General features: G+C 40.0%; 2 protein-coding genes across 4 annotated transcripts; both read left to right on the forward strand.

The window, feature by feature from the left end:
* Positions 1-3,345: 3,345 nt before the first annotated feature.
* Positions 3,346-40,512, forward strand: ldb1b (LIM-domain binding 1b). 3 transcript variants are annotated; one of them, XM_061722656.1, is made up of 11 exons: positions 3,346-3,756; positions 30,415-30,517; positions 31,498-31,542; positions 31,750-31,825; positions 31,913-32,015; positions 32,826-32,998; positions 33,695-33,817; positions 33,911-33,994; positions 37,094-37,217; positions 37,339-37,487; positions 38,374-40,512. In XM_061722656.1, the coding sequence occupies exons 1-11, from the start codon at positions 3,729-3,731 to the stop codon at positions 38,602-38,604; spliced, it is 1,239 nt and encodes a 412-aa protein (XP_061578640.1). In that variant the 5' UTR covers positions 3,346-3,728; the 3' UTR covers positions 38,605-40,512. The 3 variants fall into 3 exon arrangements, with proteins under 3 accessions (XP_061578640.1, XP_061578631.1, XP_061578648.1); XM_061722647.1 differs by lacking the exon at positions 3,346-3,756 and adding an exon at positions 16,771-16,905; XM_061722664.1 differs by lacking the exon at positions 3,346-3,756 and adding an exon at positions 26,631-27,000.
* Positions 40,513-45,199: 4,687 nt separating this feature from the next.
* On the forward strand, positions 45,200-71,761 carry armh3 (armadillo like helical domain containing 3). The gene is made up of 26 exons (XM_061722676.1): positions 45,200-45,311; positions 48,031-48,134; positions 48,224-48,280; positions 48,667-48,813; positions 49,284-49,391; positions 49,509-49,601; positions 49,696-49,770; positions 49,847-49,933; positions 51,372-51,428; positions 51,560-51,603; positions 52,130-52,190; positions 52,270-52,316; positions 52,788-52,863; positions 56,359-56,452; positions 59,077-59,178; positions 59,266-59,324; positions 59,411-59,476; positions 59,864-59,933; positions 60,424-60,484; positions 60,580-60,668; positions 61,936-62,018; positions 62,529-62,655; positions 62,869-62,944; positions 65,445-65,523; positions 69,161-69,277; positions 70,626-71,761. The coding sequence occupies exons 2-26, from the start codon at positions 48,033-48,035 to the stop codon at positions 70,716-70,718; spliced, it is 2,070 nt and encodes a 689-aa protein (XP_061578660.1). The 5' UTR covers positions 45,200-45,311; positions 48,031-48,032; the 3' UTR covers positions 70,719-71,761.
* The last annotated feature ends 328 nt before the right edge of the window (positions 71,762-72,089 follow it).

The raw sequence follows: 72,089 nt of genomic DNA on the forward strand, positions 1-72,089 counted from the left end.
CACCTTCTTTGACTCTGCCATTGTTGGGTTATGTAAGCTTTGACTATTCTCTAACTGACTGTTAACATGTGTGTGTTTGTATATAAATAATTATGTCGAGGTGTTAGTTAGACGGCTCGCCGTGCGCACACGTTCATCTGAAAGCACGAGGGCAATGCTTTGGAATTGTTAATGTGACCAAATGCATGTGTGACTCACAGTTTTCTTGTATAAAAAATGAGTGTATATGTAGAAGCTCATCATGCTTGTGCTATCCTTTTTCTGCCACATTGCCATGGCGACAGTGCCCTCCCGGGGTAATGGGGGACGAGTGCGCCAGAGCTATTTATTCACCCTTTCTCCCTCCCTCTGTTGCTCCCTCCCTTCTTCCATCCATCACCCTCTCTTTTCCTCCTCCTCTGTTTTCTTCCACCTCTTTCACTTACTCCATCTCTGCCCTCTTCCTCCCGCAACCTTCCCTCTTCCCTCCGCTCTTTTTTTCCCTCCTCACTGATTGGCTTAACTCTCTCCTCCTTAAAATGAGATACCACCTAATGAGACAGAGGGTGAGGAAGAAAAGGAGGGGGGACAAAGAGAAAGTGTCTTTAAAAAAAGGGGGGGAAGGAGAAATATGTGGGGGAGGTGATCTATGCAGACTTCCGTTCCTCTTTTCATGTAAAAAAGAGAACCTGGTGATGTAATTTTGGAGGGAAACATCACATGCTTTCATATGTCAGGTTATATTTGGACGTGTTCTTTTCTTTCTCAGACATTATGTTGAATGTCATGTGTAGGTAAGGTATCTTGGTGGGAAGTGTGGGATTAGTTGGGGTCATGACTTTTGAAATTGTTCTGAATCTCTGAGAGGGCAGATGTTTAATATGATCCTGGACGTCATCCAACACAGTAACCCAACGAAACTGAACAGACTTGTGTTGATGGGTAAACTACACTGCTGATGTCTGACAGTGAAGATGTGACCCTCCCTGAACTGTACGCCCTGCCTGCGATAACTCAAGTTCTCCCGCCAAACAGTGGTCAGAGACAGCGGCATGTCTCACCAGATAAAGACTTATTTGTTTGGTTTTGTGCATATAAACAGCCTGGGTTGAAGTCTGTTGGTAACACCTCATTGGTTGATCGCCATGGACTCCATCTCTAAGCGAAAGGTGGTTAGTTTTTCACCTAGCAACAACTACTTTGTTGGCAACACATCAGTTATGAAATAATATAACATAACAGACAACTTTGTTGTTATATTTATTAGGGGTGGGCAAAAATATTGATATGGCAATATATCGTGATACTTTTCCAGCTGATTCAATATCGATAGTCAAAATTTGAATATAGATTTTTTTTTTAAATATTTTTTATCCCCGATCTTTTCCCCATTCTATCACCCAGTGCTCCTAAGTGACAGTCCTGGGCATTGCCACTCTCTACCAACCCTGGGAGGGCCCTGCACTGAGCTCAGGTTTTATTTCACGTTTTATTTCATTTAGTAATTTATTTTTTATATAACACAATTGCCTATCCTTAAAAAATTAAAAATAATGGACAGAGGTTTATTTATTTATGGATTTATATCTATACTGACTGATCACTGTGCCTGTCCTTGGTTTTAGTACCCATCTTTCTTGTGTTTATTATCATTTGCCACATAATTAAAGCAACCTCATACTAAATTTAATGTTAATTTCATATGATGTAAATAATATGAAAAACATATACAAATATGTTGTAACTTTAGCTTGTATAGTTATAATAAAACATTGTTTTGACTCAGTTTGTCCCATGAATTGTCACTATAATCTGATGAACGTGCAACTCGGATTTTAAGATCCATCACTACCATCTGATGTACATATATACAACTTGGATTTTAAGATGTGTAATGCATTTTTAAATTTTTCGGTGAACTATGTAGAATATAATAATCGGGATATCACATAATCGGGATATCGCAATGTGTATCGTATCGTGGCTCAAGTATCGTGATGCGTATCGTATCGTGAGGTCCTTCCCAATACCCACCCCTAATATTTATATGTTTCTGTTATATTATACATATTGATGGGGTGCGTGGTTTCAGGGGGAGCACGAAGCAGCCGAAAACGACTTCCTGCTCCAGTTCTCTGTGCACCAAAGTCAGGTTGTTGCAACATCTTTTATTTTTTTGTGAATGAGTTACTGTTAGTAAAAGGTTTGTTGAACGGGGCAAGGCAGCTTTGAAATAACAGAATGACTGCACACAACACTTGTTGGGGACTATGTTCAGCTGTGGACTGGTACACAGGTGGTCTTGCATCAGCAGGCCAAGCATCGCTGTGGAGCAAGATTTTTAAACTGTGTGAACTTGCCCCGCAGATTAAGTGTGGACAAAGACGTCCCACTTCCTCCTCTCCACCATTTTAACAACGGTTGATGTGTTTCAGTAGTGTCAGGACAACAATGAAGCTCTTTGGCACAGAGGAAGACTTGGAGCACCCCAGAATTACAATAACTTACTACAATACGAGATGCATAATTTAAGAAGTCAGTTGTCATTTCGTATACAGCCACGGTCTAACAACTCTCTTTGTCACACGCACGGGCAAACTTGAGCATCTAACAGACAAATGACATAACGATGGAAGAAAGATTAGAGGGAGCTGGAGACAGGAGGGAAAAGTGAAACCGAAGAAAGCGTAATAAAATGAGGATGACTGTGAGGGAGGAGGGAAGGAGGGGGGGAGGGCGGGAGAGGGGAGGACACGGGAGGGCAGTAGAGATAAATGGCTGAGGAGACAGCAAGATGAGTGAAGCAAAAGACCGACACTGTGTGACATACTGCAGATGGGAAGACTAGCGGAGAGAGTAGATGGGTGAGGAAGAGAGACAGAGGAGGCACGGCAGATGCCCCCTCCTCTCTCCTTTTTTCCTCACCTCCTTCCCTCCCCCCTGCCCTCCCTGCCCTGTAGCAGACCTTCCCTGGATGGTAACAAGCCACTTAGATGACTGCAACACACACACACATGCAAAAACAGATTTGCTGAAGATGATTTCATGTGTGCACTTGGGTGTACGTGCACGTTTGTGTCTTTGTAGCAGTGCTAAAAAACAAGGGGGGGGGGGGGAGACCCACATCACATGGTTGTTATTCTCTCAAATCTGCCTCTCAGGTCACTTTGACAGTCTACTCTCCCTTCCTCGCTCGCTATGGCATGCTCTACACACACACACTCACTCACTCACAGACTCGAGCACTCAGCCTCTCGTTCCCTCCCGTTCTCTTCCTCTTCCTCCCTCTCTCCTCCCACCTGAGCTGTAATTTGCAGGGCTGATGAGGGTGAGGGCAGAGCAGAGGCTGGAGCAGAATTCTCCTCACTACAACACACAGACACTCGCACACAAACACGCTGACACACACTCGCTTACAGTGTACGGCTACAACTAAGAGAATCTGATCCTTTGTGTGTGTGTGTGTGTGTGAGTGAGTGAGTGAGTGTGTGAGTGTGCTCTTTTTTTAACCTTTTCTTCCCCTCTTTCGCTCCTTTCCTCTCGTCGTCACTGCCTCCCTCTCCCTGCCTCCTCTCTATTTGCTCCTTTTCGGTGCGTGTCTGTGTGTGTGAACAGTGGGGATAACAGACGCTCATGTGAGCAGCCTCAGTGGCGGCAGCTCTGACCGGTCAGAGAGGAGAGAGGCAGAGAGCAGGGATAACAGAGCCACCACCATCATTCTGATCGGATTCATACAGACATGTGAGAAGATGTCCGTGGGCGGCTGCGCGTGTCCCGGTAAGTAGCTGCTGTGGTGATGGTTGCTATTAACAACAACCGTACTGCCGCCACTGCTGCTGCTGCTGCTGCTGCTGCTGCTGCTGCTGCTTCTGCCAGTTGCTGACTTTTTCTGGTTGCTGTATTTTGGTTAGTGAGTGCCGCCGCTGACTGTGGCGTGACTGGGGCAGAAACGGGTAAAAAAAGGTGCCCGGGGGGCCCCGGAGATATGTTTGCAAAGACTCATGGGAGGTCACCACTAGAATAGATGGATCAACATGTTGTTTGCTTTCAGCCTCTTCAGAGCGATACAAGAAAAAGTGGCATTCTTTGTTTTTTTTCTAACCATTTATAATATTGAATCTGAAGAATGAATGCAGAATAAAATGTTTTGCCAGAATTGCACACTGCTATGCATAAAGTTGTTGCTATGACACCCCAAAATCAACTTAACTGCTCTTCCACCAAGAGTGCTTGTTCTTCTTGCTTCTGCTGCTCATGATTTCTGACCGATTTCTGACTGTTAACTGGGTTAACAACAGAGCTCCTCCAGAGTCAGCACATATGTTAGGCTCATTTATGTACACTAGAAGTGCCAAAAAAACTGACTGCCCTCTTGTGTGAAGGTGGAAGAAAAAGAGAGAAAGGGATCATGGTGTGACTTTTCCAAGGCAAAGCTCACAGGCGTGGATCATAGGCTCGCATGAATGATGATGTACCTATTCCCACATAAGAGCTATTAATGAATGCTTGATGTTCCACGGCTTGCTCGGGATTATGTCGCTTAGATATGAAGAGCGTGATGAGGGGAAAGCCATCAGACACTTCTCGTAAAGGTGCAGAAGCTGATTTAATTTCTGATAACAACATGGAAATGCAGCATCGCTTCATTTTGTCTCACTGTAATGAGCCTTAGCATCCCTCCTGATGCCGCTGTCATTATCCTTCAGGCGTAGGGAGTCCCAGTCCTTTCCTCTCAAGTTAATGCAAGGAGGTCAGTGGGTGGACACATGAGAGGCAGGAGGGCTCATACCTTACCCTCACAAGCAGTGGTGGACAGTAACGGAGTAAATTTACTTGAGTACTGTACTTAATTACATATCCAGAGGATTTGTACTTTACTTGAGTATTAGATTTCTTTGGTACTTATTACTCTTACTTGAATACATTTCCAAGACAAATATTTTTACTTTTACTCGAGTAAATTTCTAGGAAGGCTGAAAAGTACTCGTTACTTTCAGGTCTGCTCTTTTTTCTTCTTCCCTAAAATCCTATTGGACACAAGCTGTTTTTGTCAAAGGAGGAGACCTATCACAGTGCACGCTCTCCACTGGGATGTACGTAAAGCGGAAATACGTCAAGCCTCCTCAAAACGATACCCCCAAAGTAGCCTGCGTTTGTCAAGACAGAGCTGCAACAAGTCAAGACAGAGCCGCAACAATGGCTACGCCTGCGTCAGGAGAAGAAAGACAATCCGCTGAGTCGTCTGAGTCTGATAATGAGCCGGACTCGGAGCAGGGACTTTCACAAAATCCTTGGCCGTATCTTAACTCAATGTTTGAGTTCGACCGAGTAAAAAACGAGAGCAAAGACAAACCACAGACATTTACAACTTAAACTTTACAACTTAAATTAATTTAGAAAAAATATAGTAATTTACTGATGTGGAAAATAAGAAATTTACTCTTACTCTTACTTTTACTTAAAGTAAATTTAAAAGCATTTACTTTTGGATACTTAAGTACCTTTAAAAGCAAGTACTTTTCTACTCTTACTCGAGTAATATTTTGACTGAGCTACTTTTACTTGTAACGGAGTAAATTTTGACCAGTAGTATTTGTACTCTTACTCAAGTACTGGGGTCGAGTACTCTGTCCACCTCTGCTCACAAGTTACAGTCACTTGCACCACTCTTTATGGCTGTTTTCTAACCCCCCCCCCACTTCCCCTCTTGTCGTTGCCTGTGGACAGAGGTAAAGTCTCGGGGGTAAACCACTATCTACTCTGATCGATGCTGCCACAGGACTTCTGGGAGCAGAGACACGGAGGGGGAGCCAGAGGGAGTAATATGTATTGTTAGGCCATCGTATTGAGAGGGCTTAAACTTCTGGGGAACAGAAGTGGAGTTTGGATGCTGACCGCCTGACAACAAACACAAAAGACCTTTAATTTGAATGGTCCTAACCAGACAGAGGAGGAAAGAAGAGGAGGAAGAGTCTTGAAATAAACCATGTCCTGCTGAGCCTCGGGCAGTATATTATGAAGTGTTACAGCAATTTATGCAGGACATGAAATATAATCCTGTTGGTGAAAATGTATTCATAATCGTGATAGATGTACTCAGAAGGTACAGTTGTGCAATATTAAGCAGCAGGAGAGGAGGAGGAGGAAGTGAGTGTGATACTTTTGTGTGAGTCGCTCAGACTAGTGTAGGGTGCTGTATCACCCTGAGGTGGCCTCCTCACTAGGGCTGCACGATTCTGGACAAAATGAGAATCACGATTTTTTTGCTTAGAATTGAGATCACGATTCTCTCACGATTTTTTTCCAATATAAAATTTACCCTTTCAGAAAGGGGACTTGTAACAGATCCTGTAGTTCTGAGGCAACAAATTATTCCTCTGGCTGGGATGAACCCCCCATTGCCTTTTGCTGCTATTAAGAAGCTGCCGATACAAAAGGTAAACGTTACAAAAAATATGATGGTGCCTGATAAAAGACTGGCATCAACTTTGTAACAGCTGACATTGAACATAAAAACAATAAACATTAAAAAAAAATTTTTTTTTTTTTTTAAATCGTCGTCATTTGGAAATGAGATTGCGTTCAAGCATGAATCGAGATCGCGATTTTTTTAACGATTAATCGTGCAGCCCTACTCCTCACGCTCCTCACCCTCCTCTCCCTCCTCTCCTCTGGTTCCCGGGCCACTGTGGCCACCGTGGCCACAGTGGCCACAGTGGTCAAGCCTCAAACAGCCGCGATGCGGAGGAAGAACTGTAGCCAACCACACATGCAGGATCACGTTTCCCTGCAGCCTCAACTTTAGAGAGACGGACCACTATATGTTCCCATGTTCTCTGTGGTTTACAAACTGTTTAGCTGACAGATCGCTTTAAAGGGGGGAAAGTTGAACGGAGAACTAACGCCGGCTTATCCTGCACGTATAGCTGGAAGCGGTAGACTGATGCAGAAGGTGGATAGTGTAAAGTGTTGAGACTGCGATCAGACCAGACGAGGACAAAGTCTCTCGACGAAAGCAGATAACAATGTTTTTGAAACACACGACGGCACGGCCGTACACTATTGTATCTCCTTGCACACAATACTTTTCATGTGTGTTTTCAATCCCTGTGCAGTGCACCGTGCTATAAGGCAAACGCTGCCACCTCAGCCGTTAAACAAGCCTGCACAGCAGAGGCAGGAGCATTTGTTTAGAACCGGGCTTTAGCTATCTTGCGGTCAGATTGCATACTTAATCAACGTGGTCATGGAAATTTCCAAAAAAGAAGTATGACTGCACTCTGGTGCACTCTTGAATTGTTCTCTCTGGTGTTCCCCTTTTCTTTGTTGCTCAAGTTGTGCTGTCCTCTTCATGCTTGTCCTGGATTCATGTTCAGTTTACAGCAAATTACACGCACCTGCTTTTAATTTTCCAATAAAGTGCACAATCTGTAGATTTGGTGCCATTATATTTTTCACAAACGCAGTTTCAGAAACACAAAAACTTTAAAAGAGAGGAACCACATGGAAGATTTAAATAAAAAAAATAGAGGTTTCTTGCACAGATCTTGCTAACTTAAAGATGTGTGTAAACTTCCACACATTGAGGTGGCTAAAATCAACGTAAACACGGGCTCCAGGGGGGAACAGTCATCTCCATTCATTCACGTCAACTCCAGATGAACAAGCTGAAGCCTAAAGGGATGCTGGTTGATTTGTGCCCTTACTGCCCCGGTTAATGCCCCTCTCCAGCCTTTTTTACATTTGTAACAGACCAAAGAGGTATGAGAGAGGCTGTGCTGGACGATTATTTGAGAGAGCCTAGCATCTGAGGTTATAAAAACTGTCTTTAGGTGCTCTTGTTCACCCTTGTTTACATTCCAGAGCTGTGTTCGACACAGAGGGATCCTCCCCCCCTTCTTGTGTGGGCTCACAGTTTGTGTGTGTGTGTGTGTGTGTGTGTGTGTGTGTGTGTGTGTGTGTGTCTGTGTGTGCGCACACACGCAGCATGTGCCCCAACATGTGGGTGACATAAACAGAGGGGTATAACTTTACAAAACGAAGTACGTGTACAGTCACCTCTGCGAAGCTGCAGATGTTTTGTGCTCTCGGGTCAGTTAGGATCCCTGGTGACCTACCCAGACGTGACGATACAGACCTCCTCACTCATTTAGCTATACCATAACTGTATCACAGATCGTTCAGCTATAAAACAGACCCCCCCCCCCCGCCCAAAAAAAAAAAAAAAAAACAACCAAAGAGACAAAAAACACACACACATCTGTACCACGACCACCGGATAAACACACACCACGGCCTCTGATTCTAGCTCCGCACACCATTTGACTCTACAGTGTATACCTTCTTTCCCTCATCAGTCCCCCTCCCCTCACTCCCTTTTTTCTCTTTGACTCTTTGATTGCTAGCGTATGTTGGCTGGCTGGCTGGATGAGGGCAGGAAGGGGGGAGGAAAGGAGAGAGGAGAGAGGGAGAAGGGGAAAGGGAGAGAAGAGGGAGGAGAGAAGGGGGAAGGGACTGTGCCCTCTCATGCAGAGAGTCACATGGTGTCCCTGATTGGAGGAAAATGAGTAAAGACTGCAGCCCTGGCTGAAATGGCAACAGACAGAAACGCACAAAGGCTGAGCTGTTTAAAAACAAGTTGCACAACAAGGGAGCTCAAAGAGGAGGAGGGTTGCGGAGGGGGAGGAGGTGTGTGTGTGTGCATGTGTGTGTGTGTGTGTGGTAGACACTGAGGAAAGGTGGATTAAGAGAGGAAGAGGAGGAGAAAGAGAGACAGGAAAAAAGGGAGAGAGGAGAGGTGACGGAGTGGGGGGAAAGGCAGTGTGCAGAAGAGCCAAGAAAAGAGAGGCGAGAGGGAGATGAGCACCGTAGGAGTGCAGGAGTGGGAGGGAGTCAGAGTGGGTGAGACAGAGTGTGAGGAAGAGATCAGACTGTGTTTCTATGTTTTCTGCAAGAGTGAGCGCTGACGTGATTGGCTGGGGGGTGGGGGTGGGGGTGGGGGGAAGAGTCTGAGATCAGAGACAGACAAAATGGCTCCCAGAGAACAGAGAACGCAGCATCAGGGCACTGTCATCTCCGCTCACACATCTGTCAGCTGACGGCGGCGGCTGTCATGCACAAACACACGGGCAAACGCACAAATCTGAGCCGCAACTGCAAAAAGTGGATGTGTGTGTGTGTGTGTGTGTGTGTGTGTGTGTGTGTGCAGAAGGCGGGGGGGGGGGGATAGTGGGTACTGAAGTTGAAACGGCTGAGATGATGGACATTAATCCTGATCATTCAGTGGCTTCGACAGATCCATGAAATGTGTGTGCACTTTTCTAAATAAAGCAGAGATAATGCATATTAATGCAGAACTGTTTTGCATCTGAGCCGTTTTGGGGTTTAATGTCTGCACTCATTGGCTTGTTATAACATGTGACGCACTTGACAGTGAACTTCTCTTGTTGCAGTGTGTCTGCCAGAGAATATCCTGAGTCGGGAATTCACCCAGTGAGTGAAAAATACACTGTAGGACAGGATGAAAACAAGCGCGCACTGTCCACTAGAGGGCGGTGTTATCTAAGGACAACCTCGGGTTGTAGGTCAGTTCCAGACTTTGTAGTAACATCCAGATCTAAGGCACACTGAACTGTGCAAAGATGTTACAGAATCATTTACATGCTGTTTAATTTGTATTGTACATTTGCATAACAGCTTCGGATTATTACTCATTAAAATAACCTAGCTGGGCTTTTATTTGTTTTGCAAATGAGCTCCATTTCTCACAAGCTTCATTAACTTTTTAATGAGTTAAAAAAAACTATTGCTTTCCTGAATCTGAGATGAAAAAAACAACAAAAAACAATGTTAAATATTATGTACAATGTTTAGATCACGCATTGTAATAGTATTTATTGTCTGTTAAGCCACAATAGTGATGTCAGCAATATGGTAGAAGCAAGCCCAGTACTCGAGTTGTAAAAAAAAATCAGGGGGGATGGTGGATTTTATCATATGGGGACGGATAATTTGTGCTCATTACAAATAATATAATATATTACAAATAATAGCACTGACCAAAACACCTGCAGGAATGACAGAGCAGCAGTTAAATGCAGCCTTCTGTAAGCTTGAAATATCCACTGGGCTTACATCAAATACATCAAAACACAACAATAAAAAACAGTTTTCTGAACTTATCAATATGACTCTGTCCTTCACAGGATAAGTAACATGGATCACTGCAAAAACTCAAAATAAGGATATTTGTCCTATTTCTAGCTAAAATTTCTCATTTTAGTAAAAAATCTCATTACACTTAAAACAAGACTCATCACTGGAAAAAACAACAATTTTCACCTGTTTCAAGTAGATTTTCACTTGAAATAAGTAGAAAAATCTGCCAGTGGAACAAGATGTTTTTTGCTTGTAATGAGAAGATAAATCTTGTCCCACTGGCAGATTTTTCTACTTATTTCAAGTGAAAATTTACTTGAAACAGGTGAAAATGGTCAAATAAGTTATTTTTCTGGTGATGACTCTAAATGTTGAAATAGCAGTAAAACCACATTCATTGATGAAACGACATAAGGGATGGAAAGGGGGATGGCAGTTTTACAGGGGGGATGATTTTTACTGTTTTTATTTCAGGGGGGATGCCGTCCCCCCTCATCCCCCTTCAACTCGAGTACTGTAGAAGCCTACTGTGAATATGCTGTAAATACACGTCTGGTTGTCAGTTTATGTTGATATCAGCACATTTACTAATTCCTAATCCAGGGATGTATCTTGACTCCAAGTTTTGAGGGAAACTCTGTGTTGCAGTGGATCTGAAGGTGCCTCTGACTGAAGACACTCAGTTATTGTGTCACTGTGTTATGAAGAGGAGGCTCAGTGTTATCCATCATGTTTTTCATTTTCTCAAGCATCCCTCCTAGCACAATGGGCTCGAAAGGCGCCAGAACAGTCCCCAGAACAGTTGTGACGGTGAAGCCTCGACATGCGGTTTAAGTAGCTCTCAGTAAAAGTGTAAGAGGCTTTTGAAACAACACAGGTCCATCAGAGAGATGCCAGAGCACCGCAAGTGCTCAAATCCACATATCTCAAAACATCTATCAGAGTAAATGACACCGGAGGAGGGCATACCAGCATCCAATTATCCATTAAAAGGAAACCTCATGAATGTACAACAGAGAGTTCACTACAAGGTGCAAATCATTTAGTCAGACTCGAGGTGTGGAGTGGGCTGTGATCATCTTAAGCGCAACCTCATCTGATCATCAGCCTTCATCATCATTTCTGGAGTTATTAGGGATGACGTTGTCTGATCAGATTCAGGCAAATGGACAGAATTTCATCAGACTGAGCTTTACAATGCAGATGGAGACTCATTTAAAACAAACTGTGAAAGAAACCCAAGAGTTTGGGGATATAAAGAGGCAGAATATTCAGCAATGACTCTGTTACATGATCTCAAAGCGAAGCATGTTAGAACTGCAGGACAAACGGGCCCACGGTAAACAGATGGAGGCAGCTGCAATGAAGACCTGGCAAAATATCCCTGCTTTGGTGATGTTTATACGTCCAGAGTTCATGCAGTCGTTGCCTGCAGCAGGATTCTTGACAAACTATTGATTTTAAACCCCTATAAAAAGATTACTCTATTCACTTTATTCAATTGTCAAATCCTTCCTCCAGTTGAATGTGAATGAGTTCGCCTTTTTCCACTGTCTGACATTAAATCAGACTAAACTTTTGCTGCGTTAGATCCGTCAACCCCCGTTTCCACTGAGCGGTTCGGTCCGGGCCTGTACGATTCGGATGGTGCAAGTCGGACGGCCACTGGGCATGCAGGGTTTGCCTGGCATGGCATCATACTTGTGCGACGGCAACAAACGTGATGCTACACACATCAACAATGGAATCCAGCATCCAGGAGGTCCTTTTTGCTCTGCTTGGCTTTTGGTTCTTTCCATCTACAACTAACTACTGGGGCGGCAGTAGCTCAGGTGGTAGAGCTGGGTGTCCAATGATCAGAAGGTCGGCGGTTCGAATCCCGCTCCGTCCCAGTTTGCTGTAGTGTCCTTGGGCAAGACACTTTACCCACCTTGCCCCGTCTGAATGTGTTTGAGTGTGTATGAATGTTGGTGGTGGTCTGAGGGGCCGTTTGGCGCGATATGGCAGCCACGCTTCCGTCAGTCTGCCCCATGGATGTATTATAGAACTGAATGGGACATCAAAAATGGCCGCCCATTCATTTCAATGCATTCTGCTCAGCCAGCGCATACGCCGAAAAAATCTGTGACTTCCTGGTTTACTTCCGCGTACACGGGCCCATAGAGCATGCGCAGTTGAGTCACCTCCCATGATGCTCTGGGGCCTCCCATCATGCCCCGGGGCAATGACGCGAATATTAATATAATATGTATTAATATAATATATTAATTCATGTATATTATTACATGTATAGTATTACATATATTATTAATGTATTAATATAATATAATTACATAATATATATTAATATAAACATCCGTGGAATGCACGGACACGGCTGTGACGTCAGCCGTGACGTCACGCCCAGAAAGAGACTTTTCTTTGACTTTTCTGGCCGTTATAAAACATTTTTGACGGATATAAAGTCCATGACTTAAAAATATAGAATACAAAGATTAGTAATTGCCGGTGATTACAGCTGGAGGTGTCCTGTGAACAGTTTTAGAGGCTTCTCTTTTACTATTGCGGTCTATGGGAAAAAAGCTTTCTGGGCCCCATGGGATTTTTTGTTGCAGTACCGCGGCTGGACACTGGAAAAAATCGGCGCGCCTTCTGACTGCCAGACCCGGGGGCTGGTCTGCCCCAGGGCAGCTGTGGCTACAAAACGTAGCTACCATCACCAGTGAGAATGTGTATGAATGAATAATGATGTCTGTAAAGCGCTCTGGATGCCTTGAAGGGCGCTATATAAAACCAAGTAATTATTATTATTATTATTACAATACATGCAGTAGAGAGAAGGCTGCGAGTGGCGAAGAGATATGTAAACACCTGGCTTGGTCTCGAGTTGGGAGGAGTGGTTCGCCCTTGCTTTTGTTGTGGGCAGTGACGTTTTTTTGTGCACCAATCAACAGATTGTATCATGTGATGCCAGTTGCGCCGCCCTAACCGTAATGCGCTATTGTCCTATGGACCTACAGCTGAAGGGGCCCCAGAAATTATGCAGTTTGGTTCCGTTGTACAGGACCCTTTTATAATGGAAACACACAAAATAGAGTACCGGACCGGACCGGACCGGACCAAACTGCTCAGTGGAAACAGGGCTTTAAAGGGGACCTATTATGGCATCTAATACCTATTTTAAACCGGCCTTGAATGTCTTAAAAACAAGCTTTTGATTGTTTTTGCTAAATAAATTAGAAATTCAGCCTCTGAGCCATGTCTTTATCTTCCCATTTTCTAACCTCATTCTCGATGAGGGATTCTGAGTGGGCGGGGCTATGATAATGAGGCACTGTGCTGATTGGCTGCCTGAATGACGTGATACACCGCTACAAAAACATGGCGGAAGCTCCGGCCGGCAGAGTTAGTTGTGGGCGTGGTTTCACGCATCAGAGGCCAACCAATGTAAATTGCATTTTGGTTACGTAATGAAAGGGAGCAGAATCTGAACGGATCGTAGATCCACATCACACTGGACGGCTCACCCGGGCGGCTGTACAGACACTGCAGAATCTGGTTGCTTTCCTCCTTCTCTGAGTTGGCAGGCTGAGGGGAGACCACTTTATATATGTTAAAGCAAGAAAAAAACATGTTTTTCATAATAGGTCCCCTTTAAGTATTTCAATTTGCTAAATGCCAGAATAATAAGAGAGAGACTTTCTTTCTTTTATTTACTTATATTTTTAAATTCTTCAACATCAGCTGTTTACATGCATTCCCTTGGTACTTGGAAGCATATCCTAGAGACTGTACGACTTGGGTCAAACAGTCTTGCACATCCTTCCACAAGCTACCTACACTAGTCTGCTGGAACCTCGGCCCATTCCTCCTGACAGACGTGGTGTAACCGAGTCAGGTTTCTAAGCTGCATTGCTCACGCACACTTTTCAGCTCTGCCCACATATATTCTAGAGGACTGAGGGCGTTCTGATGGCTACTCCAAAACACTGACTTTGTTGAACTTAAGCCACTTTGTATCGATTTTATTGGTATCAGTCATTCTTCATTTGGAGGGCTCATTTGTGCCCAAGCTTCAACTTCCTGGTTGATGTCTTGAGATGATGTTCTTTCATCCTAATGCCATCTATTTTGTGACATTCCCCAGTCCCTCCCGTAGCCAAACCCCCTCCCCACAACATGATGCTGCCACCCCCGGAACGTCACAACTGGGATGCTGAAGCTTCTCCTTTTTCCTCCAAATGTAACAATGGTCATTACAGCTAGACGGTCCAATTTTAGTTTCATCAAACCACAGGACATCTCTGAAATTTAAGCTCTTTGTCTGTGTAAATTTGCAAATTATAATCTGTCTTTCTTTTATGTTGCTTTTGGCTTTCCCCCCGCTGAGTGGCCCTTCAATCCATCTCAGTACAGGACTCGTTTCACTGTGGATAATGACACTCTCTTCCCAGCTGCAGCCAGCATCTTCACAAGCTCTTTTGCTTTTTTCTGGGGCTGATGAACACATTTTGTACCAAAGCACATTCATGTCTGAGACACAGAACTGGTCTCCTTCCAAAGTGGCATGATGGTGAACATCCCCATTGTTTCTTTTATATTTGTGTACAACTATTACAGCAGATGAACGTGGCTCCTTTAAGCATCTAGAAATTGTACCTAAAGATGAACCAGGCTTGTGGAAGTCCACAATTCTCTTGCTGATCTCTTGGCCGATTTCTTTTGATTTCCTCTGGATGTCACATGAGGAAGCAGTGTGTTTGAGGCATCTCCAGTTAATCAAAATGCTGTCAGTTAACCCAGAAGAAGCTTCCTAAGGCATAACATCATTATCAGCAGGACTAGAATTATATACATGTACATTAGGGCTGGGCGATATATCGAGATTTTAATATATATCGATATATTTTCAAACGTGATATGGCACAAGACAATATCGTTTATATCGATTTTTAATTTTTTTTTTTTTAATGATTTTGATATAGCTTATTTTGTGACTTGAATGTTTTATTTGAGATTTGCACAAATGTTTTGTTATTTGCACAACTGTCAACCTCAGTGGAAAAGTCTGCCTGTTACTGTCTACATTGTATTAATTGCACAGTGTATTTTAATTTAATTGTTATGCAGGAAATGGATATTTGTTTTATTTTATTCAAGAAGCATTTTTATTCTATATATGCAGGCAGTTTATTTTTATTTCATTTGTTGTATACGTTTTGATATTGTGCAGACCTCTGTTAATAAATGAACCTGTGTGACATTTGGCACGAGGCTTTGTATTAAAACTGTTTTTTTAAGGGTTTGCCTCAGAAAAAAATGAAGCTAACAGAGATGCTAACAGAGATGCTAACAGAGATGCTATGCTATAATGATTTGGGGGAAACCCCAATTATGGCACAGAAAAAATATCGATATATATGGAGTATCGCCATTCAGCTAGAAAATATCAAGATATGACTTTTGGTCCATATCGCCCAGCCCTAATGTACATACATATACAATTATAAACATCTATATAATTAATATACTAATTAATATGAAACCCAACATTATACGCTGTTATGAAATCTTGATCAATAAAGTTAACAGTGGCTGATAGTTGTTCAGGGAAAGTTATAAAAATTACAAAAGTGCTAATTTTAAGTTAATACTGTACATTTACTGAAATTGTATATTATTTATCCAACTATATTTTTGTCTTTATTATGCTGTTTTTGAATAGTTTGAAAAAATCTTATTCATTTAAAAAAAGCCCTATTTCTATTTCCCATAAGGCATAGCACGCTTATGTTGTTGTTACGTTTACTGACTTTATATCCCGGTGGAGTATTCATCGTATTACAGTAATAGTAAAATGTGTGTGTTCTGTGGAGGAAGGCTGCATGCCTTGATTCTTATTCTTATTCTTATTCACAGCCCTCATCAGAGATCTGTCACTTAGAAGGCATTCCTCTAAAAAAGTGAAAGCTTGTCTTCTGGATGTTTTATGAGAGACTGCTCTCTGAGACGATCTCTGTCCTGCCATCTGATCCAGTGACAGAGTAAAGAGGCCTGAACTGCCAAATGTACAAAATATGGCAGAGGGTGACTGACAATCCCTTGTCACATGAAGAGAGCTCACAAGTGGAGAAGTGGGAATAGTCTGTGCAACAAATGTGTTTAAAGTATTTCTTTGGTTTAAAAAAAAGAAAAAGAAAGGGGTAAAAGAAATAGAAGGCTTTTTGCTGCACTTGGAGAAAGACATGATGTGAATGCAATTCTCTAGGGTAGGGATGGTTCTGTTTTCATTCCTGTTTGGGGGAAAAGCTGCACTTAACTGGTGGCAACTTGGATCAGTTTAGTGGCGTCTTTTTCTGCCTTCATACCAACATGAGACTGTCCTCAGATCAGTGTTTGACACAGCGTTGAGGGGCGGGTGACGGGGATGGCTGTTATCAGAACGCTGGCAGATGCATGTACTGTTCAGCTTCCTGTTGACGAGTAAGTGGAAGTGGCATGCAGCACACATTTGTACACGCGCACGAGAGCAAGTACACGTACACATAAACACCCAGTGGCACTCGCACAGATACGCACGCACACATACTGTAGGCATCCTTCTTCCCCCTCCTCGTGCCCCTGAGCCTTACAGTCTGGACATGGGAGATATCACAGGGAGGGAGAGGCATGAAAAACAGAGTATTTGAGTAAGATCAGCGTATAGCTGTGAAAGTGCATTTGTAGGTGACAAAATGTCGATGTCAGACCCGCTTGAATCTGAGGGAGGTAAGTTTTTCCTTTTTTAGTCTTTTTCGTGTGCTGGTTTAGCAACAAAATCTCTTAGTTCAAACTAAAACAGCAGAAAAACTGTCAATTTTCTTCTATTTTATGTACCTCTAATCTGCATTACTGTCCACAGAAATGTGGGACAAGTTCACCGTCACACTCGTTTGCTGATTTTGACAAAAGGGCAAACTTGAACAGGTTGCACTTATTGCGAGTGTAAGCTTAACATTACAGTGAGCAATTCAGCAGGTTAGTTACTGGCAACACGTGCCAGCTTTAATCACTTTGCATACATGGATTTATGGCTTTAGGTGTGAATGAGCAACTAGAAGCTGGGAAATGAGGCTATCTGGTGAAATTAAGGTTAGGCAGCAGTGTGTGCCCGCATGTGTGTGCGTTGCCTTGCTGCTTGCATGGGAGGCTGGTGGAAGATAAGACCTGCCCTACGCCTGAGAGCAAAAGACACGGGGTGTGCGAACCCTTCAAGCCTTATCCCAACACACCTCCCATCCCCACCTCCTCTCCTTCACCTCACTACACACACACACACACACAGGCGGGGGATTAACCCCATCATGTACCATTTCAATGGGCAGGCTTTATACACACACACACACACACACACACACACACACACACACACACACACACACACACACACACACACACACACACACTAGGATTAACTCTTGTGTGTCCATTTCCATGGTTGTTTCTTAGTCTCGGTGGTTGTGTCAGCATTGACTGCTCAGGTTGCCATGGTGACAGAGGCTAGTGAATGTAAGATAGGCAAATCCACATAAGTCACCCACAACAGACACTCTAAGCTACTATTGACTACACCTCCCCCTGGTGCTAGACACACAAAGATGCTGCCAAAAGACTGACAGGAGACTTGTGAGCTGTGAAGTGCTAATGAAACAGGCTTACTATGGTCAGAGCAATATACATAAACTCAGCCCGCGCATCTTTGCTGTTGGTCGGGTGAGAGACAAGCCTTAGAACAGATTATCCTCCACACATGACTGGCACTGACATGGCACTTCACTAAACTTCAAACTTCTTCAAGTCTGCTAACAAGTCCACATTTGAGCGTTGATTTGCATATGAGTAAAGGTAGAGACAGGAGAAGATATTGAAATCTCTCTTTTTGCGTATCAACTGTCTCTAGAAAAGTTTGGGGATTTTTCTACTTATCTTAAGTGAAAATCTACTTGAAACAGGTGAAAATTGCTGTTTTTTTCCAGTGATGAGTCTTATTTAAAGTGTAATTAGATTTTTTTGACTAAAAATGAGACATTTTAACTAGAAATAAGCCAAATATTCTTGTTAAGATTGAGATTTTGCAGTGTTGAAAACACAATATTGAAATTCAAGCACTTTCAAGGAACCCTGACTGAATGTGACCAGGGTCTTGGACCGTCTCCTTTTTTCCCCTCATTTGTTTGTTTGTTTGCAGCAAGTATATTTCCTCTACACTGCAAAAACTCAAAATCTTACCAGGAATATTTGTCTTATTTCTAGTTAAAATGTCTCATTTTTAGTCAAAAAATCTCATTACACTTAAAACAAGAGTCATTGCCAGAAAAATAACTTATTTGACAATTTCCACCTGTTTCAAATACATTTTCACTTGAAATAAGTATAAAAATCTGCCAAGCAAAAAAATCTTGTTCCACTGGCAGATTTTTCTTAAAATACTTCACTTAAAATAAGTGAAAATCTACTTGAAACAGGTGAAAATTGTTGTTTTTTCCAGTGATGAGTCTTATTTAAAGTGTAATTAGATTTTTTTTGCGTATCAACTGTCTCTAGAAAAGTTTGGTATTCAAAGCAGTGAAGGATAACTATTCAATCAAATATTTTTACATTTGTTTTCATTTCTCAGAAATGGGAGATCACAGCAAATGTTACTTTGATCACAGAAAATATATTCAACAATATATTTGAACCAATAGTAAGTTATAAATATAAATGGATGCTGTAATAAAACTCATGAGTGCGTACGCCGAGTGACTTCAACCAGTACTGTACTGAATTTGGGAGATGACTCCAGTATCACTCAGTGGTACAGCCCCCCGTGTCAAAGCCTGAGTTCGGGTCTTCTCCCAGCGTCAAATTAATTGTGACTAAATCATTCATGGTTTCACTTCCAGTATACATATGTAATGCATAAATCAGGGCCCTGCTCGGCCTGGCGGCTCTGGCAGCCTTGAATATTTAGCTGGAGGGGAAAGTCCTGAAAAGACTTTTAGGAGGGGCTAAAGGGAAAACATTTTAACAACCTCGTGATGAGTTCCTCACTGTCATTTTTCTTTCCTTCAGCAACAGATACTGCATCAAATGTATCCTTTAGTCTGTTCATGGAAAGAGATGACTTAATCAAACATACCTAAAAAAAACTAACTGTTTCCAGTTTCCACTTGCTCTTTTCATATCCCAACTTTGGCCATATGGGTAAGATCTCACTGGCTGTGATCTGAATATCTGATTATAATTTGAGGCGATTTAAGCAGATTTAGAGCCCTGTGGGATTCTCCTTTTGGCTTAGCATTGTCGTGTGCTTGTGTGTCTGTGTAGTTTATGTATATGTGCAGAACGAGAGAAAAAGGTTAAGAGATTCCCAGTGTTAATGGATTTGTTGGTCCACCTTAGAGACCGTTCAGTGTCCAACCTCCAAGACACAATTAATTCCTAACAGCTCCAGTCTGTCATCTCTCTCTGTGAAAGTTAATAAGACCTTAATCTGCTTTTGACTGATCAGTCTGCTGCATCCGCTGTGCCCGCATCACATAGCAGGATCCCACAGTTTACTGAACAGGGTTCCTACACATTTTTCCAGGTCAAATTCAAGCACTTTTCAAGCACTTTCAAGGGTCATTTTCAAAATCCTCAAGCACCTTATCGCTGGGGTAAAATATCTATATTCACAATTATTTTTTCCGCTTTTTATCACAATTATTTACATTGTATCGTGCTGTAAACATCTAGTTATGTTTCATCTTGATGATTTTATTTCTCCTTGTAATAACTAAACTATACAGTCTGATCCCAATTTTGTGAAAGACACAGAGTTATAATTTCAAGCATTTTCAAGCACGTAAACTAAAATTCAATACATTTTAACTAGAAATAAGACAAATATTCTTGTTAAGATTTTGAGTTTTTGCAGTGTTGAAAACACAACATTGAAATTCAAGCACTTTCAAGGATTTCCTGACTGACTGAATGTGACCAGGGTCTTGACCGTCTCCGTTTTTCTCATTTGTTTGTTTGCAGCAAGTAGATGTCCTCTACACTGCAAAAACTCAAAATCTTACCAGGAGTATTTGTCTTATGTCTAGTTAAAATGTCTAATTTTTAGTTTAAAAATCTCATTACACTTAAAAGAAGAGTTATTACCAGAAAAATAACTTATTTGACAATTTTCACCTGTTTCAAGTACATTTTCACTTGAAATAAGTAGAAAAATCTGCCAAGCAAAAAAATCTTGTTCCACTGGCAGATTTTTCTACTTATCTTAAGTGAAAATCTACTTGAAACAAGTGAAAATTGTTGTTTTTTTCCAGTGATGAGTCTTATTTAAAGTGTAATTAGATTTTTTGGACTAAAAATTAGACATTTTAACTAGAAATAAGACAAATATTCTTGTTAAGATTGAGTTTTTGCAGTGTTGAAAACACAACATTGAAATCCAAGCACTTTCAAGGAACCCTGACTGAATGTGACCAGGGTCTTGGACCGTCTCCGTTTTATCGTTTGTTTGTTTGCAGCAAGTAGATGTCCTCTACACTGCAAAAACTCAAAATCTTACTAGGAATATTTGTCTTGTTTCTAGTTAAAATGTCTCATTTTTAGTCAAAAAATCTCATTACACTTAAAACAAGAGTCATTACCAGAAAAATAACTTATTTGACATTTTTCACCTGTTTCAAGTAAATTTTCACTTGAAATAAGTAGAAAAATCTGCCAAGCAAAAATATCTTGTTCCACTGTCAGATTTTTCTACTTATTTTAATTGAAAATCTACTTGAAACAGGTGAAAATTGTTGTTTTTTCCAGTGATGAGTCTTGTTTTAAGTGTAATTAGATTTTTTTGACATTTTAACTAGAAATAAATAAGACAAATATTCTAGTTAAGATTGAGTTTTTGCAGTGTTGAAAACAACATTGAAATTCAAGCACTTTCAAGGATGTCAAGCACCCGTAGGAACCCTGACTGAATGTGACCAGGGTCTTGGACCGTCTCCGTTTTCTCGTTTGTTTGTTTGCAGCAAGTAGATGTCCTCTACACTGCAAAAACTCAAAATCTTACCAGGAATATTTGTCTTATTTCTAGTTAAAATGTCTAATTTTAGTGAAAAATCTCATTACACTTAAAACAAGACTCATCACTGGAAAAAACAACAATTTTCACCTGTTTCAAGTAGATTTTCACTTAAAATAAGTAGAAAAGTCTGCCAGTGGAACAAGATTTTTTTGCTTGTAATGAGAAGATAAATCTTGGCAGATTTTTCTACTTATTTCAAGTGAAAATTTACTTGAAACAGGTGAAAATTGTCAAATAAGTTATTTTTCTGATAATGACTCTTGTTTTAAGTGTAATGAGATTTTTTTGACTAAAAATTAGACATTTGAACTAAAAATAAGCCAAATATTCTTTTTGAGATTGAGTTTTTGCAGTGTTGAAAACACAACATTGAAATTCAAGCACTTTCAAGGAACCCTGACTGAATGTGACCAGGGTCTTGGACCGTCTCCTTTTTTCTCATTTTTTTGCAGCAAGTTGATCCCCTCTACACTGCAAAAACTCAAAATTTTACCAGGAATATTTGTCTTATTTCTAGTTAAAATGTCTCATTTTTAGTCAAAACACTTAAAACAAGAGTCATTACCTACGGAGCCCTGGAGGTGACATGGAAATTATTATTTTTATCTCGTGCGCACGACTTTTTATCTCGTGCGCACGACTTTTTATGTCGTGCGCACCACTTTTTATGTCGTGCGCACCACTTTTTATCTCGTGCGCACCACTTTTTATCTCGTGTGCACCACTTTTTATGTCGTGCGCACGACTTACTGAAAAGTCGTGCGCACGACATAAAAAGTGGTGCGCACGACTTTTTATCTCGTGCGCACCACTTTTTAGTCAGTGAGAACAGAACACTGGATTGAATAGGAAGGAAGGCCAAAAGGAAACCCCCAAAAGTGACATATCCGCTCACTTCAACATATACAGCTATTGATGCCAAGCATTTATCTAGTCGTCGAAGTCCGATCTCGGGAAACTGGCTTCACAAACGACGTTTTAAAAGTGGAACTATTTCCAGAGGCGGAGTTGTCACAAAGTGCTTCGACATTGTCACGTGAGCGTGCTGGACCAATCAGAGTGGCCGCTGGTCCAAGATCGCTGCCTACAGTGCTGATTTTATTTGTAGAAATAAGCTTTAAATTGCACTAAAATGACTACAAACAATGTTATATGTAAACGAAAATTAATCTGAATTATAAACCTAAGAGACCTGCTGAAACAGTGATAATTCTGTCATTAGACAGAACATTAGACAGTGATGATTCTGTCATTAGAAATAGGGGGTTCTCCCAAATGATGGGAATATAATACCCATGCTCAAAACCTATGTTAAACCTGCAATAATAACATGTTTTCTATTTTCTATTAAAATAGAAAATAGAAAACATGTTAATAATAACATGTTTTCTATTTTCTATTAAAATAGAAAATAGAAAACATGTTATTATTTTTTATTATTTTCTATTTTATTATTATTTTATTATATTATGATTATATATCTATTATATTATTTTATTATTTTCTATTTTAATAAAAAATAATAACATGTTTTCTATTTTCTATTTTAATAGAAAATAGAAAACATGTTATTAATAACATTTTTTCTATTTTCTATTTTATTATTATTTTATTATATTATTATTATATATCTATTATATTATTTTATTATTTTCTATTTTAATAAAAAATAATAACATGTTTTCTATTTTCTATTAAAAATAATAGATAGTAATAATAGACAGAAAATAATAAAATAATATAATAGATATATAATAATAATATAATAAAATAATAATAAAATAATAGTAAAATAGAAAATAGAAAACATGTTATTAATAACATGTTTTCTATTTTCTATTAAAATAGAAAATAGAAAACATGTTATTATTGGGTCCGTGTATCTTTTGGTCATTGGATTTTTCCATCATGAGTGGAAATCAAAAAACAAAAAACGATTGGTTTATTTGATTTTCCTTTTAAAACAAAAAACACATATTGAATTACACTGCATTTTTTCTTTTTCTGTGTTAATATGATTTAACAAAGATTCAAAATACGCTTTTATTTTCGTTTTCTATTTCATATAAGAAAAATGAAATTATTAGTCAACAGGAACGAAAAAACGAACCAAAAACAACCGTTTATTCATATTCAGTGCAGTGTTTGGCGGGTGTGCTTGTGAGAACTGGGGTCCCTGGAGGTCCTGGATAGCCAATGTCCCCGTAGCGCGAGGTGTCCCCGGCGTGCTGCAGTGTTTGGCGGGCTGTCTGTGAGTGTCCTGGGGTCCCTGGAGGTCCTCGAGAACACAAGTCCCCGTACCGGGAGCTGTCCCCGGTCCTGACCGGGATCAGTGCAGTGTTTGGCCGGTGTGCTTGTGAGAACTGCGGTCCCTGGAGGTCCAGGAGGCAAAGGGAAAGCCCAAGTAGCCTACCCCCCGTACCGGGACGTGGTCCCGGTCTTGGCCGGGTGCAGTGCAGCGTTTGGCGGGCTGGGTGTGAGTGTCTGGGGTCTCTGGGTGCCTGGGTCCTGGTCCCGGGACTCGTGGGTCCCTGGGTCGGGTCCCGGGACTCGTGGGTCCCTGGGTCGGGTCCCGGGACTCGTGGGTCCCTGGGTCGGGTCCCGGGACTCCTGGGTCCCTGGGTCCTGGTCCCGGGACTCCTGGGTCGGGTCCCGGGACTCGTGGGTCCCTGGGTCCTGGCCACTTTCGCCCGATTTTCAGACACTTTGGCCGGCTTTCGGCTTCCTTCGGGCCCGCCTCTGCGGCGCTGCTCCCCCCGACCACCGGGGGGTTCGCAGCGCCTCCCGGTAGCGAGACCGAGTCGACCCGTCCGCCCCAGGTGTCCCCCCACGGAGCTCCGCCGCCGCCGGGCAGGCCGACCTCCGATCCACCAGCAACGGGACTCGGGTCTCGGCAGCCCCGTGCGGGGAGACCTCGGGAGCGGCCGGAACCTCGCCCCGCCTCGACGCACCGTTTTCTGGGCGGGCGGGTGGATCCGCTCGGGCTGGGGGTGACCGGCAATCCAGGGCCCGGTTCAGCCGTCTGCGGCGTGGTAGGGTTTCAGAAACATTGTTTTTCCCGGAGGACTAACACCACCGCCAGAGCGGCAGCCGACGTCGGAGGTCGGCCTGCCCGGCGGTGGCGGGGCTCCGTGGGGGGACATCTGGGGCGGACGGGTCGACTCGGTCTCGCTACCGAGAGGGAGGCGCTGCCAGCCCCCCGGTGGTCGGGGGGAGCAGCGCCGCAGAGGCGGGCTCGAAGGAAGCCGAAAGCCGGCCAAAGTGTCTGAAAATCGGGCGAAAGTGGCCAGGACCCAGGGACCCACGAGTCCCGGGACCCGACCCAGGAGTCCCGGGACCAGGACCCAGGGACCCAGGAGTCCCGGGACCGGACCCAGGGACCCACGAGTCCCGGGACCCGACCCAGGGACCCACGAGTCCCGGGACCCGACCCAGGCACCCAGAGACCCCAGACACTCACACCCAGCCCGCCAAACGCTGCACTGCACCCGGCCAGGACCGGGACCACGTCCCGGTACGGGGGGTAGGCTACTTGGGCTTTCCCTTTGCCTCCAGGACCTCCAGGGACCGCAGTTCTCACAAGCACACCCGCCAAACACTGCACTGATCCCGGCCAGGACCGGGGACAGCTCCCGGTACGGGGACTTGTGTTCTCCAGGACCTCCAGGGACCCCAGGACACTCACAGACAGCCCGCCAAACACTGCAGCTCGCCGGGGACACCTCGCGCTACGGGGACATTGGCTCTCCAGGACCTCCAGGGACCCCAGTTCTCACAAGCACACCCGCCAAACACTGCACTGAATATGAATAAACGGTTGTTTTTGGTTCGTTTTTTCGTTCCTGTTGACTAGTAATTTCATTTTTCTTATATGAAATAGAAAACGAAAATAAAAGCGTATTTTGAATCTTTGTTAAATCATATTAACACAGAAAAAGAAAAAATGCAGTGTAATTCAATATGTGTTTTTTGTTTTAAAAGGAAAATCAAATAAACCAATCGTTTTTTGTTTTTTGATTTCCACTCATGATGGAAAAATCCAATGACCAAAAGATACACGGACCTTATTGCAGGTTTAACATAGGTTTTGAGCATGGGTATTATATTCCCATCATTTGGGAGAACCCCCTATTTCTAATGACAGAATCATCACTGTCTAATGTTCTGTCTAATGACAGAATTATCACTGTTTCAGCAGGTCTCTTAGGTTTATAATTCAGATTAATTTTCGTTTACATATAACATTGTTTGTAGTCATTTTAGTGCAATTTAAAGCTTATTTCTACAAATAAAATCAGCACTGTAGGCAGCGATCTTGGACCAGCGGCCACTCTGATTGGTCCAGCACGCTCACGTGACAATGTCGAAGCACTTTGTGACAACTCCGCCTCTGGAAATAGTTCCACTTTTAAAACGTCGTTTGTGAAGCCAGTTTCCCGAGATCGGACTTCGACGACTAGATAAATGCTTGGCATCAATAGCTGTATATGTTGAAGTGAGCGGATATGTCACTTTTGGGGGTTTCCTTTTGGCCTTCCTTCCTATTCAATCCAGTGTTCTGTTCTCACTGACTAAAAAGTCGTGCGCACGAGATAAAAAGTCGTGCGCACGACTTTTTATCTCGTGCGCACGACTTTTCAGTAAGTCGTGCGCACGACATAAAAAGTGGTGCGCACGAGATAAAAAGTGGTGCGCACGACATAAAAAGTCGTGCGCACGACATAAAAAGTGGTGCGCACGACATAAAAAGTCGTGCGCACGAGATAAAAATAATAATTTCCATGTCACCTCAAGGGCTCCGTAATTACCAGAAAAATAACTTATTTGACAATTTTCACCTGTTTCAAGTAAATTTTCACTTGAAATAAGTAGAAAAATCTGCCAAGCAAAAAAATCTTGTTCCACTGGCGGATTTTTCTACTTATTTTAAGTGAAAATCTACTTGAAACAGGTGAAAATTGTTGTTTTATCCAGTGAGGAGTCTTGTTTTAAGTGTATTTGATTTTTTTGACAAAAAATTTGACATTTTAACTAAGATTGAGTTTTTGCTGTGTTGAAGACACAACATTGAAATTCAAGCACTTTCAAGGAACCCTGACTGAATGTGACCAGGGTCTTGTCTTGACCATCTCCTTTTCTCCTCATTCGTTTGTTTGTTTGCAGCAAGTAGATATCCTCTAATTACGCAAACATGGAAACCACTTTGCAGTCAGCATGATGATTCCCCCCCCCCTGGCCCTGCACATTTCCAGTCGGTTACATTAGGCCAATTCTCATCTGAGTCAGTTACAAAAAGAGGGATGGGTTGAATGAAGGGAGAAGGGAGGAAGGAAAAAAAAACTGCTTAGCAGACAACCTTTCTGTGCAGTTGTGCATTAATGGGGGGAGGAGGAGGAGAGGAGCAAAGGCAGTGCAGACGGAGAGCAGGAGGAGGAGGAGGGCCTACAGCTATTGTTCATGTCCTCCCTGAACAAAGGGCTGATCGGGGTCCGTGTTAACCCGCAGCAGCACCGGCTCTCCCGCACCGCTGCAGCCGTCCTGCGGGACCCCAACACGGCCACACCCGCACTCAGACCCGCACTCAGACCCGCACACAGACCCGCAGCTGCGTGGAGGGGATCTCTTTATCGATCCCGGTAGAAAGGGACGTGTATCCGCGGCGGGACGTCTCTCGTCCGGCGGGCCTATCCGTTGTGACGCACGGAGCTGCACGTCGCTCCGCTCGGCTCTGTAAACACTGTGGCTGCTGGACCCTCTCTCTGCAGGTAAAAGTGCCCTTTTTAACCGTAAAACACTATGTTTGGGGTTTAATACGCAGCCAATCATAAATTGGATGCACCGGTCGGGTGGTGGAGGTTGTGGTTTAATCCCCTTGGACGGGGTTTTCCTGCTGGAGAGAGGGTTTAATACCGCGTTCCATTTACCTCGGAAATCGGAACTGGGAACTGGGAATGGCAGCCATCTTGGAATGGTAACTCGGGGCTGGTGAAGCTTCTCCCACTTTCCCAGTAGGAAATCCCACTTCGAGGGGCGTTCCAGTTGAAAATTCCGACTAGGAACTGGGAAATTCCGACTTCCGAGGACAAATGGAACGCGGCATAAGAGGCGATGGCTTTAGCTTCAGCTTTAGCGGCTAGGTGGCTAACTAGCTGCTAGCCCCGCTAGCCTCGGCGGGCCTGCTACTCAGTCTTATCTCTCAAAAAGAGGCTAAATACAGAGGGGATCAGGTGTCCCCCAAACCTGCGGGTCGTCGCGGTTGTATGTGGGGTGTTCGCGGCTCCGGGGGAGGATGTGCTCGCCGTGTTTTAAGCGTGAATTGTGGCTGTGCGTTAAATCGACGCAGAAGCATAAATCGTAGCCTACGGCGTAGGGTACGCGGCGAAGCGCACCGTACGGTGCACGTCGCCGCGTACCCTACGCCGTAGGCTCTGCGTCGCTGTAACGCAGAACCATAAATCAGCCTGTAGCTTCGGCTGCTGCTGCTGCCTCTCTAATTGCCTTTGTAGCGGCTGCTCCGGGAAACATCCCACAAAAGTTCAGCTCCCCTTCACACGTGAACACTCACGTTTTAAAGTTGACATTTCATACTGTATGTGAACATGTTTTGCACTTGTATTCTGGGCTGGGATGGCCGTGGTTCCTCCTGGCACAGACAGGACCTGGGACTGGAGTCTGGGATCAATACCAGCTCATGCCCAGTGTGTTTGGGGTTTACACCGTTTTCTTTTCAAAGTTTGGCCGGCTATTTGTTTGGTGTACGTGTCCAGCTTGTTGTGTTTGCTTGTAAAGTGGAGGATTCCCAGCGGAGGAAGTGGATCCAGCTGATGTGATTGTGACCACTAACTGCAGAGGATGCAGATAATGGAGCTCTCAACAACTAATGGACACATAACCATTGATTATTTATTTATTTATCAATCTACTGTCGGTGCGTTTAGCCTAGAGATGGGAGGTATGGACTAAAACATGTATCACGATAATTTCTGGCATTTATCCTGATAACGATAAAAAAAATACCAATTCAACTCCACCTTTGTAACTATAAATCTATCTCATCCTTTCTTTCTTTCTTGCTAATTTCCTTTTCTTTCTTTCTTGCTCATTTCCTTCCTTTCTTTCTTGCTCATTTCCTTCCTTCCTTCCTTCCTTCCTTCCTTCCTTCCTTCCCGTACGTTGTGCGTGGATTTAACACATAACCATAAATCAGTTTTACACAAAAACGTCAACAGGAATTTATCGTTTTTACCGCGAGATGACAAATTCTTATCGTGAGGATATTTTTCGACGGTTTATCGTGAACGGTAAAATATCGCCCATTCCTAGTTTAGCCCATAGCATACTGTTGTTGAAAGCGAAACAGCTTATTCCCACTCAAAGGGATGGTAGGGCTTAAAATGGATGGATGGATGTTTAATAGCGCTTTTCCTCTTGAGAAGATGGACATGTGAAAGATCTGTGCTTATCTTTGGTGTTTATTTACTGTTGGGTCTGTAACTGCTTTCAGAAGTTGTGCAATATCTGTGTGAGGCACACTATAGTCAAACTAGAATATCTTTTATCATTCTTATCCAAGTTTATTTAAAGAGGGAACATCAATGTGTGGCTGTTTCCCAAAGAACCGTTTTTAAATGCACACCCACCTAAATGATTGAATTTCAGAACACCAACCATAGGTCATGTGGCCCTTTTAAAGTGAGATGTCAAATATCAAGCCTTTGTTTATTTTACAGAAGAGAGCAGTACGGATCATACATAAAAAGGAGGCTAGGGTTACACCAATGCAGGATTAATTAAACTTAAAGATATTGTTGAGTTACAGACTTTATTAGTTAGGTTCAAGGCAGAATATTGCCTGAAAATATACGTTTTTTTGTGTTTAGTTCAGAAAATAAGGACCATAGGAGGAAATTTTATTTTAAACATCCGTTTGCACAAACTACTTTAAAACAAATGTGTATTTCAGTATGTGGTGTAAAATTATGGATTTAAAGGATTGTAAAAATATTCACCAGTTCAAGAAATTGTATAAAGACAACACAATCAGACAATATGAATTTAACGGGTAAAATATATATATATATTTTTTTTGTTTTTGGTGTTGTTGGTGAGTTATTGTGTATGTTTTCTTATTTTTTGTTTGTTTTTTTCATTATTATTTTTTTTTTTGTATTATATAAGCAGTGACTGTTGAACAGACGGACAGACCATCTTCATATGTATTGTTTTATTTTTATTTTTTGAGAAAGGGGCTTGTTATATAAGGCTTTCTTCTTCTTGCCCCTTTTCCATCATGGAATGGAACATGTATGTGAACTACCATTTCCATCATACGGAATAAATAAAATTGAAATGAAACGTCTGTCCACAAACAATGGTTTGTCTCTTGATATTGTTGTAAACCATTACAGAAATGTTTTAATAGTTTTTTATGATTGTTTGTGACTTTAAACACAGAACATAAGTCGTTTCTCGGTAAATATCCAGATTCCGTTGATATAGAATCTCTCCCTTGACACAAACCTGTAATAGGTAACCTTAAGATCAGGTTTGTGTTTATTATGCAGTGACAAGATAGGAGAACATTAAGGAGGCGGGGCCTCACCATGGTGACAGCGGGGGTCGTGACCTGCAGGCCGCCACGCCTGGATGGCCTTTATAGGAGAGCTGGGCAATTAGAGTAAAATAGGGAAAGGAGCTGTTTGTGTCCGGGAGAGGCATCAGTCTGTTATATGATTGTTCTTGTGTGTTGCATATGGTCTGTTGCTGTTTGGAAGTTACTAGGCACGAGTGTCTGAATGAGTAAAGCAGCAAAGTCTTTCATTTTTCTTGATGTTTTACATCTTATTGTAAATATGTGTTATAGAAATGACTTTGGAGAGCCAGAGAGCCACTAAAGGCTGGCATGTACTGGCCATTTTAGCCTGCCTAGACACCAACTTCTTTCCAACTTTTTTTTAGGTCCATTTATTTATATTTTTAACCCCCAGCCCCAGGGCTGTTTGTTGAATTTTGCTAAGAAGTTTGTCAGTTTTTGCTTGAGCTGTCAGATCAGTCATACTTATTTCTTGCCATCATCTGAAACCACAAATGCCTCTTCATAATCATTGAATCTCTGACAGAATTTCTGCATTAACAATTAGGCTCACACCCCATTTTTTTTTTTTAAAACTGTCTTTCAGGCTGTTCCTCCAAATCATTCAAGCTGTACTCTCCCAAGGAGCCCCCGAACGGTAGCACTTTTCCCCCTTTCCACCCCGGCACCATGCTGGACAGAGACGTGGGGTGAGTTTAATGTCGACTGTTTGTTTGCATTTGAGTAGGAAGGAAAATTCACAGATGTAGATTTTAAACATCTGTTGGTTTTTGTAATATTGTGGAGCTTGCTGTGTAGTTTGTAAAAATGGCCCAAGTATCATGATTTCTGCTCCCACAGTTAGCCTGAAGCATCCATTCAGCTGGTGGGCTGTTCCTTTAACACCTGCAGGCTGTAAAAGGCAAAACAGAACTATATTAGACTTATACAAGAGATCTGTGATTATTCCAGAAGTAATCACATTTATTAGGAAGAATCAGAAGCAGTGTCACTAATTATATTTTAATAATTCAGAGAAACGGTGAACTAAAGTGGATAATTTGGTCAACATGTGTTGTTTCCAGTAGAGTTGCATTGTCCTACCAGTAAGACCCAAAGTAACATATGGGTGCAGTTGTATTTGTGTTTGTCCAACCATTTGCCCTGTCATATCTCTTTGTAACTTTGAAATGCAATTTAAATATTCAAGTGTTAAACACGGGACTGTTTTTAAGATTAATTTTGTGGACATTTATGGATGCATGAAGGTGGGAAGGTCGGAAGTGTAAAACTGGAATCTTACTATTTTTTTTTTAATTTTAAAATAAGATAATCCAGTTGCTCATGTTATTTAATAGTAGTTTCATTCTGCCACCACTCATGTCAAATATTCTCTGAGCTGCAGTGACTTAAGTAAGATCTGTCCTCCCGGAGTTGTTGTTGAAACTCATGTGCATGGTGCGGTGAGGGTATATGCTAGAGAAGTGTATTGTCGCTTTCATTACTTGTCTTTCTGCGATAAGCAATCAGCTGCAGTTGGTTGAGGTGAGAAGTATGTGAGAAGTTATTTGTCATCTTTGTAATATCCAACATGTGCCAATTTTGGCTTGTGCCCCACAGTTGTTAAGACAGACCAGCTCCTGGGGAAGTAAAACTAAATGTAATAACCTCTCTAATTTCTTTTCTCCAGTCCCACTCCAATGTATCCGCCCACATACCTGGAACCCGGAATAGGGTAAGGCGGTATTATTTTTTGGCCACTATTGCCAGATTCAGTGAATGTAGTGTGAAAATGTAGATGAGGACTTCTCATCTCAATAAGATTAAGATTTACGCATTTATAGAGTGAAAACATTAAAATGACTTGTAGATATCTTCAGATATAAGGTGAACATTACAATTTGTGTCCTGATGAATGTCCTGTTTTTCTCTGCACATACAGGAGGCACACGCCATATGGCAACCAGACAGACTACAGAATATTTGAGCTCAACAAACGGCTACAGAATTGGACAGAGGTTTGTATGAACACACCGTCTTGTAATCAGCCACAAAAACAATCCTGTAATTGTGTTGTTGACAATTTTATTCTCCTTACCCTGTAGGAATGTGACAACCTGTGGTGGGATGCATTTACTACGGAGTTCTTTGAGGATGATGCTATGTTAACCATCACTTTCTGTCTGGAAGATGGGCCCAAACGCTACAGTAAGAATAACAGTCGCAGTAGTCAAAAAGGCATGTTATAATCTATGAATACATGCTTGCTGGGTTCAAAATTGGTGCTTACTTGTGGTAAACGATTTAAAATTATTTTAAATTACATGTGTTATCTGCGCTTTGTAATCTGCTGTTATGCTTTTGTGACAGAAGACATATAGGGAAGGGAAAATGCCAACATTTTGAAGCTTTAAAACTATCTGGCTTTGAGCTGCTGTAACACCCAAATTTCCCCTCTGGGGATCAATAAAGGACTATCTTATCTTATCTTATTCAATCTGGCTTTTAGTGTGTGTGTTTGTCATAATTATTTTATTACATAATTATTAATTACATAATTATTATGTAATTTCTTTTTTTTGTTTAACTTTCCACTTCGCTGTGTATTAGTTTTCCAAATCATTTAATTTCCTGTTTTTGTCAGTTGCCTTATAGCACTTTGAATGACATTAGATTTTATAACAAGATGAAACATATAGTGTTATTTAAAGTGATACTAAAGGTCAGTTTAGATCAAAAAATGTTGAGGTTCTTTTGGGAGAAGTTCTCGATAAGCCTTCTGGCTTCCAACTTCTCCTGCACAATATTAACATGTATGTATCTTTTTGTTTTTAACTTGTATGTGCGAATAAATAAAACAAAACAAAACATATATTTATTAGATATTGATGTGTTTTTAGGGTTTCTTAGGAATCTTCTTGGCTGTTAAGTTTTCTTGCTCATCCATCCAATGACATGTTAAAACAGGAAACGGGTCATAAATTGAGTTTTTTAAAGGCCGTTGTGTTCTCTCTCTAGCGATTGGCCGGACGTTAATTCCGAGGTACTTCCGGAGTATATTTGAGGGCGGAGCTACTGAACTGTACTATGTGCTGAAGCATCCCAAGGAATCCTTCCACAACAACTTTGTGTCCCTCGACTGTGATCAGTGCACCATGGTGACTCAGAATGGAAAGCCCATGTTCACACAGGTTTGTTAATGTGCTGAGGGGGTGGAGGATAAATACAAATTTGAGAAGTATGTACATGTGAAGATTTTTTTTTTAAAGGTTTATGCAGAAGTGGTTAATTTGGTATCTTAAAGGGGACCTATTATGGCATCTAATACCTATTTTAAACAGGCCTTGAATGTCTTAAAAACAAGCTTTTGATTGTTTTTGCTAAATAAATTAGAAATTCAGCCTCTGAGGAATGTCTTTATCTTCCCATTCTCTATGAGGGATTCTTAGTGGGCGGGGAGGCTATGATAATGAGGCTCTGTGCTGATTGTCTGCCTGAATGACGCGATACACCGCTACGAAAAAATGGCGGAAGCTCCGGCTGATGAAAGGGAGCAGAATCTGAACGGCTCGTAGAAGCCACATCCCACTGGATGGATCATCCGGGCGGCTGTACAGACACTGCAGAATTTGGTTGCTTTCCTCCTTTCTGAGTTGGCAGGCTGAGGGGAGACCACTTTATATATGTTAAAGCAAGAGAAAACATGTTTTTCATAATAGGTCCCCTTTAAGTTTTGAAGATTTAAAAAAAAAAAATTATTTTTTTTGTTCCATTAATGATAGGAGCGCCAAAGGGAAAGCTGTAACTTAGCAGGACAATTTCTGCCTGTACGTAGTTTTTATAATTCATTGTCTGCCTATTGAAATCAATTCTTTGAATTTATATAGGTGTGTGTAGAGGGTCGCTTGTACCTGGAGTTCATGTTTGATGACATGATGAGGATAAAGACGTGGCACTTCAGCATCAGACAACACAGAGAACTGATCCCTCGCAGCATATTGGCCATGCACGTAAGTCACTATTTAAAGATTGATGATCCACATGGACCTGTTACTTATCTTTCTAGCGATCTACATTTAACCCTTTTTATTTTAATGTCAAAGGCCCAAGACCCACAGATGCTGGACCAGCTGTCCAAAAACATAACAAGATGTGGTTTATCGAACTCCACCCTCAACTACCTCCGAGTAAGTGAGGCATATATGAAACATTTTATTTCTGTAATGATGTAGGTTTTAATGTTGTCTTGTTCAAATAAAAATGGGAAAGCTGAAAGGAGCTTTAAAACTTTCAACTTCAGTGAAGGCATAATTTAGAAATCCCGACTGTCTGAGGAAGTGGGGCTTGACATATCTGACTGAGTTCATCCTGGCTCGTTCCCTTAAATGAACACAAATCCAGAATGAGAAGGCGCGGCTATGTCAAGCTGGGTGTAACTAATCTTGGTATGTGTATGTTCGTAGTTTTCTCAAGCAGACTGTAAGGTTAGTCACAGGTTTACTGAGTAGAAATAAAGAGGACACGTGGCACTTATATATCACCAAGCAAGTAATAGGCAATATAGCTGCTATTAATAAACGCAAGTCTCCCGGGTAAACAATAGGAGACAGATTGAATGTGTATATCTAATATAGAGGTTACACAGAAAGAGCTCAAAATAACCTTTACTGTGGGGGAGATCAGTCAAACTAAAATTTGGTGCTTTTGAAATGTAATATTATTTTAGGAATGGAAGTATTCTAAGTATAGAACTAAAATATAAAACTTTGAACTTGGGAAAACATTGTCACAGTTTTAATAATATGCCTTGAAGGGAGATTTCATTTGAAATTATTCATAGTTGTGATCCAGTGAAATAAAAAAAAAATGGAATTGGTATTCAAACTTTTTGTTTTGTAAATGTAATCAATAAACTAGTATGATTATATACAGTTTTTTTTAATTCAAGAAAAAAGTTAACATTTTCATTGACAGACTAATATGGATACTCCAAAAATATCAAAATTCTGTATATTAATCTATTCATAAGGAATGTTCAAATGTTTGCATCAGAAACCTGATTTTTTTTTTTTTTTTTTTTTTTAAGTAGTATTGGCTTTTTTTTTTTAATTTACCAATAAAGTTTGATTCTTGATTCAAATTCTGAAGCTAAAATTGTATCTGGCCTTTTAAAATAAACTACTTTTCTAAATAAATGTTTTTAACAATTATATTTATTTGGTCAGCTATAGCGTTGTACATATTTGTAGGTTCTGGTGTATATTCTTGATTTGATTGAATTTTAATGGAAAGAATGTCTACACAAGTAAAGAGTGCCATCAGAAAGAACCTTACTGACAGCTAGTCGTGAAGAAATGGCCCTCGCCGCCTTCTGCCCCTTCAAGATCGAGAGCTCAGCACCCCATTGTGAAAGAAACATGACATTAGTGTAATTTTATATTGCGTACACAATTGACTATCAATTTACTTCAGCAGTTTAATCATCTTCTCAACTGCAAAAAATATTGAAAAATAGACTGGCTATTGATCACACGTCTGACATAATGCAAACCTTCATAAAGTCCATCACCTTAATCATTATAGTCTATATGGACTATGGGTAATGTTAATTACAATTTGTCTATAACATTTTTATGCAGGGTAATAAAAATCATGAATAATTGTTGATTTAATTTATTTACGTATTTCTGATGGCAGTGGAACCTGACTGAACAGAGAGCTACAGGATTAAGCAATGTCGTTAGCCTGGTTGAGACCAGGCTGGCTTCACACAATAAATCTCTGCGGTAACTTATCTCTTTCTGCTTTCGTGAGGCTAAATTTGCATATCCTGCTTAATCCCTTAGCTTGGTTTTGTTCCACAGCCCTCTGGTCTCACCTAATATGTATATGATTATAGCCTTACTTGTGCCATTCCACATGATAGATACCTTCTAAAGTCTTGACTTTAAACTTAATAAATGTTACTTAATGTAAATGTCTTCCGAATTGTACCTTCTTTGCAATGTAGACACACATTTTTGAGAAAAATGAAAGATGTACTGTTTACTATTAATGCCTCACTCAAGATTAGAGTCTTTTTTTACTGGTGTTTGCATACATTTTACCCAAAGTGGCAGCCATTCTTTAAACTTTTAATTAAGATGCTACAGACCTTTTGAACAGGAGTTGCTATGTCAATAACACTGTTTGGAAGGACTGATCAGAAAGCTTTAAAACAAACTTTATTTTGATTAAATCCAAAGTATATCATTTTTCATTTTCTCCCTACAATGATGGTAAAATATGAAAGGTGTCATTCTGGCAGCTAGAATATAGGAAGATGGTACATAATGTTGTAAATAGCATCACAAACGCACTACCAATGTCTGTAAGCAAGCAACCACCTGTAGTAGATCCTCTGTCCGTATTGGACCAGGCGTGCAATATTAATGAACCATTGTTTAGGGTCTTCAGGGCGTCATTGCTCATCTCAGCACAGTACTGAATGCATCCCACTCTCTGAGGGCTTGCAGTGCATCAAGGAGTTGTAGGCTGGGGGCTGTTGAGTGCCCCCTTGACAGTTGAGACACAGGAGGGTCCGGCAGTGCCCTCGGTGCAGACGGATCCTGTTGCAGTGAGAATTCCTCTGGGGGAACTGTGTGCATCCAGGATTGTATAATTATCCCACTTTTAGAGTCTAGCTGACTTCTGAAATGTTGTCTCGACTTCAAAATGTTTGCTGAAGTGCTTGTAATTCCAGTCTCTGCTGTGGAAGCAAAATGTTGGAAAGAAAAAATTGCATATGTTTGACATAAAAACTGAGAACATGGTAAATAGCAACAGGTCGGAATTGGAACCTGCGCTGCCTGCACGAGGGCTATAGCCTCTGCATGTGGTGAACCCGCTCAACCCACTGAGCTATTTCGGGCCTCTATCGCTTATGATTTTAACTACTAATTCTTCATCCTACAAAATGTTTCCCTATGCGTTAAGTGAAAGATATGCAAACAGAAATGTATGTGTTGCCATAAATGAGCTCTGAGGTGCTGCACCCAGTAACAATTGGGAAAACCACAAACTAGGAACTTCTCTGCAAAGCAAGTTGCATGCCACTTTAACCCAACGCTGCTGGGTGTGCCTAGAGAGAGCTAATACATTCATACATACAATATCACTGCTTGGAAATGAAAATGCAGCTTTAGCTGGCGTTATAAGATCACAGTGTCAGATACAAGATTTTCGCTCCAGCCAGAGATTTTTATTTGTAATCTCAACCTGTTGGATTTTTCCATTTCTTCCTCCAGCTGTGTGTGATTCTGGAGCCCATGCAGGAGCTTATGTCCAGACACAAGACGTACAGCCTCAGTCCCAGAGACTGCCTCAAGACATGCCTCTTCCAGAAATGGCAGAGGATGGTGGCACCACCTGGTAGGTGAACAACACGCATAGATGCAGACGCACACCGTCACCTAAACCCAAAGTAAATGTTTGGGACTGACTTTTCTTTTTTGTGTGTCTGTCTGTGTGTGTGTGTGTGATCTCGCTGTAGCTGAGCCATCAAGACAGCCCCCTAACAAACGCCGGAAGCGCAAGATGTCCGGTGGCAGCACCATCAGCGGAGGAGGGGGTGGAAATAACAATAACAACAACAAAAAGAAGAGTCCTGGTAGTGGCTTTCCTCTGTCCAGCCAAGTTCCAGTGAGTACAAGAGTGCAGCCGTGCCAACACTTTAGTTACACCGCTAACAGACAACAGTACCACTCTGCTCATTTATGAACTGTTGCCTTCATTCTTTCATTCACGAACATAACGTCACATTCTCAAAACAAAGCATGACACTTGATACAAAATGATATGAAAGCAAAGTTGACCCTTGGGTTGAAATATTGCATATAATATAAATATATATGAGCTGATATTTTACAGGTAAGTGAATGGTAACGTTAAAAGGCTTTTGAAAAATAATTACTTCTATATTTGTGTGATATTTTGTATCTTCATTTTTTTAATAACATAAAGATAACATACAAATGAGTAATTTCAGATTTGATTTATAGTAGATTTATGGAATTTTGCGTTTACAGTACTCGATTTTCGTACAGTGTATTTATGCTGGACCTTTTTTTTTTTTTTTTAAATAACTATTTGGGAAAAAAAATTGGAATCGTATTCCAGCAAGCCAAAGAAGTAGGAAGTAACTGACATCTAACACCACTATATAAGGGACACCTCTGTTCATATTTACTGTTTACTAACTAGTTAGGGAAAAATCAGCTGAAGAGCTACCAACCTTTTCTGTTGCAGATTAGATCCTTTTCATGCACTCTCCTGCCACACACCGATTTTCTTAAGCAGTGAAATATAAATGCATAGATGAGCAATTAGTTTTTGACAGTCAAGCTATTTTCCTAGTAACAACGTAAAAAGCCAAAGATACCATAGAAAACTGTGATAAAATACATCTAAGGTATCTGGTAAAATGAGGAGAGAATCCAGGAGGTATGCAATCCTTGTCAGAAACATTGTGATGCTACTGTGCAAGAAGTTGTGCGATCTGATATTTGCTGCTATGTTGTTACGGCAGGATGTGATGGTAGTGGGAGAGCCCACTCTCATGGGTGGGGAGTTTGGCGACGAGGATGAGCGTCTGATCACACGGCTGGAGAACACGCAGTTCGATGCGGCAAATGGCATTGACGACGAGGACAGTTTCAACAACTCTCCCGCACTAGGCTCCAACTCGCCCTGGAACAACAAGGCCCCCTCCAGCCAGGAGAGCAAGAGTGACAACCCCACTTCACAGGCATCGCAGTAGAGCCCAGAGGCCCGCAACCTTTACACAAATCCCTCCCTGTCACTCCTCAGCCCCCATCCCACCCCTGTAGCCATGACTGCAATTGAAACAGTCCATCTTCTGATTTACAAACCAAACACTGCTGTAGCGCTCAGATTCACTTAGAAAAGGCCTGAGAGAGCTCAGTAAGTCCTCCAACTAAGACAGAGGATCTCCTCCCCCCCCAGTGCTGTCACTTTCCAATATTTAGGCACTGTGTCCCAGCACTGTTTGACTTTTCCTCAAGTTGTACACAATATGTCCCATCTGCTGATGCTTATTTTCAGTTTGGACGGCAATTGGGTTGATGTGACCGAGAAGAAGCCAGGGATTGAATCCAGGGGAAAACTAAGTACACTAATCTGTCCACACTGAAGGTTTACATGTAGGAATGGGGGGTGGAGGGGATGACGGCCGCAGGGCTTCAACATTTTTGGCGAGTTGCATAGGGACTACTCGACCACCCATTATCCAAACAAAGCTCTCGATTGTGGTCTGCTCTGCTTATGCACAAGTCACTCATGTTTGTTAATAAAGTATATGTGAGTGCGTGAATGTGTGAGATTTGTAAGGCGAGAGGTGTGGCAGTGTGAGTTTCAAGTGTGGCTTTGCTGAAGCAGACAGAATTTCAATAAAAACAAAACATTAACACATTACGGCTGTTTTGTGGCACTAGGGAAACACTACACACGTATGTATATTCACACACACAAACACACACACACACACACTTGCATAAACAACATAATTGAAGGATTTTCCAGTGTCCTGGTGCCCGGGCCACCTCTGATTAGACTACAGTGAATGCAGTCTTTTGAAATGGAGAGCATTTACAACACATGCACATACAGTTACACATTTTAAGAGTTTTTATACAGTATATATTTCCCTAGAATGTTTTTTAATTTGTATTAAACACCTTCATTTCAATTGTTACTTTTTTATTTTCTACCAATACTGAAAAGCTACAGACCAAGGAGCAATGCAGGACTTTTATCCCTCCCCCCTCTAAAGTATATTGTTTTTATCTTTTCTGTTTATAAAAGAGAAATAATTTTAGTGTGGATGTTTTTATTTTGTCTTTTATTTTTCTTTTGAAGAAATTTTGTGTATTTGTGCTTGTATATTTAAGGTAGTAGCAAAGTTTTGTCTGACTGTAATAAAAATGTATTCTTACTTACATTTACCTAAAGCCATCCCGATCTAATGTAAAGAAACAAAAATAGGAAAAAGGAGAAAAACACTCATGAACTTGTCCCCTGTCCCCTTCCACCTGCTGTCTTTCCTCCTTCCTCCTTTTTTAAGACTTGTGTAAATTACAAACCCCCGAGGGTACAATGGCACCATGCAAAGATGATTTCACCATTTCTTTTTGTTTTCCTTTTTAATTTATTTTGGAATTTTCCAAAATGTATTTCATCTTTGTTGAAAGTTATTTTTCACATAACATTAATCACCTTTTTTTTTCTGTAATTCATCTTGATGTCAAGTGAATGTGCTCAATGATGTTTAGTTGCCCAATAACTTTCATATTTCATCACTGTTGAGATTTTTTTTTTAAATTAGTTTCTGTCCAGACTGCCTTTATTTGTATTGTCTTGTTTATAACCATCAGTCACGCGCCAGCTTAACATTTAGTTCAGATTACATATTTGGTAGCACTGCTGAGTCTGTAGATTTTAATGAACAGCTGTTATTGGTTTGTACATTTCCATGGTTTGAGTTGATCTCCAGCAGCATTTATGAATGAGTTTGAATGGTGGTTTGTACCTTCTCCAAACCCTGTAGAGAAATCATTGTTTGATATATATTTTTTTGATTTGGTTAGTTTCTGCCCTTAATAATTAATGTATGGTACCAATAAAATGATACATTTTCACTTTAAGATAACTTGTAGTTGGCAATTTTGTGAACAATGCCATTCAGAAAGATTAGTTTAGCCATAATTTGGAGAGCTGCAATTCCACGAAGCGTCACCCCAGGTAAAGAAATCCACCCGTGTTTAAATGAGCAGCTTTTCCTTTTTAAAAGTTGCACCAGCAAATCACCCGTTTCCATCTTATCCTGGCTTCTGCATCATCCTCTGTCACGGCAACCAACTTCATACCATCTTTCACTGTATCGAGAAATCTATGATCTTCCTCTCTTTCATCTATCTGGCAGCTCCATCTCCAGCATCCTTCTGCCAATGTATTTGCTATCCCTCGTTTTTTGTGTCCAAACCATCTCAGTTGAGCCTCTCCCTATTTATCTACAGGATCTTTAACCCTGGCTGTTACTCTTTTTAAGCTTATCCATCCTTGTCATACCCAAAAGAAAATCTCAGGAGCTCAGACTTCTCCAGCCAACCACCAGTCTGAGGTGAAAATAAGACAAATACGCCTTTTTTTTTCTGGGTTTCTGTAGGGCTGAGTAAAGTGCTTATGAGTAGTGCCCACCAGGACTAGAAGGTGATCTGTTTTCAGAGAGATTGTGATGGGATACTAGGCTAACAGCTACTTATAATGATGGTCTGAAGAGTAAAGTCTAATGCTATAAAAACTAAACTGTATTGTATTTTAAATAGATCTAATATGGCATTTGTTAAACTGAAAGTTATGAGGTTTGAGTTGTTTTGGGTGGTGGAAAATGAAGGCTGGCAGGTGAGCCAACATCTCAGTCTGACACCAGCACCTCTCACCCCATAACCTGGATCAGGGATCAGCAACCCGCGGCTCTAGAGCTGCATGCGGCTCTTTAGCGCCGCCCTAGTGGCTCCTGGAGCTTTTTCAGAAATTTTTGACCTTTTTTTTATACATTTTTTCTTCTTTTTTCTCCTTTTCTTTTTTCTTCTTCTTTTTTCCCTTTTTTCTCCTTTTTTCTTCCTTTTTCCTTTCCTTTTTAATCTCGACATTTCGACTTTTTTCTCAAATTTCGACATTTTTCTCGACATTTAGACTTGCATAATGAAAAAAAATAAATCTCCCCCCAGTTATAACTAATATAGATACATGCAGCATGTGTTGTCTTTATTCTAAGGCTTATACAAGACTTTTCATTTTTTGCGGCTCCAGACATATTTGTTTTTTGTGTTTTTGGTCCAAAATGGCTCTTTCAACATTTTGGGTTGCCGACCCCTGATCTGGATGAACCCAGTCTGAGGGTTACTCCCCTTAAATTGATTACAACCCACCCCTTTTGTCTGTCTTATAGACCATCGATGCCATTGAGCCCCGGTAAGCATCTTAAACTGTTCAGTTTGAATGACAACAGTGAGGCTCCCTTTTAGTAAAGCTGTGAATAAAAAGAAGCATCATAGAGATAAGATAAACTCCCAGATGAACACGCTGTGAGCAGGAGCTACAGGTCTGCATGTTGTTCTCCCGTCTGTATCATTTTACTTTTGTTTCAACTAAATGATGAGTTTTTCTATTTTTCTCTCTAAAATAACTCCTTCATCACTGTGGCTGTTGTAAACTGTCAGGTTAGTTGTCAGAAAAGCTTCAAACTGCTCGGCTGGGGGCCCCACTGCTCTTCACATCTTGTCTGCAGCCTGCTGGTCTCCCATCTTACTGAGTGGTTAAATGCTTTCATCTGTTGATCCAGCCCTGCTTCAGGACTTCAACACAACGACAATAATACCGAGTAGTTACTTGACAGTATAATCAAAAGTTCAGTCTGTACTTCCGTCTTGTCTCCACACACACGGTGGAAGTAACTCCCACCGAAGGATGCTGTCCAATGACCACTTCCCACATAAGACGTGTGGTTGCATGATTAGACCAGAGGGAAGTTTGCACAAGACACAACCGTTGCTATGCTAAGTTTGAATGAGGACGAATTCATTATATGAGACAGCTGTCAATAAAACCATGGAGGTGATTCAAGAAGAAAAAATAAAGGCACAAACTCCGGTCTACATCAGTGAAGCAAACCTGAAACAAGTGAACAGTTTATTTGGTGAAGATTATAATTTTTCTGGTAAGTGTGGAGGCCACAGGAGTGCAGGGAACCCATCGTCATGGTCAAAAAAACTGTTTGAGATTAACTTTGTGATATGGCCCGTTATCCTGCTGGAAGCAGTCGTCAGACTGTGGCCATGAAGGGATGGACATTACCGTGATGCTCACCTGGTAGTGAGGGGCCCAAGGTGTGTCAAGTAAACATACCTTACACCAACATCACCAGCCTGAAGCGTTCATACAAAGCAGCAGGGGTCCATGTTTTCATGTTTAGGCTGAATTCTGACCTCTGAATGTTCCAACTGAATTCAAGACCCAGACCAGGCAAAGTTTAGGTCTTGCATTGTCCAGTTTTAGTGAGGCTGTGTAAATTGAACCCTCAGTTTCCTGTTCCTGGCTGACAGAAGCGCCAAGTATTGCTGTAGCCCATCTGCCTTAATGTTCAACATGTTGTGCGTTCAGAAATGGTATACGGCATACATTGGTAGGTTTTAATGAGTGATTAGAGTTACAGTTGCCTATCTAGTTTCTCAATCATCAGCAGGGTGTTTTCATTCACACAACGGCTTCTTGCTGGATATTTTCTCTTTTTTAAAACTGTTCTTTTTAAACCTTATGATTATGCCTAAAAACTCCAGTAGTCTCTGATATACCAGCCTGTCTGGTACCAACAAGCATGTCACTTACAAACTCAGTTAAATCCCCTTTCTTCCTCATTCTGATGTCCAGTCTGAACTTAGAAAGTCCTCTTCTATGGAGGACCAAAACTGATGTAATTAAAAATGAAAGAAGAAATACATATATTTTTTGCTTTTTTCTTTTCCTTATACATGCATCTCATCAAAAATAAATTATATATATATATATATATATATATACTTTTTTTCCCTTTTTCTTGTACATTTTTTTTTTTACGTTTCCTCATCTCCTCTTTTTACTTTACCTCATGCATTTCTGCCTCAGGGGTATGTACGTTTATCTCAGTGTGTCACCGCCGGTTGCGTAATAGTCTTAATTTTGGCCCAATCCTGTGTATTGACCAATGGCAGAGTAGCTGGACCAAGAAGGGCAGCCCTCGTCATTTGCATAATGAGGCAGAAATGTATAAGGTAAAGTAAAAGGAAGAGACGAGGGAATGTAATATATATATATATATATATATATATATATATATATATATATATATATATATATATATATATATATATATATATATATATATATATAGACAAAATGCACGTACAAGGAAGAGGAAAAAAAACAAAATACATATATATTTCTGCTTTAATCTTTAATTAAGTCAGTTTTGGTCCTCCACGCTCTTGGTCATGTATACATACCTAAATGCATTGAGTTGCTGCCACGTGATTGACCGATTAGATATTTGAGTTAAGATTCAATCATCATAAGGTACACCTGCTCAGGTGTACTTTATGATGTGGCCATGGATCCAATCATGTTACCAAAGTTGCACACAGCTCACAAATGTGGTATGATCTCTTCTCTAAATCTCTGCTATTTAGGTCAAGCTCAAGCAGACACAAGTTGTGGTCCTTGTGAAGTCCTCATATATTTTTTTAGAGATGATCAAGGGCTTGTCAGCTCACCTGAGGAGTGAGCAGCACTGCCAAACTATTATTATGCTACATTATTATTATGTCATTGGTTAAGAATGGGGTGAATTACCATTGCAATTTTCAACCCAACCCTCAACCCTGCTACTTGGCCTATGGAGATAGATTTGTGTCTTAATTATTCAATCAAAAAAAAGATTGCTTCAATCAAAAAATATATTTTCAATTAAAAAAAATTCACTTCGATCAAAAAAAAAAAATGATTTCAATCAAAGAAAAAAATACACTTGTCACTCAAACATGTCTGACTCTGGGCTCACCAATGGGGAAGCATCCGCCCACTGCGGGATGTTTGTGTCAAAATGATTCCATCAAAAAAAAAAGGCTTTAAAACTTTTTTCACTTCAATCAATCAAAAAAAAAAAAAAAATCACTTCAAATCGAATTGTTCAAATGCAATTTTTTGGGTCTCAAATATTTTTTTGCATTCAAACACTTTTTTTTCTTTGAAAATGTGAAATTGAAAAAGTTTAAAAAGTGATTTTTTTCTATTGAAAATATATTTTTTCTTTTTGAAGCAACTTCTTTTTTGATTAAATGATAAAGACACACATGTCAAACACTTTTTTTCTTTGATTGAATTTTTTTTGATTGAAGTGAAATTTTTTCTACTAAAAATATATTTTTTGATTGAAGTGAAATTTTTTCTACTAAAAATATATTTTTTGATTGAAGTGAAATTTTTTTCTACTAAAAATATATTTTTTGATTGAAGTGAAATTTTTTTCTACTAAAAATATATTTTTTGATTGAAGTGATTTTTTTTCTATTAAAAATATATTTTTTGATTGAAGTGAAATTTTTTTCTACTAAACATTTTTTTTTAGATTGAAGTGATTTTTTTTCTATTAAAAATATATTTTTTGATTGAAGTGAAATTTTTTTCTATTAGAAATATATTTTTTGATTGAAGCTATCTTTTTTTTGATTGAATAATTGAGACACAGATCTACCTCCATCATCAGTGATTGAATCAGCAGCTCCGGCGCTGTCACTGGTGTTTCCATGACGACCAGCAGGGGGCCGGCGGTAGCAGCATGCTAGCGGATACTGCTGCTGCAACACGGATTCATGAACTACATTCACACCACACATTGTGACACTTCCATTTGAGGTGAGTCCAGGCAGCACCCCCGTACTTTAACTACACGGCCGCGCTAATGTGTAAAACAATCTTACCGGTTCTCGGGCTGGACGACGTCAAATCAGTGTCAACATTAAGCTTGATTTGTGGTTCCGCGTCGAGTCGACGCAGAGCCTACGCCGTAGGGTTACGGCGTACGGTGCGGGTCGACGCGTACCCTTACGCCGTAGGCTCTGCGTTGGTGTAACGCGGAACCATAAATCAGCCTTTAGCCTCTCTGGTTAGCTGTGTAGCATTAGCCTCAGCTGCTAAGGTATTTCTGAGCCATTTACTAAGTTAAACTTCTGGCAGCCCGACTGCTGTTGAACACGATACTGCGAGGTTCAGCTGGTACAGCTGTAGCTGCCTCAAAGGTAACCGTGTGGGTGTTTTTGATGTTTAAAGCTGAGCTACAGTGGGCGAGGTGGCTAATGCTCGCTGCGCATTCCTGCCATTATTGATATTAATCTGATCATCATCGATCACGGATCACTAGTGCTCGTCCGGGAACAACACCCTTCTCTTTATCCACCTACGGATTAGCCTGGAATATGTTTGCTTTTCTGTCATAATGTCAAAGGTCACGTTGACATTTCATGATTAAAATTGTCTGAACTTTAAACTGGTTATTGGTTGGTAGGTTTTTCATAAAGCTCGTAATCTGCTTATCTGTAGGTCTGAACAAAGCATATCATTTACATATCAGTGTTAGTAGACAGTGTTAGAAACCTGGTTTAGATGAGACAGTCTTATAACACATATACACACACACACACACACACACACACACACATATACACACACACACACACACACACACACACACACACACACACACACACATCTCCCCCATGTATAGTTGCAATAAACTAGATGTCAAGTTTTAAAAGGAGACTAAAGGCTGTGGTTCAGAAGGAAGTCATGATCGGCCCTAGGTATATATTGTGATTATTGTGCAAATTGTATGTATATTATACATTTAATAGTAAATATATTCTAAATCAATGTAGGCTATGAGTGTATATATAGTATAGAAGTATGAGTATATTATAATGTATGAGTATTCAATTCAATTCATTTATTAAGGACTGCACAACAAGTCGGCAGAATTTGCTTTCGGCACAGCATAGTGCCTGCACATAGTACTGTGGCAACAGACATCAGTTTATACATTTAACATACATGAGCAGACATCGACATTAAAGCAGACATTTACATACAGACTATACATTTAACACAAATGGAGTATGTAGAGGAGTGGAGTTCAGTAGCCTGATGGCAGTGGGAAAAAAGCTGTTTTTGAACCGGGTTGTTTTTATTGAAATGGACCTAAAGCGTCTGCCAGAGGGCAACAGTTGAAACAGGTGGTTAGCTGGGTGTGTTGAATCAGAGATTATTTTATGTGCTCTTGTTATTGTGCGTTTATGGTAAAGTGAATCAAGTGATGGGAGGGGGGTGTTTGTAATTAGAGATGCTTTTTTTATGATACGTTGGAGTTTGCTGCGTGAGTGGGTGTCCAGACTGCCAGACTATATTATGATATGTAGTATATTTATACTACTATAAATAGAGGTATGGGTATATTATAAATTATAAAGTCGTTGCAAACTATTTCGCTCAAAAGTGGATACAGATCTGGTGATAGTAGCAAATATTGTTACTTAAGATGTGGATGGTGGGTTACTTAATCTTTTATTTTTGTTTCAATTTATTATTTCAGGAATTCTAGTGAATGTTTTTCACCCTTTTTGAAATGTATTATTGTCATATTTTGTATGTCTATGTGTGGACCCCAGGAAGAATAGTCTTCCCATGGTGAAGACTAATGGGGATCCTTTTTAAATAAACAAATAAACACAGCTGTAATGATAAATATGAACCTGTTGCTGAAGCTATTAGACTGTAATAGTCGCCATTAAATTAATGTCTGGATCGCAAACTAACTTTCTAGTTAGTATGTCACAGTAGCCATAGCAACCCCTTTATCAGGGGAAATACCTATACCTATAATATATGGGTATAATAATACAATTCATGACAAGGGTGGAGAGTTAGTTAGTGAATATCCTGATAACCCACATAAACTGTTTTCAGTTTTACTCATTGTTTTTGAGGCAGCGTTCAGTTATTCTGCTCCTCACCAGTGGAACAAACTTCCTGTAGACCTGAGGTCTGCTCCAACTGTCAGCTCCTTGAAATCCGGCCTAAAAACATTACTGTTTACTGAAGCGTACTCCTAAATTAAATACTTACCCGCTGTACTCTACTGCCCTTATTTTTGACAACTTGTAATTTTTATTATTTTATCTCTTTTCTTATCATTTTATTTCATTTATTTGGTATTTAAGCGTACTCTTAAATTAAATGCTCTCTGAAGACCGTGAATGAGATGTGTACCTGCGGTACTCTACTGCCCTTAGTTTTCAGCAACTTGTGCTTTTTATTATTTTACCTTCTTTTCTCATAATTTTACCTCATTTTATTTCTTATTTACTGTTTAATTGTGTCTTGCCGCTTTTATTGTCGATGTAAAGCACTTTGAATTACCTTGTGTTGAATTGTGCTATATAAATAAACTTGCCTCGCCTTTTTGATTTAACTAAAAATACAGAATAGCGTCACTATTATAACGTTGATAAACTATTGTAAGAAAAATCTATAGTTTTTTTAAAATAACTCTTGTTTTTACATGTTGTATCTATCTCTGCAGACATGTCTCAGGTTGAGAAGAAAGCAGGGTTGCTGAGGAGGACATCCTCATCTAAGAAACCTCTGAAAGAGAAGGTGGTTCTCATGTATGATGAGATTTTTGCAGTAAGTATTCCAGTGGCAGAGTGTCAGTGATGAAGGTTTGAATAAATAAATTGTTAACATTTTATTGGTGTCCTATCTGCTTTATTTAGAAAGAAGACCCGGCCAAAAATAACCCTCGCTTCTGGGATGAGCTGTTTCTTATGAAGGTACAGAAAAGATACTTCATTACGTCTCATATTATTGATATTAACTATAGCAGTAATGCTTGTCAGTCAGTCACAATTCAATTACTTCTAACTTCATTAGTACCCAAAGAGAAATTAATGAATATAATAAAAGAGGAAGCGCTGATGTCCACAAATCAGACACTAACCAAATAAGTGCTGCACAGACCGAGTTACTGCATGACACTAACAATCATCTGGCTGATAACATTTTGCATAGATTGTGTAGCTGCTCCTTAATAGCATTTAATGATTTAAATGTTGCTTTTTCGAGATAAGTGTTTGGTGAAATAATCAGCTAGATATTTTCAGAAGTCTTTCTACCTTTTCTACATTTTCCCACTTTTCTTCATCATGTTTTGTATTAGGTGAACCTAGAATACCTGGAGTCCAAGTTGGAAAGTATAGATGGGGAGGAAGTCCAGTGTATTCAAGACAACATCAATTCCCTGTTTCACCACTGTGTTCAGGCTCTTGGAGAAGAACATCAGATCAAAGTGGTCAATGCCCTGCAGGTAATAAAGCTTAGCACCCATATTTGCAAACACAGGTTACTTTGTGCTTGTGATTATCAAATTAGAAGCATGTAAAATGCTCTAATGTTTCTTATCGACACATCTAGTGTTGATAAATTATCTTGTCTGCTTTGTTCTTGTTTCATTTAAATGTGTTAACAATGTGGCTAAGAATGCAAAAAACAAAAAAATGGTTAAGAGGAAAAAAAAATAGGGAAAAAAGATAAAGGTCAGCACCTTTTAAACGTGTTGATCTGTGTGAGTGGAGCTCAGGGCTTTTATAAACAGTTTTGTAAAATCTGAGCTGCACTGCATGCTAGAAAAAGTTATATATAATGCAGTCGGGTTCACTGTAATATTCAGAATTACCATGACCTTCATTACAATCGTATTGCCACTGTTTTGTATTTTTCATCATGAAACATTTAGCAACCTGTGTTCAGCATCCTCTGTGCTCCCTGTCTCGCTAGACTCTCTGTGCACTTTTTCGAGGGGTTCACCAGAAGAACAAGTCAGCGTCTGGCTTTGACATTATCAACATGCTCATGGGGTTTGACAAGGCTGAGCAAAGGATGAAGGTAAGTGGAATGTTACCTTAAAAGGGGAAAGAACTGTGGGAAATTGGTGCATAAACATCACTGGTGGAGTTTTCTGTTTTTCATTTAGATAGTTTCTTGTATTGTTGTAACCTGCAGGACTTGATGGAGAGATTGGACAGCCTTCTTTGTGGAGACGGCTCAGAGAGTCTCAAGAGCCTCTGCCTCAAACTGTTGCTGTGTTTGGTGACGGTGAGGAAGATTATATAGAAACCAACAACTTAAAAAGTTGCTTTTGGTGAGATTAAAAATGCTAAAAGTTACATGTGGAACACTCTATCTACAGGTAACAGACAACATTAGTCAGAACACCATACTGGAGTATGTAATGATTAATAGCATATTTGAGGCCATCCTACAAGTAAGTGATTCGTCTATACAATGCGATTATGGTATTGTTGTTTTATTTCCATGCTGACTCTCCCTCGCTTGTTCAGATTCTTTCAGATGTATCCAGTAGAGGGCAGCATGGTTATGATGCTGTGGTACTTCTGGCCCTTCTTGTCAACTATAGAAAATATGAGGTGAGTATTACCGGTATGTTAATTTGGTAACTACTGACAGTCCTTGTTTTACTTCAACAGGAAGACTGTAGTAAAGTCTGGTTTATTGGGAATTTTTAAATAAATGCTGAGCATGTACACCTTTACAGTTCTTTGTATAGACATAGAACTTGTTGCTTGTGCTCCCTTACTGTCCTGACAGGAGACCGGTGTAATTAATGAAATTGAATTTTAATGGCTCTCAGTGACAAAAAAAATAAATCAACATGCAAAAATATGCTACATATTTGTCTATTGTTCTGAATGACATAAGGACTTCAGACATAGACTCCACTTCTCCAGCGGTGGGGGATTCTGTCCTCTATTTAAGTGTAACATCACATTCTTTATTTAAGTAACATATAGGTCAAGCTGTTGTTTGTGGACAAAAATGTTGATGGTATTATTTGAACGATTCTACCAGCATTTACTATGTTGACCTGAATCATTTTTTATGTTGTCTGAAATTTAAATTTACTGTGAAAATTTCTACATTTTAATGTTAAGTTTGACAAATGTCATGTTTATAAAGTCGATTTAAAGTAGATTTAAACTATGGTTTACAACAAGCCCCAGAAATACATAAAAAAATAAGGGCTAAATAAGAAAACACTTGATAAATGAAGTGGCATCAACAACAGTAAAAAAAAAAAGGAAATCTGAATGTGCTCCCTAAAAAGCCCGGGTTGTGTTATTTCATTTGTCAAAATGAATTCTTGATATGAATCTTGATTCAGTGAAGGATGTGTTCATCCTGCAGGAAAACAACCTTCCATCTCGGTCAAAACCTTGTGTATTTTTAAGTTTCATTAGGAAACAATTTGTACATGATTGAATGCTGCATTGCCTACGACGGCTCAGCTTGACTCATGCTGCAGAGACTATCAGCTGCCCACCGTGGTTAAATTGTATAAAGAGTACGGTAGTGATATCTTTCCAGTGTGACCATAACAGCTGTGTTGTTGTGCTGTAGAGGGGAAAACAACGCCTGTGAATCTGAAATCTCGGATTCAGACTTTCAAATGACTTCCTGCCTCAAAACGAGGAAGTGTGCTGACGTGTACAGGACTTAACTATGACTTTAGAAACATCTCTGTTGCGGCCACAGGAAGAATCGCATTGTCCAATCCCAGCAGTGTTCACATCATCGTTAAGCATTGCTTGGAAACTCAGGCATCACTAAAAAAAGTGCATTACCAGCTACTACCTCCAGAAAGACAGGTAGTCGTGTTGAGTTAAGTCATATGATGGAAACAGACCATAAGATGCCCTTTAATCCTTATCAGTTGCAGTATGAAAGCGCTTTCTACTGAATGTACAGTGTAAGAGCCCTTTGAGATCTGCATATTATTCAATCTTGAATTGTTAATGAAGTAGTAACTGGGATTTCTGTCTCTTTGTCTCATTGTCTGTGTATTAGTCTGTGAACCCATACATTGTGAAACTCTCCATTGTGGATGATGAGCCTACTTTAGATGTGAGTATTTTTTGTTCCAACTTCATTGAGGCATAGTAATTAAATAGCAATCAGCTTCTCATCAAATAGATTTTTTAAAGGTTTGATTAAAATACTGGATGTGTCCTTCACACCCCCACCCCCACCCCCAGGGAATGGGAATGGTCGTTCATCAAGCGCTGACAGAATATAACAGGTGAACTCTTTCAACTTACATGTCTTAAAACGTGTCTTTTATGATACAGTGTTTGGTCTGCTGAGAAGGCACTTTGTCTATTTAAAATGTTTTATTTTTATTTTCATGTGGAAAAAAGCACGTTCTCTTTTTATAGTTTTGTTATTTATATCTAAAAGTTTTCTTTGGCAGTCTGTTATGTTTTTTTTTGGATGAAGCAAGTATGGAAATTTAAATGCAGTTTATGTAGCGGATGGTTTCTCTCTGCATGCATAGACAGACGCATCAAAGAGATGGATGAGGGCTTAATAGAGCTTGTTGTTTTCTGTTTATAAATTGAATACCCCGTAGAAAATAAATTGGAGGCAATAGAAGGAGGTTTTAGCTGAATGTGTGGTAGTTAAGTGCTGTGTTTGGATGAAAACATGAATCTGCTGCTGTTGAATGGCTTAGGTGTCTTTGATATATTTGTTGCTTTCTGTCGCTTTTTCATGACTTCCTATTTCCTGTCCATCCTGTCTTCCTTTCTTGTTCTTTAACCTTTTAGACAGTACAAAGATAAAGAGGAGGAGAACCAGGGGGGATTCTTCTCCACCCTTACGAGCATGGTAAGGTCCACTTCATATATCTACAGAAAACCGTTTTTTTTCCCTGCCTTAGATATTTCCCAAATGTTTCTGTTCACAGGTGGGCAGCATGTTTATAGCAGATGTTGATGAGAAGCTGTCTGTACAGTAAGTGCAAATTCATATCAATCCATCTGACGGCTACATCGTTCTCCGTATAGATTTAGATAGAGTACACGTATCCATACACTTTCAGTTTTGTTTTACATTAAATTAAAAACAAAGTTACATAATATTCTTGGAAAACTTCAAGCAAACTTTTTTTTTTTAAGTGTATATAGTGAGTGTCTGCAGTGTCATTGCTACTATAGAAGTGCCAACAGAAGTGGCCTGCGGGGACAGTCACTCCTCTGGTGGGCTGTTTCTCTGCAGATTACCATACAAGCTCATTTACACAGTCTGTTAAGTTTCTTTGTCACCTGTCAGACAAGAACGTTTTTGCTTGCTCGTTTAGTTTGGAAGGATTGCTACAGATGGAAAACTGATGCCCAAAAACTTGCTTAGTTTGTCTGCTTCATTATGACATGTCAGTAACTGTATATTTTACTAATTAGATCTTACCTTGTTTTTCATTTCAAGGACTAACGAGGCTATTCTGTTGGCACTTTATGAGGCTGTGCACCTAAACAGAAACTTCATCACTGTATTGGCGCAGGTAAGATACAATGTACATGGCTTTGTGTAAACATGCACTCACTTTCTTGGAGTGGTTTCAAAAGTTTGAAAGTCCCCTATTTGTCGTAATTTTAAGAAAAAGTTAATAATTTTGTACTGGTGCTGTTGTTAAAAAAGGAAGCAGCTATGGAGCAACTTGGGTTTTTGTATTTTTTTTTACTGAGGAGACGTTTGTGTGTTTGATGTGAGTGCTCTCTAAGATAAGAGATTGTTAAAAGTAACATTTTTGCTTTGGCTGTGTCCAATGTCCTGACATTTCCAATATGCCAGTATGTCCTGACATACTGGCATTTCTTTGTGGAGCACTTCCCCCTCTTGGTGGTCATGGTACCTGTATGTAATGGCCCTTTTCCACTAGTACCTACTCAGCGCGCTTCTACTCGCCACGCTCCCGTCTTGCGCTTTTCCACTACGGGCCGAGGCGGGTGGAGCCGTGCCAAGCAGATACTTTTTCTGTACCGAGGCTGCCGAGGTTCTAAGCGTGCTGAGTCGGCCCTGGATGTGACGTCACCACCCTCCACGCCACTGATTGGTCGGGGGGCCGTCAGACGTTTCAATCAAGAAGCGGGGAATCAGCGCGAGAATGACTCGCGGCTCGCAGCGATTTTATTACACAGTGCAAACGTCTGTTTGGTGATCCAACTCTGAGGTGCAGATGTTCATAAACCTGGTGGCTGACGAGAGAATTAAAAAAGGGATTTTCTCTCCGTAAAGGCATAAAATTAGATCAGCTCTTTTTTCTGTCACCCGAGGTAGACCAAAAGGCGTGAAAGGGGGAGACCGGCCGTGTATGTAAAGGCCATCCCCCCTTTCCGTAACTTAGTAGGAAGTGTGAGAATTTAACAACGTTCTGATCATGTTGGACGTGTGTGGACCATTGTCGTAAGAACAGAGGAGTCGCACTTCGCTCCAGGGACGAGGAGCTCTTGTAGTTAAAACCCGCTCACAAATGAAACAGCAGCTGGTGAGGAAAACCCGGAGACTTCCCACTGGAGGAGATGCAGCATTCTTATTTACTGTACTGATGCTGTACATGCAGCTAAATCTGTCTAGTTACGCTGTTAAAACCTTCCTGGTCAACTTCTCCACATCAGCACGCCACACACACACACACACACACACACACACACACACACACACACACACACACACACAACGGTAACAAACACTCCTGTTAAAGGTGCTGTAACAATTTGAAGAAAGCTGACAGCTTCTTCTCCTCTGCTGTTGTTATTTTTATTATTATTAATATGAGCGCAGTGAACGTGATTGACGCCTTCTGTCTTGTTTCATGCACACGACGTTGAGTCACACTTTGGTTCTGGAATACCGGTTCCGTGTATGTAAGGACACACGGTTGCGGTATTATTCTCTCTTGCTTGGGCCAGTATGTGAAGGCCAATGCAGTAAAGTTGGTGGCCCACTTTGATGGAAATGTTTCAGAACGCCTGTACGTACGTGCCTTATTTAGCACACAGCAAAGAGTAGCCGCCTTTTTGTAGAGTTGTCAAGAAAGATATGTAGTGAGAACTATTATATCCTCCACTCAGTGTATCCCATAATGCATCATGAAAAGTAGTGTACAACCGTTAACGTTTTCATCTGTGCAACAGTAATGATGCACACAAGGTGCTGACAAAAACAATAGTGTCTGAAGGTCCACTCTCCTGATGAGTTTGTTTCATCTCTCCCCCACTAAGGACTCCCCAACATAGTGACTAGATAGTATTGGACTTTACAGTTAGAAGTGGGTGATTTCAGATCAAATCATTTATTTCTGTATTGCGTGACATGACAATGTTTGGATAGCTCAGTTGGCCTTCTGAAATACACGATATTTTTAAAATCCTCAATGAATATTAAAAATTGTTACCAGTCCTCAACAGATTGGCACAGGGATGTCTAATCTTTTGCTGCTTAATCCATTTAGACCGAATGTAATATATAAATGCTTTCAATCTCAATTTGGCATCAGTGTCGTATCGACATTTTCAGTGGAGATGTCTCATTCCCTTTTATCCAAATTTGTCAACATTTCATGACATCCAATTCATAGTCTGCAGCAATACTTTGGTAAAAATGACTGTGTGTGTGTGTGTGTGTGTGTGTGTGTGTGTGTGTGTGTGTGTGTGAGAAAGGAAGAGTAATGCATCCTTTTCTAATAGTTTTTCATTTCTCAAAGGAAATTATCGGTTAATTCATTAATCATTAGATGACTTGGTCGACCGGTTAACATTTAATTGATAAATGGTCATTTTACCCTAAATTTCCCTGTTTCAATGGGGTCTATAAGAATACAAGCTAAATATAGCTTATACACTGAATAAAACATACACGTTATATAATACTTAATGAATTATTTATTGTGGCATTAGGGACATGGTACAAACAAAAATAAATTCTTTATAGAACTTAAGTAAAATATTAAGGCTACTTTCACATGAAAATAAGTTAGCAACCTAGCTGAAAGCCTTCTGAATAGAAACCCCAACAGAATATTATTCCTTAGATTTGTCAATCATGCTGCGTATGCTCTCAGAAATGCCCTCCGCCTCCATCCTTCATATCATTACATGCTTGCTCTCCTCACATGCTGGTGATGGTATGTTGTGAAGCCACTGCACCCGCTTCATGCAGCACGGCTGCATGCCAGCTATTTAGGTGGTAACTTGTTGAGCTGTTGTACGTAGTACCACATAATGTACATTTGGCTTCTTTGTCATCATTTATTAGTTTGAAATGCTCCCTATACTTCCCTACACTTTGCTTTACTGAAACGTATTGAACGAATGAGCGTTCTAAAATGTGGTGGAGTGGTTATTTAGCCTGACGAGCAGGTAACTCAATTTAGTGAGTTTTCGGACCACTCGGACAACTTTTTATGTCTGCTTTAGCAGCTAATCTAGCGACTTTTTTCAGGTATTATTGAAGACTTCAGAAACCTCAAACGTGAATAAATAAATATACCAATATGGAATAAAGTGTCATGAAATAAACAAATATACCATTATGAAATAAAATAAAGATTGTATTAATTAATTTTGAATTTATTTGATTGTCTTTATTTATTTATTTATTTATTTAAGATTTATTTTGAATTCATGTATTTATCACGTTTATTTTTTTAATTGAATATTTAATCATTTCCATACTACTGGGTTTGGTGTTGAGTTTAAGCCGAAGCGCCCTCTACTGGCAGCAGCACTAATGGAAAGAGCAATTAACTGACAATTAATTTAATCAAGCAATTTCTTATCCGTAATGAATTGATAGAGGATTAATTGTGTACATCCCTACCTAAAAGTAAATTGTCCTATGTTTCCTTCACATTACTGTTTAAGTGGTTCTGTTTCATTTTATTTTATTATTCCTTCTGCTTGTTTTTGCTGATGGGTAACAAGTTGTTCAGCAAGGCACGCCACTTTTTGACCGTTACTGATGGTTTTTGTGTGTTTGTTTTCTGTTCTCTCACCAGAGCCACCCTGAGATTGACATTGCAGCCACACCCGTCAACGCTCCTCCAACCACTCCAACAACTCCACTTGGCACAACTCCACCCTCTCTAGACAGTAAGTGAATTTTTCATATCTTTTTGCACACAGGCCTAGACAATGATACATGGTGTTGTTAGTTGAGTTTTTTTGAGTGTTTCAAGGTAGTTTGTCCATATCATGGTATCTTTTGCTTCTGACTTTGGTTTGTTTTTGCCATTTATTGGGGAAAAAAAGTATGAACACATAAGCAGAGATGGCAGCTAAATAAATTCTGATGTAGCAAGGATAGATGTTTCGAGACTAAAGGCTGATTTATGGTTCCGCGTTACACCAACGCAGAGCCTACGTTGCGCGTCGCCGCGTTACCTACACCGTAGGCTCTACATCGATATAACGCAGAACCATAATTCAGTCGTTAGGTGGTCTGGAGCTCTCAAATGTATGTTAACAGGGAGAAAAAAGGGAGGAGAAGCCATCAAAAATGATCTTAGACGGTAATTTTAGATCTTGGACACCCTTTTTTAAACCAGCTTTGAGAGCACGCAGTGTTTCCTAAAATATATTTTCCAAGCATCAGGCGAAAAAGGGTTTTTTACCCGTAAAATGTGTCATTGGGACTGCTTTCACTGCAGTTTGTTTATTCTCATGGTGTTGGTCTAGGTTAACGGCAGCACTGTGAGGATCATGTTCTTTGATTTCATTATTGTACACCTCAGACTCTTACTACTTAGCACTGTCATCTCCACAAATGACGCAGGTATCAGCGGTGGACAGGAGGTTGAGTACACAGAACTTGTTCACTGCTTTGTGGCATAGTATGAGAATCTCACCTCATTTTGAACATGCAGTGGAAGGTGTTTGTTGATATTAGGGAGATCTGAAATTAGCTGGATACTCTTTCCTTCCTCAGAGAAGCGGACTTGGTAGAGGAGTGTAGTCACTTGGTTGTTTACATGTACAACAGCCTGGACTGGTATTTAACAAGAGTTAGAGCAGAGAGTACTTCCTGGAGAGGGTTAGGCTCTTCTGTGTTTCACCAGATAATCTTCCATGTCTTGTATATGAGTGTCGTGGTTAGTGTAGTTTTATCTGAGGTCATCTGGCAGTGCACCAGCATCAGAGCTGGTGACGCAAAGAAACCAATCAAACAAGAACAACAAGGCTGGATCAATGCCGGCCACTGCTCTGGACCCCTGTAGCTTGTTGCCCAAGTTTCAAAAGATAATAACGCAATATCTGCAAGAGAGACTTCTATGGGAGATTAATCGTGGCCACAGCTCTCAGCTTCTATGTTGACCCTTCGTTGAGACTTTATAAAACTGAGCAAATGGCCAACTTTTTACCGTAGCAGTAACATTTCCCTTCAGGCTTTATAAATCATAGTTGAATGGCATTGTTGCTAATAATACATCAGTATCACGACCATCCAGTGTTTTGGATGTTTATTTTACTTTGGATTGCTTATCTCATGCTTGCCTAATGCGTGAAAGGTACTCACCATGTCAAAGGTCATGTCCTGCCAAAAGACATGTGGTCACGGAGCAGTTGCATATGTGCATCAGGTGTGCACGTTCTGTTCTCTTTATGTGAGCTGAAATGGAAATCATTAAAGTTTTAAGGGTCTCTGCCTCTTCACTTCCATTTGATCTGAACTATTTTTCTTTTCTTTTTTGTTTTTTATATTTTGAAACACTCAGGCTCTCAACTTGCTATTTGTCGCTCACTTCTGCCTCAAGCAGTCGTACTCAAAACCACAGACACTGGCAGTGTTTTCAAATCGCTCCAGCTGATACATGTTGAAGTAAATAATTTATATACCACAAATAGTGCCTCTTATTTTGGTTTATTACTTCTGTATAATCACACTTTACATAAATCTCAAATACTCCCTAATCTTTCTTTGAAAAGTGAGTGCATAGCTGTTGCTTTAGCTTTAGTGGAGGGTGTGTTGTTGCCAGGAGAAGCTGGCTGTTTATCATGCAATATTGCTGTAAATTTTAAAAGGTCTGTTACTATCTCTGGCTAGTTTTATCCTTCACTGCTTCAAACCCAGGAGCCTTTTTCTATATAAAATATTTACTTCTTGCTTCAAGCAGCGATGTGTCACATGCAGGCGGCTCTATGCCATTTCATGGCAGCTTAAACTCGTGTACTCTTCACGTAGAATTGATACAATTGCACACACATGCTTTTTAATCGCTTGTTATGCATTTCTCTCCGTGATAAACCCTTACATGATGGCCTGTTGCTTCACAGTAAGACATTCATGTTTACCTCTAGGCCTGCATTGATGTGAAAAGGAGGTGAACAGAAGGTTTGGTGGAGAAGAGGAAAGTGTAGGGCTCATAATTTATCCATGAAACAAGCAGCGTGTTTCAGTGAGCAGAAATTTTTCATGGATGAAGATGCTTGTCTAACGGTATCATACAGTAGCTACGGTAACAGGACAAAGACTTTACTTTACTGGTGCTGAAGTGAGCATTTGCTTGCTGCTCAGACAAGGGCAGCTTTTGTTATGCATGCAGTCTTTAAGTTTAGTTTCAGGTTTTTGCAAAGTTATTTTCAAAGTATTGTGTTTGACACTGGTTGAACGGTTAGACTTTTAGTGACCATTCTGACATTTTACATTTTATAATGAAGTTTTTATCATTTTAACCACAGTTTTTATTTGAAGTTGAATTTGCATATTTACTATACAGTGATGAACAACCCAGAACTGCCTTTGGATCCTAATCTGCAGACCAGCAACCTTCTCATTACGTTCCTCAAGTACGCTTCCATTGTAATGCAAGACACTAAAGGTAAGCACCGAGCTGATGTTTTTGCCATGTGATAATTGTCCGTTCACACCCTTCGTCTAGCCTTGTTGTGTGTACCCGTGTTTGCAGATGAACACCGACTCAACAGTGCCAGACTGTGCCTGATCATCCTCACTTGCATAGCTGAGGTATGAGCTTCTGCAGATATTATAACAATTGCATCTGTTCGCTTTCTCCATCAGTTTAAGAGCCTTTTTCATTACTTGTATGACAGGACCAGTATGCTGATGCCTTTCTTCACGATGACAATATGAACTTCAGAGTTACTCTCCACAGAATGGTATTTTTTTTTACAATTCATTTTAACTGGGAATAGTGAGCAAAGTAATTCAATATATTAAGAAGCTTTATTTTAATATGTCAGTGACAAACACTAGAATGAGGTGATTTTTCCAGCCATTACAAGTGCATGCTGAGACTTTTAGCTGTCATTTCTTTAGGTGTCTGTGGAGCGATTGTGACCATGACACATCTCAACAATCATACAGACGTTATGAATTAGACTATTATGCTTGGGAGTGTTAATTATTAAAAAGGGACATTGGTAGATTGTGGTGGATAATACTCTTTCCTTCCATTTATAGATTAATACATTTATGAATATATATACTACAGTTAATACCTACTCCATAGTTCAGCTCCTTCTCTTTGTTTCTTTTTTTTTTAGCCCATGCGACACAGGAAAAAAGCAATGGGCAAAAACATCCCTTCAAGGCCTCTGGTTTGTGCAGTTCTAGGTATGGAAAAGCTTTACAATTGTATTATCTTAAACCTCAGTTAGTCACAACATCTGATTCAGCTTAATTTAACATGAATACAAAGATGTTAATTAAAAATATTGTTTATTAACTAACAACACAACTCCATTCCTGGTATTAGTCAGTTGTAGATTCACCATTTCTGTGTGGCCAACTCTCAGTGGGTTTAAATGTTTGTTTGCTTTTGCTTTTCAGCATCATGTGCTTTAATGTATCAGGACTAGAAACGAGCTGAATTCCTCTCCTCGTTTCTCTATAACTTTAAAGCCATTTTGAGCTCCACCGTAGCCCTGATATTATCTGGATGTTTTTTAAATGTGTTACAGCTGCAATATTATGTATCGTTCCTGTATGGATATTTCTCAGATAACCCAACCAGTTACTGAGAAATTATTCCAGATAGTTTATGTGAGGCTGGAAGATTCTTTATCTAACAGTCTTGATTTTTTTGCTTTGTACCTCTGTGTAGACCTGATGGTGGAGTTCATCGTCACTCACATGATGAAAGATTTCCCCTTTGATTTGTACTTGTGAGCATATATTGAATTATACATCACACGCACATCATTATGACTCAGTCACCGTCTCGCTTCATTAACCACAGCTTAATTTGTTTCTTTTCCAGGCGCTGTGTGCAAATCATCCACAAACTACTCTGTTACCAGAAGAAATGCAGAATCCGGTTACACTACACCTGGAGGGAGCTTTGGTCAGGTAAAGATGAGTCATTTTCTAGTAGCTTTATGAATTAAACCCTGTTCAAATGAGTTTCATTTCTACACATTAGGTGAACTGATGTTGATAATTAAATACTAGGTGTATGACACATTAATAAATAACAATTAATTCATTCATTCACTAGCTAGCACATAGTTTTGAGTAAAGTATTGATGAGCTCCATCATCAAGTTTACTGTAGGTACTTGTGGAATTTCAAAATGCTATAAAATTGTTTCATAAGATGTCAAAAGATGCACAATTATATAAGAAATATTGATAAAATTAGCTATATTTGTGAATATTGAGGAATGCCAGCAACAGGATGCATGCAAATGAGACAAAGTCAAGTTCAAGAAAGAAAGATTAACGTTTGTGTAAACTAAGAATCAGGCAGTGAGGTAGGGCAGGACAGGGGGCTTTAAAATCTATTGATTCCTAATAGTTGTTGTAATAGTCATAATCAGTTGTTGGTGCTATGTACAATCCATGTTGATAAGACATGAATTGTACAAATACATACTTACAACATAAAGGTAACATTCAAAAATGATATGACGGAGCATACGATAGACATATGTAATGTAATGTACTTTATTTATGAAGCACTTTGCAACAGCCTTTCAGTGTGCCAAAGTGCTTTACAACAAGTAATAGATACAGGAAAAACATAAGCGAAAGGTTTCTGATTTGCAGGCCATCACTTCAGGAGTTTAGTAAATAGTTAGAAAAAAAGAAGCCGTTTCATGTTAAAGTCACTGAGCCTGTTGTTTTGAAAATGTATTGCATCATTGAGATTGAGTAACGAACCTCTAAAGAATGAACAAATCATCCTGGCAGCCTCGTTTTTAGCTTGGTCAACGCACAATAGGATAACATTTCAGCTTTTAATGGGACCTCACACTGGGTCTCATTGGAATAGAGATTCCTCTTATCAGATCGACGATCACATTAATTCCCTGAATAACACAGATTTTCTCCTCTTGGTGATAATGTCATGAAATAAACCTGAAGAGGGAAAAAGATAGCTAAATTAAAGCAGTGCAAGCATTTATCTTCCTTGTGCCAACTTATGTTGGTGCTGTTTAAAATAAATGTGCATGTTTTTGTTCCCTTTATGGGTTTTGTTTTCCTCCTGTGTTTCCATTATCTAGTTTAATTTAGATGTCTAAGAAAAGCAGACTGCTGCCATATGCCTCTGCTGGTGGACGATAATCAGTCCTTCACATTATTCCTTTAATGCAAGCATGCTTTCCTCTCTGTAGCTCTCATCAACTTGCTGAAGTTCCTGCTGTCAAATGAGACCACGCTGCTGGCCAAGCACAACATCTTTCATCTGGCCTTACTGGTGAGGAAGGCACGCACTCACACCCGACACAGGAACTTTTCAACACTATTAATAGTGGAATTCACAGAGATACTGTATGTGAATGATATTCTTTTATTGTTCAGTTTCATCTTTGGTGGCAACAAGGGAGACTTTTCAGACCAAATTTCCTTTATCGATTTATTTCATACTTAATTTATGCTGCTCCTGCAGTATTTGTTCTGCTTTGTTTTAATAGGCTTTGTTCTTTCTTTTTTTATTTTCAAAGAATTTTGGTCAAGCTTATGTGCTTGAAAGAATAGTTTAAAGCCAAATGCAATTATTCCAAGGTGCAGTGTGTTTAATATTGTAAAAACCACAACAAAAGTAGAGAGTCTTGGCCCACAACTTGTGATTAGTAGACAATCTATGCATTTCAGACAGCTACTGGACTGGGTAAAAAAAACAAACAACCATTGATGTTGAGCCGCAGTCATCATTTCAGTTTGACATGCTAACCTAAAGTTAACCTAATCTTTACTGCTTTTCCAGGTGGTGAACCTGTTTAACATGTTCATAACGTACGGTGACACCTTCCTGCCCACCTCCAACAGCTACGATGAGCTGTACTACGAAATCGTACGAATGCACCAAGTCTTTGACAACCTCTACTGTATGGGTATGTTTGAAAACCCTTTCAGTAATTGAGGAACAGGATGGCCATTCATATCTAATCCAAATAAGAAATGTTTAAATCCCACCAGATGACGATTTAAAATTCACCTAATCAGTTTTTCATTTAAGTAATTTAAGTAACAAAAATGCATAATGCTGAAAAAATGAAAAGAGGCATTTACAGGTGTATCTAACTGTTTCTGTTGTTTTCTCTCAGTTTTAAGAGTATCTACCAACACAGGCCAGTGGAAGGAGCCAGCCAGCAAGGTCACACATGCCCTGGTCAATATTAGGTAACAACTCATACCTTCTAGTACATTAAGGCCAAATCCCAATACACCCACTACTTTTCTTCACTAGCCCTACTTTCTTTCACTCGCCCTTCTTTTCTTCACTACCCCTAAAAAAGAAGGGACAGATTTTAGGGCACTTGAAATCTTCCCAGGGGCCTGTCCCAATACTCCCCCAACCCCTCGTTTTCATCCCTACCCCTGATCAGGAAGCTGAGAGCCAAAAGCTGTTTTAATTTCAGCTGTAGCGCTGTTAAAATGGCACTTTATTAAGTTTTAATATTTTTTCAGGCGTAAAAGTAACCGTTAAGATTCCCAACCTGGGCTCAGTTTATCCAAATAACGGCTGTTAAGAAATTTGATCCGATGTTTGCGGCGATGATGAAACTGGGGCGCAGCAGCAGCAGCAGCTCACGTACAGACGTGATCGCCAGCTCAACCTGCGCCGTCTTCCCGGGGAGAAACGTGCAGCTCTGTGGAGAATTACCGCTGGCTGAAATAAATCATTTAGGAAGATAAATGTTGGTTTAATAGATGAAATCTAACAGTTGTAGCTACGCCTGTTAAGAAATTTGCTCCGAAAATTTAGGGATTTCTCCCTGCCTGCCTGGGAGCTGAATTATGGTTCTGCGTTAAATCGACGCAGAGCCTACGGCGTAGGGTAAACGGGCAAAAAAGTGATTATGTACATTCACTGAGTGAATATTATGAAAGCAAAATATATATTTCTCGCTAGAAATGTAATCAAAACCCATTTTTATGCAGAAACTAAAAATATTGATTTTATTCACTAAAAAATAAGAAATGTCTGCCATGTTTTTTTTTTTTTGATTCAGTCCGCAAATGACGACGAAAAGCATTCTGTCCCTGGAAAACTAGTGAGAATCGCAAAACCCTCGCTCCGTAGGGACAATTCCTAGCCACTACCCCTCGTTTTCTCCACTCCCCCTAGGTGGAAAGAGGAATTGGGACACCACTACCCTCACGGGAACGCGCAAAATTTAGGGGTAGGGATGTAAACGAGGGCTAGGGGGAGTATTGGGACAGGGCCTAATACTTGATCCTAAGAAGGAGAAAGGAATGACCCTGGATGGAAGTTAACATCAAGTGAAGAAATGTTTGAGAATTTTTAAAAGCCTTTGTGAATGGATTTGGGCCTTTTCCTTAGATCTTTTTAGAGCTTTTTATGAACATGCACACACAGGTTCTTCTGTTCCTAATGTTAAAGCTTTATCATCTCCCACTCAAATGAATATCTAGAGCAGAGTCATGGGAAGACAGTTTGACTTGGCGGTGGCCTGCCAACTCAACAAAGACGCATCCAACACAACGGCACATAAATCCACCCATCCAAACCTGGCTAGGGTGCTGCGCCGCCTGTTATTCCACTTCCCACAGCTATGATGTGGAACTGTTTTCAGACGTGCACTTGGGTCCTGAAATGATTTGAACATGCTCTGCACTTTTGTAGCGATTTTGCTCCTTGCCCTTCACTTACGGCTGCACGTATATATCAACACCATCATTTATGTTACTTTCATCAACATAAACACAGCCACCAAGGAGCCTCATCTCTCCCCATTCTGATGTACATGAATCACGCTTAAAAGGGAAAAAGACATGCAGAGTAGCAGATGGTCGACTTCAGTCAGATGGTGTATCTAACTGTCTGCAGTATATACTTGTGCTGCATTTTGGTTTCCTCTGTATATTCAAGACTTAAAAGAAAGTGGGTCTTATCGTGGGATGTACGATACAATCACAAACCATGTACGGTATTGTTCAGTCAAGCCGCATTGCTGTAAAGTTGTTGGGTTTTTTTGTGTTTTTTTTTTTCCTGGTTGAGCTTCAGTAGGGCTGGAGTTAATGATTCATACTTCCTAGCTAACTTTAGATGTTCCCTGCTCTACTAACTGTCTCACTGACACTGTCTCCCACCTGGACATCCCTCATTCCTTTTGCAACTTTGCCTCACTCCAGAGTTTCATGTCTGTCTCTCGCTGCAGAACCTTTTTATTTTTAGACCTCCTGCTCTGAGTAAGTCAGAGCCATGTTTACATGCTTGTTCTCTCCATCTGCAGTCATTTAAAGGAACTCTAGCTGCAATTTTCATTACATAGTGTAGTTTTTCATAGTTGTAGGGGCATTTGTTTCCATTGCAGGGAAACACCACATTGATGTAGCCAGGATATTTTACTGAGCTTCCATTTAGAGTTAAGACAGATCCCTTGCACAAAAAAAAATGTCACTGCTCGTAGCTTCATTTTCTTTACGTTTTGTTTTTAAAAGGTAATGTTTCAGTGACAGTTATCACCAAATAAATGTGTAAAAGAACTGTAATAGTAGTAAATGTTTTTAATAATTTTAGAATGAGCTGTGTGACATTAACGTACTAAATATCTGTGAAGGGCAGGTGTAAACACTAGAAATGTAGCTTGAAATCTTTGGAAAATACCTCTCCTGTGTTGTTTCAGAGGTGCTGGTTTTTGTTTTTGTCTTTAAGGGCCATTGTCAACCATTTTAATCCCAAGATTGAGTCGTATGCTGCTGTGAACCACATCTCCCAGTTGTCAGAAGAACAGGTAAGCTTATCACAAAAACGTAAAAAAAAACTAATGTCAGCAACATCTTGGACTTATTTGATATGAACTCTCCTCGAACATCCCTCCTCAAATGACTGCTGCCATTTTATGCTTAAATCTAATGAAGTTTTTAGTAAAAAATGGATCGTGCTTGGTTCTTGTTCTAGCTCTAAAGTCTCTCAGCATTTTATTTTGAAGGGTTGCTGGTCGAGGGTGGTGTAGCTGTGTGACAGAAATAAGTTTTCACACAATGTTCGAAAGTGAGGAGAGGGTATTGATTAAGCCGACACATAATCACTGCATATAGCTGAAACCTTTTTAGTTGGTGCTTTTGGAAAATCTGAAATGTCAATGACTTCTGTACATTTCATTTAAATACTGATCATTTGTTATCATACTTTGAAAGGAATTATTGAGGGTCCGTTTAGTGTTTATACTTCTCTTTATATACAGATATGAAAAGCTTTCTTTGTATCCATCAATTTGAATGTGTTTGATTTAACTAACATGATAAATGCATAATAAAGAAAATGACACTGGACTTTTATAAAAGTATTGGTAACCTTGACTCATTTTTGGAAAACTTTTTATCAGTGATCACATTTTTTACATGGGGCTTTTCAGGGCTCATAGAAAAGGGACATTCAAAAATGTTTTGGTTTTTTTTATTAGAAAAACTGTTGTTGGTGCTTTTAGCTGTATGTTTCAGATTCATATCCTTTTTTGAGGACCTTAGATCTGCCACTGAGCCTGAGCTGAGTGTTTCTACATCCACACTGTGCTTCTGATCAGCTCTTGTTAACTCTTGCTGCCACATCCTGGAGGTTGACTGTAGACAAACATGTTTTCGTATTATTGAAGACTCATTTGATACTAATTAAGGTAAAACATTTTGAAATAGTTGCTATAGCCTATATTTTATGGTCATTTTTAGGGATACCAGCAAATATGTCCAGGCTACTGAAGGATATTCTTGAATATAATTAATTATTTATTTGTATCTCTAAATTGGCATAAAGGCATGAAGTGTTGTTACAGAAAGCTGTTAAGATACCAATACATTTGTAAACCTCTGTATTTACAACATTTCTAATTTGTTGTTGTTCATAGCAAGAGTGTCGTTCAAGAGTGGACGTAGTTATTAGAAAGAATTGCTGCCCAATTGTTGAAACCTTTCATAATTAAAAAAAAAAAAGAAAATGAGCCCAGACCAGGAAAGGGCTAAACTGATATAAACAGCCTGGTTTCCATTAAAAACTATGTAATTTGTGTCAAATCTGCTAGGATGGGAAAAACAGTCAGGAGGGTGCTTGTTGTTACTAACAAACTGATAGGGGAGTGATGGATTTGCTCATTATATTCTGCACTTACCTCTGTGCTTTTATCTATTAGATTTATTCAAAACAAAGGGAAAAGGGAAAGAACAGCTTTGGTGAGCTGCTTTTTAACGAGTTACAATTAAGAGTAGTTTCTTACTATTGACCTTTGAAAACACATCACAAGATGAGATGCTTGAATATAATTTACTTTTACGTACACTTTAAACACACATTTATTTAACTGATTAAGATTTTTTTTTCAAATTATATAAGAGGCACTAAATGTTAAAAATGTATTTTTAAACAAAAATTCGAAAACATGTATATCATGGAAACGCTGGGCTTTCAATTATTCCTTTAAACTCAGAAAGTTTTAAGTTTTCTAATTTTAAAATATGTTATAAAAAACAACAGGAAAGTATCTCTATTTTAAGCATCTTCAGCGTACTTTTGTTGATGTTCATATCAGCACTTTGCAGCCAGTTCTGGTTTGTTTTAAATGTTCGAGCTGTTGCTTTGAGGATATGGTCAATAATTATTCATCTTTACCCATAATTCACCTGTGATTGAGCAGTGCAGTGTGCCTCCTTTATTCGGTAATAAGGTCATTATTTCCTCTGCCGTGTGTGAGTTTTCTTTCAGAAGAGTCGTGTCTTAGTTCACATTAAATTTGCTTAACCTTTAGTAATGCTGGTATTTCAACGTTTATCCTAAAACATTCCACTCAAATGAACTCTTAGACGCACACTAACCACTTGCACTGTATCTGCATTGTCCTCGGTCCCTGCTGGACATCAGTAGAGGCAGAGAGCATTAACACACAGTAACATACTGGAGTACAATGATGAGGTTTGAACACACTTCAGTACACAAAACTGCTTTTTGCTTGAAGATTAAAAAAAAACAAACAAGTAATTTCCCCTTGGCAAGTATAACTGAGTACAGTGCATGTGGTTATGCTTATTCTTTATTTATTTTGGTGCCGACCAGTTCATCACAAAACTGACTTTTTCTTTCCCTGCCTTTTCTTTTCAAATGACCTTCAGCTTCACACATGTGGAGAGTAGTGGCTGTGTGGGAGGAGCACATGGAAAACAGAGAGATGAGCATGAATTTTCATCACTGTACTGCCAGAGGTTGTAATGAAACGGCATTTCTTTTTTCCTTGACAGATCTGTAGATTTAATAAAAAAAGAAAGAAAAGAGGAATGGTTTTGAGTTCCTAATCCTCTATAATTTTGAAATACTGATTCAGCTGAGCACTAGATATACCCCCAGTGCTATGGGGGGAATATATTTATTTCCGGAGTAAAACATCGGTGGGTGTACTTTGACAAAAGCTGGACTTGTTTGTGAGGAATATGCAGGTTTGTAAAGTTTCTCTGTTTAGTGTGACGAAGTGCAACTCGTGTATCTTGCTGTGAATACGTTGCGGTCCATAGTGTGTTTCAGGGTCATTGAAATACGTAAAGGTCCTGGTTATTACATAACTGAAGGGGAAAATGACAGGAGTGGAGGTTGAAAGAATATCTCCATAACTACGTGTGGACGTGATATATTCACACATACTCATGGGGTGTTTCACAACACTTATTTGTATTTATTTTGAGTGTGTGTGCATGTACTTGCATGCATATGTACGTGTACACACACGTTTTATAACATACTGTATGTAAAAGACATAAAAGACAAACTCCAACATTATAGAAGCACTGTAGTTCCCCATCATTCTTGTAAATTAAGCTGCATGTGTACAGAGTTCAGATACATTTTATTGTAGTATTTTGTAGAGTTGGATCTAAATTTGTGTGATATATCCAAAAATAGCACCATTATATGCATGTTTATGCAGCAGAAAAAGCTTTGAATATTGAACACTGTTCAGTTTAGTTAGTGTTGTTTTTTAAAGAAATCCTTCAGAGTCTCCTTAAAAGGTGCACAGTTTTACAAAGATATAATGAGACACTTTAACAAGAAAACAAGTATAATTCTTCCTGGGAAACCATTTAGTTGCGGATTTCGTGATTTCTTTCTTTTCCTACAGACATAAACTCCAAACACTCAACCGTGTTTGGAGTTAATGCCTGTGGCTGGACGTGGCTGTTCAGTGCCAAAGTAGCAGCTCTTCACATTATCCCTCAGGCAGTGAAGTGTTTAAAACTAAATAACTCATCTAGGCGTGCTCCAGCTCCCATGCTTAGAGGGAGCTGCCTGTTGAAATGTTCCCTCTATATTGCTTTAACCGCTTTTGAAATGTGGAGTTGAGGGTTGCAGCACTTAATTTTATTTTCCGTTTTCCTTATATTTCGCCCGCTAAGGTTTTGGAGGTGGTACGGTCCAACTACGACACACTGACCCTTAAACTCCAGGATGGTCTGGACCAGTTTGAGAGATACTCGGAGCAGCCGAAAGAAGCTGCTTTCTTCAAGGAGTTGGTAAGAGACAAAACAGCGTTCTGAGTCTGGAGGATTATTCTGCATCTTTGATGGAAATGATCCAGGTCACTGTTGGACGAAGTCAGAAAGGCCCCTGAGATGAAGTATCAAGTATAATTTCCTTTTACTAAAGTACTCCACCTCTGTAAAAGGAACATTAACTCAGGAATGTTCCTGTATATTTGACGTCCTGGTGACACTGAAGTGGTTGTTGTCAGAGAGAAAAATGCTTTCTGCATACATGGAAACAGAAACGAGCTGTTTTGTACGTAGTCAGTTTTAACTTCATGCTGTTTTTACTGTCATCAAATAGTACCTGAGCATACGTGATGCTGACATTGTTGATGAATACTAAGCTCACGTGTGATCACAGAAACAATCTATCACCATAAATCTGTTTTGAATCTGGTTTTATTATCCTTGTAAGTTCTGATTGGAAGTGTGGATTTATCTTTCTGCTGCTTTGACTCTTTTACGAAGGTTTCCATTCGTCTCTTCCGTCTGTAATGCGCTGACGTCGTCAGTTACACTTTCAGTTTGCAGCATTTGTCAGTGTGACCTTATTTGTGTCACAGCTATTTGTCCCATGTTAATGAGGTGTAGGACCGTTGGAACACAGTGATTTAGTTTTCTTTTAATTGTGCACTCTGAGATTCAAATCATGTGTATGATATGTGAAGAGCAGGCACCGGGACAGATGGCTGATCATCTAGCCATAATTTCTTGGACCTGGTGTCATAAAATTTCATTTAATAAAATGTAATATCTTCTTTCGAATGAAAACTTGGAGACAACTATATAAATGTCCACATTAATATGAATGAATGTAATGGCAGAACTGCCAACATGCTGGCAAATGGAAAAAAGGGCAGCGATTTGTTTGTATTTCTTTAAAACCATTGAATCATCAGGCTTTTGCTAACGTGAGGATGCATGGTTTGGAAAATGGTGTCAATTGGGAAAACATTTTGATGAAGAGGTGACTGCCTACACAAGAATATGCCGGCAAATGCTCTTTAAAGATCATCACATCTTGGAAGTGAGAGATCGAAGCAGGGATCATTCAACTTCAGAAATATAAGACCTCACGCAGACCTTTCTGCCTTCATCCGGATACACAGTGTCATTTGTGGGACTACACAGACTTTTAGGCACGTGGACCCTGAACTCTTACCTGACGGGGTTTTCTTTATTTTCATCCTCAGTTACAGAGGAACTGATGTCACGCCGTAGTAATGAATTGAAGCTTTGACACAAATGCAGAGAAGCAGTGGATGTCAAGGGTTTAATTCAGTATCCGTGTTTTCCTGTGAATTCGTGCACTGCTAATAAATGTGTTTGTCTTCAGGTGCGCTCCATCAGTCTGAACGTGAGGAAGAACGTCTCCCTGAACACGCTGAGCCAGGACGTGCTGCTCAAGGAGTTCTCCACCATCTCCTGAGAGACACAGCCGGCCTTCACCTCTCTTCAGATTGATCTTTTCGTGCGTGTGGATATGTGCACACACTTTCACATGAACAACTCCAACATCAACCAGTGTCGTCTTCGGATGTTCTCTTCACAAATCATCTCGACTCCTCATCCTCCGCCTCCCGTGAACTGACCAATGGAAACTTGCTCTGCAGAGTGGAACACGATGGTTGCACTGAGGAAAGATCTGAAAACTAGACTTCCCCCCCGGTGGTCGACCATGTGCGTGGCGGTCTAAGGAAGTGTTCGTTATGGGCTGGTTCTTCATGTGCAACCAGCAGCATCGGCTGGACTCTTAACAGACACATGAACGCTCTGATCTAAGATATTAATACTAAGTATTTCAGTCTTCTGGTGTCAAACTAATCACATTTCATTGATTTATTTCTGGGATTTACAGAGGGTTTAAGCTTTGATTACATCTTTCCTAACATCATTGATACAGAGTCTTTTTTTTAATTTGTTGACTCTGGTCCTCCGCAAGAGCTTTTAGTCTTTATTTGGGTCTGAATGTTTTTTTTTTTTTGTGTGAATGTTAAATTAATTCTCTAATTGTTCTAAGAAAAATTAAAGTATTTCGTATTTACATGTTTGCGGAGTAAAACATTTTAGTAAATAAGTTGAGGATGCTTTGAAGTGATTAAAAACCTTTACGTTGGTGTTGCAGACCCTGAGACCAGATCCCATGTAAACAGCCCCCCTCTTCACCGCACACGTCATTTCTTCTTACATGAACAAATTAATCTGAATGTTTCTGAGATGAGCTGTAGTTCAAAAGTCTCCTCGGTGTCACTGCTCGTGTCTCAGGCACTTATGAAGGCAGTTTAAAAAGAAAGAGATCCTTACATCTAGTTTATAAACTCAGGAAAACTCCTGGGGTTATTCTCTTCGTCTCTCCGTGGAAAGCAGATTGGATTATACAGCTTCATGAATCCTAGGAGCTTTCTGTGGCCTCCAACTCCTGAAGGTGTATTTATGTTTCTTTTTTAAATAAAGGTTTTTTTCCTACTCAAATGTTGCTTCCAGTTACCTCGTTCACCATCAAGGCAAGAAACTCACACATGTAACAAACATGTCTGCTGTCAATGCTCTTCAGCAGAGTTCAACCCAGACACAAGCTGTGGATGTACACGCGTGGATGCGTTTGATGGTACGCTTCTATGAAAGAAAACCCCACAACGATCTCTTAAATAACTTAAAACTGACAGAAGTAAAGATAAATAACTTACTGGACATGAAATAATGAAGATGTGACACTTTTTGATTCATGGTGCAACAGAATCATTTAAGAAACCAATTTTAAGAAACTCGCCAGGACAAAGGACTGTACAAGAGTGTGTTC

Source organism: Cololabis saira, chromosome 1, assembly GCF_033807715.1.
Source record: "Cololabis saira isolate AMF1-May2022 chromosome 1, fColSai1.1, whole genome shotgun sequence".
NCBI lineage: Eukaryota > Metazoa > Chordata > Actinopteri > Beloniformes > Belonidae > Cololabis > Cololabis saira.

Excerpts from the sequence above, each read along its gene's own strand:
- ldb1b (XM_061722647.1), top strand. The coding sequence starts at position 16,872 with ATGTCGATGTCAGACCCGCTTGAATCTGAGGGAG. Across the intron at positions 30,518-31,497 it reads ATGCTGGACAGAGACGTGGG|TCCCACTCCAATGTATCCGC; the intron begins GTGAGTTTAATG and ends TCTTTTCTCCAG. Across the intron at positions 37,488-38,373 it reads CTCTGTCCAGCCAAGTTCCA|GATGTGATGGTAGTGGGAGA; the intron begins GTGAGTACAAGA and ends TTGTTACGGCAG.
- armh3 (XM_061722676.1), top strand. The coding sequence starts at position 48,033 with ATGTCTCAGGTTGAGAAGAAAGCAGGGTTGCTGAGGAGGACATCCTCA. Across the intron at positions 49,934-51,371 it reads TCAACTATAGAAAATATGAG|TCTGTGAACCCATACATTGT; the intron begins GTGAGTATTACC and ends TCTGTGTATTAG. Across the intron at positions 65,524-69,160 it reads CCCAGTTGTCAGAAGAACAG|GTTTTGGAGGTGGTACGGTC; the intron begins GTAAGCTTATCA and ends TCGCCCGCTAAG.